Below are 67,724 nucleotides of genomic sequence, written 5' to 3'. Positions count from 1 at the left end.
TACTTGCAAGTCATCAAGTCCGTAGTACGCGTGCTAGGAATTGAGAAACGGCCCATGATCCTGCAGAAGTACACAGAGGGTTTAAGTGTTCTGGGCCCCGTTTCCCGATATCGATCTTTCGAACTATCGATAATTTCTTTGGAGCGTTTCCCGAAACTCCTTTTAACGTGAACGCGCATTCGCTGCACTCACGACGATCGTAGGATTGTACCTGTCTACTGACATGGTGCTGAAACGGGCTATGACGCAGGGGGAGACGCAGGAATGTCTGAGGAAAATGGGGTTAAAAAGGGTTAAAATATCTCCCCATGAAGGCCAACCGCAGAGTAGCCTACGAAAAGAATAGATTGCAATAATATGAATGCTAAAGATATTAAAACACAATTGATTACGCCTAGGCCGACATATATATCAGTCTTAATCCTGAGCGCACGATCGGAAGGTGGAAGTTGCGCTTTAGATGCCTTCACAAGTCCAGCGGAGGGCTCCAGTTTTCGCCGGCCAAGTCATGCGCTGTGATATGTGTGACCGCTATGTTGCACAACATTGCAGCTAAGGCTGGGGTAGCTTTGGTTGAACCGGAGGACATTGAGGACGATGACGACGAGGAAGATCGGTGTGAAGACGGCCTCCCTCATGACTACGCGGCTGGTTTTCATGCACGTCGAAGAGTGATTGAGACTTTTTTTTAACCCCCTCCACCCTCCCAGATGTCACTAAACATTCCCGTCAACGTGACCAATCCCCACCATATCCCAGCCTTTTGCCTGCTCCTTTGCATTTATTTAAACATTTTTATAATTAATATATATATATATATATATATATATATATATAAATATATTTTACATTATTCTAGGCTATTTTATGAGTAGCCTATGTCGGTCTGCACAAATCCCCCCCACTTTCTCTCACACATTTTAAGTGCCCTGCCTGCTCAAACATTTCCTGGACTGTCTCTCTCAAACTAAGAACATAATGGCCCACATTAGGCTCAGACGCATGTGATACACCATTACCAATGTGTTATAATAAAACGCATCCAATACTAGGAATGTCCGCTGGTTACGCCACTGAGGCTATAGTAGGCTAACGAGGCTCTTAGCGTCCTACGAGTACCCTGGAGCACTCGTTAGCTACGAGCGTTTTCAAGACGTTCGTTACCAAAGATGCTTTCGGGAAACGGTGTGAAAACTGTACGATGCTCGTACGACCCACTCTGCGATCCACTTAGGCTAAAGATGCTTTCGGGAAACGGGGCCCTGATCACAAGCATCACCAAATTTACTGTTCAGACTCAGAGCTACTGACACGGCTCATGAGTGCATCTTCAACATCATCATTGTCAAAGTAGTTAATGCAATAAAGATCTGGGTCAGTTAAATACTTGTGAATCATATTGCAGATCCCCATCAATATCCCCAAAAACATCACTGATGATAATTAAAATCTCCTTCACTTGGTCCACCATAAGTGCAACAAGAGGGGAGACGACAACAACTATTGGGTTAGCATTGCTAGCGTTCGCCTTAGCTAACTCCTTCACCACTAACGGAACCAGCTGGGAAATCAAACTTTTCCCGAACCCGGTAGGGAGAAGCGCCACAACATCATGGCCACCAACAAAACTCAGCAAAGCTTGTTCTTGCTCCGGCTTTAATTGATCGATTTTCGGCAGCGATCCCACAACAGACCGAATAGCTTCTCTCGTATCCTTCTCCATTGTCTTCCTCTGACTGGCGCGCGACCTAGACGTCATCGTTCTCAGCCACTCCCTCTGTTCGCTGATTGGACCGCCATAAATCTGGTTTCCATGGAACGCATTCATATTAAGCAGACCCAGACCTAGTACTGAAGTGAAATGAAATTTGAGCGGAAGTAGGTAGGTGGGCGGTGCCAGGCTACATCTATCACTCTGTTGGAACTCATTTAAAAAGGGGTCAAAGTTCAATGAACGTGGATATGGACGCAAGCTGAAAGTAAACAAGAGAGTCTAGCACCAGCCACTCATCGTCGGTAACATCGTTAACATGTTGGCTGCTGGTCAAACAGCGAATGCAGCAACGCGATAACTGTACATTTCTTATCTAAATCGTTAATAAAGTTTGAGTTTAAAATAACCAATGTTTCAGACATGGATATTTTTTACCTCTTCCATGATATTCAGTGGACCTCAACATTTAATTTAAGGTAACATTTGGTAACACACAACACTGTACAATATTGGCTGAGACAGAATCGCAATCAGGAAAACGGATTTCTGACATTTTAAACAACGCTGGCAATCTATTTTGTGTAAAAGGAGTAATTATAGCAGCCTAGCACCAGCACAACTGCTGCCGGCCAGCGCGCATCAAGGTGATTTTTCACTGACCTGAAACATTTGACAGGTCATTGGCAGGGGATGCTGCTGCTACGGTATTGGTTTAGAAAAATAATTTCTAATGTCCATGTTTGTTGCACACCCTGAGGCTACTTTAACAAGACTCCTGAGAGACGTGATGGTTAGAAAATGTCACGTTGTCCTGGAAACCGTTCTAAACAACCGAACGAGAGATGGCATTTTCCATTGCTTCCATGTGTTGTTTCTTTCAAAATGAAAATAAATCAATTTCAAGCGGTGAAAATCACTACCAGTCGAAACATGAGGGAATATGTCAGGGTTGTCATAACTTCAAAAGCTTAAAAAAGATCTGGGGCTTTTGACGTGAGATTTGGGGCTTCAGTCCCGAAAGCCACCCCCAAGCTCCGCCCATGCTGGGTGGGATGAGTCTCTCAGGATGCTATGAGCTCTCCTGAGGCAGTGTCTATTGTAGAAATCCTCAAGAGAGAGAAATTATGGAATGATGAATGGAATGGAATGCATTTTGATGCAATGCGTGTTGTGAATTGAGAAAAGCTCAGGATGTGATACAGCGTTCAGCTGTGCAACAAATATTTTTTTCTTTTTCAATCTTGACGACTTTTGTAATGCTGTGTGTAGCCACACGTTTGGCCCTTCTGAACTCAAACACGCAGTTAAATTCCTTTCCTATCTCCTCTTGTTTATGTTGTTAGCTTAGCCATATGTCACGTTGTCAACATTGGATACATGGAGCAGAACATAGTTGGTCATATGTCCGATGCTTTTTGGAAACGTATTCTTCATAAAACGTACCAGACAGATTTGCATACATTTTATTCCTCAGTAATTAGTTACATCGGTATGCCGTCTTTCAGAACCTTTCATTACCGGTGTTACACCAAATTCTGCGCCCCAACGAAAAGTGGGACCCCAGGGTGCGCTGTTGAACATTTTCTGCAACATGTACGTGTGCATTATAATAAAAACATAAGATCTCCTGTGGGTCTTCCTTTTCTTGATGCTAACATTAATTCTAAACAGCATTTTACACAGTAGCCTATAATAGGAAATGCTCAGAGGTAAATCAGCGTAATTTAACACTGACTGTAGCTTTTTATGGGTAAAGAAGCAACGGTGAAGGACCGTGCTAAACGCCCTATCCATTGTATGGGTCTGTAAAATGCTAATCAAATCAATCAAATGTATTTATTAAGCATCTTTAATAAAAAGGTAAATGGTTGGGGGGGGAGATCTTATGTTTTATGGATGTTTTTGTCATGCCTGTCTACGCTTCAAACTAGAGCATATTGCAGAAAATATGCAGCAGTGCCCCCTGGGGTGACACTTTTCGGTGGGTGAGAAACGCCAACAGGAGCTGTGTTCGAAATCGTTCCCTATCCACTCACTCACTATTCCCTATATAGTGTTCATGATATAGTGCACTATTTAGGGAACGAACAAACGAGAATTCGGTCACCACGCTTAAGATTTCTAAACGTCATTTGCGTCAGTAAATGCGCCGGGTATTTGTGTGACGCAGACAGATGCGCCAACATCATGTAAACAAACCGGGCACTCACGAGGTTGTATTGATGTTGAATGTTACATCTCCTTGTTTTATTAATTTTGAATGTTAAATATTCCATGTTAAATCCCAAATAAATTGTTGACATTTCTAAACGAAAGCCGGAGACTCCATCATTAAATGTATTCGTTTTCGCGGTTATTCAGCTTCTTCTTCTCCTCCGGGGAAACACGACCCCATTGCATTGTGGTATACGGGAGTAACATGTAGGGTACATCGTATGTACCCTATTTTAAGTCCACTATATAGTGGACCACTGAGAATTCGAACACCCTACAAAATGGCGTGCACCCTATTTACTGCACTACATCCAGTAGTCGAGTTGAGGGGGGATGGGGGGGGATGGCATCCCCCTTAGGTATTAAAATGGTCAAAATCATCCCCCTTATGAAACGGCCATCCCCTGTTATTGGATCAATTAATGTTGAAATATTGCCACTATTTAATTTTCAACATTCTACATTTTATATGTGCACGTCACGTGCCCCTCATAGACAGTATTTTAGCCACTAAAATACTGTGGACGAGGGGCTCGTGCACATATGTCACGTCAGTCAGCGTCAGTGATAGCAGCGCAGCAGGTGATTTCAGCAACATGGCCAACAATAAGCGACAAGGACAGCTTGATCTGAGGGACTACTTCGGCTTTAAGAGGACAAAAAGTACCACCGAAGGTAAGTCAAGAATACTTATGATATGTCACCAAAGGTGTAATCTCTGGACAGAGGCGATAACAACACAGTTAAGGATGTTATGATAATGCGCTTACTTGTGCTCTGCGCTCAGTAAAGGTGTTCGTTACTTAGCAACGCAGGGCCGCTTGCCAAAGCTTCTGCTCTAATCCCTGTTTTTTTGCTTTTCATCTTCACCCTACATTAGCCAGTATAGTTGTTCAATTGTACATAGTTGTTCAATCTTGAAGATAGAAGGGTTGCATTTTGAATGTGTACTTTTTTTTAATCACGATCAAACACTGACAGCCAAACTGCCGGACTTCGTGAACCTACCCTCATTGTCAGGGCTCAGCTGACTCTGCGACGTAATTGTCAGTTCAGCTTTTAGACTGTTAAAATCTTCAAAACTTTGAGGCTATCTGATTACAGCCTATAAGCCTAATTTACAATACAACCAAACAAACAATTCTGAGGTATAAAACAATTGTGGGGATGTCAATGGTTTTATATAGGACTAGCCTAGTCATGTCTAAACTTAAATCACCGCCTGAATTTTATTACAATATTCTATAAAACCTGTACAACAGCCTAAAATATTGGCATCGGACTGTTTAGACTGTTTTTTTTTTGTGTAACATTTAACAGTTCAAACAGATATAGTTTGGAGCTTACGTTTTTTTTCTTGTTAACTAGCCTTACGCCTCGTGCCCACTGCACCGTCAGTCAACGGACGTGGGAAGGCGTGGCTGACGGATGGGGGAGTAGTCTTTGCAGAGGCATCCGTCAGCCAATCAAATCGCTTCGCCGGGTTCTTCCCGCTTCTTCCTGCTTGTTGCGAGGCAAGATGACCCGCTTTCCCGCTTTCCAGTATCGTCAGAGCCCGAGTCGCGTCACAGTGCTTAAATTTGCATACGCGATCTGATTGGATGACGGAACCGTCGCTGCCGAAAAAGTTGAAAATTTTTCAACTTTCTGACGGTGGCGAACGCTCCAACTGAACGGACGGATCCACAATGCATTGCGCGTCCGTCCCCATTCAAAGTCAATGGGCAACGGACAACTGACGGAGGTAGTGGGCACGGGGCGTTACGCCAGGCAGCTAGCTGCTAGTAGGCAACGTCAGGTTAGACTTTTCATACATTCATAAAGTTAATGTCAGATTTGATTTCTTCAAACTGCGTTCGCATCTGTGTAGCGCGCGCGACAGAGAGGGAGAGGGACCTAGAGACTGTGCGTGTGTGAGGCAGTGTGCGTGTGTGCTTCAGGAGCATCCTGATTGGCCGGTTTCGTTAAATCAACCAATCAATTTTCAATGTGGGCGGGCTTTTATCTCTTCTCCCGAAACAAATTAATCAGTTCAGTGTACAGGCACCATGGCACAGGGAGAGTGCCCCCAAAAAAGAAAGAAATTTTAAAGTTGCAATGAACCAGGGAGATGATGAGCAAGATATCCCCGAATGCTGGACATCTACCAAGTTCAGGGAGAAAAAAAAGTATTATCCATGGCTAATATGTCAAAGCAAAAAACTTGGCTGCCTAACCTGCCAGAAAATGAAAGTAGTTGGGCCAAGTACAGGTGGGAGCAGCCAGTTGCATTTTGCTGATGAGTGGTCCAACGTTAAAGTTACAGCCTATGGTGCAAACCGAGCAGCACAGCTGCAGTCTCTTCGTAAGAAAATACACAAGCATAGAATGTCAGACTATCACCAAGCAGCTGAGAAAACCATGGAAAAAGCAAAAGAAAAGACATTGGAAACATTGACTTCTGAAATGCAAAGGGATCACTTCTTAACTACTGATAGGGTATTTCGTACAGTGTACAAGATTGTAAAATCTGGAAGGCCTTTCACAGATCTACCGTCCGATATTGATCTGCAAGTCTTGAATGGACTAGACATGGGAAGAACTTTACATTCAAACCATTCCTGTGCAACAATCAGCCAACACATAGCAAATGAAATGCGAAAGAGAGTAGTTGGAAAGGTCCTTCAAAGTGGAGCAAAACTTTCTGTTATGATAGATGAAGCTACAACTGACAGTAAAAAATCAGTATTGATAATTTATATTAGAGCGAGCCTAGGGATGAGTGAAGAGCCCCTAACATTCTTCTTGGATCTAGTTGAGCTTTCTGCTACCAATGCAGGTGAAATTTATCAAGCTCTAATGAATAACCTGTCACATCATGGCTTCTCTGAAGCTATTCTGAGTGAACGCTTTGTTTGCTTTGCATCAGATGGAGCTTCTGTAATGCTTGGAAGTAAAGCAGGTGTTGCAACCAAAATTGTAGAAAAGTTTCCAAACGTAATGGTGTGGCACTGCATGAACCACCGTCTTGAGTTGAGTGTTGGAGATGCTGTTGAAGAAACTGTAGGGATGAATGACTTCCAGTTTTTCTTTGACAAAGTGTACAGTCTCTATCATGCATCGGCCAAAAACCGTCGTGAGCTCACTGAATGTTGTGAGGAACTTGCTTTATAGTGTCTGAACATAGGGAGTATTCTCAGCACTAGATGGGTGGCATCCAGTTACAGGACCATTAAAGCTGTATGGCAGCAGTACCCTGCAATCCACAAGCACTTTTCTAATGCCTCAGTTGATCCTAAAAGAAGTTCAACAGAGAGATGCATGTTCAGTGGTTTAATAGATCGCCTTTCTAATGCCACCTTTGTGCACAATCTTGGAATCATGTATGACGCTTTAGAAGAGTTGTCTGAATTCTCTCTCTCTCTTCAAGACAGAAACATGACGCTCCCCAAGGCTGTAGCAACTCTCAGTCGGCAGGTCCGTGTGTTGAAGTCCATGGCAGAGCAGCCTGGACCAGCGGCAGAAGTGGCTCAGACTGCAATGGGTTTGAAGCTATTCAAAGGGGTGCCACTGACAAATAATTTAAGACACAGCAGAGAAATAAACCACCAACATTTCTTTCATGCTTTGGATGCTAAAATTGAATCAAGAATGGGATCACTGCCTGGAAAACAGAGAAGCAAAGAAGAGTACCAGAGCTTTCTTAACAATGTCAAAGTGCTGCAGCCATCAAACTGGCCAGATGTGTGTGGTGTTCGTTATGCCGAAAAGGAAATACAGGAACTCTGCTCCTTTTTCAAGTTTGATAATGGCAGACAAATTCAGAGAGGAATGAGGGAATATATTGATATGGTGAAACTCAAATCTGTTGGTGAAATGACACCACAAGCACCAGAAGAGCTAAAACCCCTCCTTCAAGCAGTGAACACACTGGTCATCTCCACAGCTGAGTGTGAGCGTGGGTTCAGTCAGATGAACATTTTAACCACAACTAGAAACACGCTAGAGGTGAAAAGTATGTCAGCCTTGCTTTTCATCAAGTGTGTTGGCCCTCCACTACAAATGTTCAAACCAGATGTTTATGTCAAGTCTTGGCTTCAAAGTCATTGCTTGGCTAATGATCTGAGAGCAAGAGCCGTGAAAGTTTGCATTAAAAAACATGATTACGAAACTCTCTGGAAGCTTCTATAAGATACTGTAGGGGAGAATGGGGTAGGTAGCCATTGAACAAAACTGGTCAGTTTATTTGTATTTGTATTATATCATATTGTATGTAGTATTTTCAGATTTTGTAAATGGTATATTTGTTTAATCCATGTTCTTGCACTTGAATGGACTTCACTTGAGAGGATTCATGTTCATTTACAATGTTTTGTGAGGTTTTGATATTGTATGTAGTATTTTCAGATTTTGTAAATGGTATATTTGTTTGGACTTCACTTGAGAGGATTCATGTTCATTTACTATGTTTTGATATTGTTTGAGTATTTTCAGATTTTGTAAATGGTATATTTGTTTGGACTTCACTTGAGAGGATTCATGTTCATTTACAATGTTTTGTGAGGTTTTGATATTGTATGTAGTATTTTCAGATTTTGTAAAGGGTATATTTGTTTAATCCATGTTCTTGCACTTGAATTAAAATGGACTTGACTTGAGAGGATTCATGTTCATTTACAATGTTTATTGGATGAATTCCCAGTAGATGTATAGGTATCATGAGTATGAAGTTGCACTTGCACCCAGTGGGAAAATGTGTCCTCTGCATTTACCCTAACTATGTAGGAGTGGTAGCCATGGGACCAACTCTAATTCTGAGGTGCCTTGGTCAAGATCAATGACAGGAGTATCTGACACGTAATATATCCATAGCATGCATGTTGTTTTACAGTAATAGAATATAATAATTATCTTTGTGCTTAAACAATATCAAAAAATAAGTCACCACTTTAGGATTTTTGTTTTTAATCTTCGGGGGGGGGGGGGGGGGGGGGGCAGGCCCCCGGACCCCCCTAGCAGGATCCACCATCCCCCCTGGCTTTTTTTTACAACTTGACCACTGACTACATCCATGATAGGGAACTATTTCGAACACAGCTCCGTGTATGCACTAAGGCCCCGTTCACACAAAGCCGAAATGGGCAAAACCGTTACGGTTTCGATCTATCCGGTTTCGAAGTATCTCCGTAAAGACGAAGCCGGCCGAAACCGGGTAGATCTGTAGAAACGCTGTAGTACACATTCCAGGCCCATAAGGGGCGCTGCTTCTGGTCCAGAAGAAATGAAATAATAAGAAGAGGCGAGCATGCGCATAAAGGCTGCCCTTATGCGCATGCTCGCATGTGATTTCTGAGACTCCGCAGGCTTAAGAGCCATTGGCTAGGAGGTCGAGGGGTGGGGCGATGACGTCATGGTTTGCGGTTTCAGTCGGTTTCAGGCGTACACACGAATCCAAAACGAAACCGGGTAGATTTGAAACCACCTCCGAGGGTGGTTTCAGAAGTTTGCGGTTTCGGTCAGCGGATTCGCCGGCTTCGTGTGGACGGAAGGCCGAACCGTACAAGACCTTTGCGGTTTCGCCATGAAATCGGCTTCGTGTGAACGGGGCCTAAGCTGTGTGACGTACTTCCTGTTTCAAATAATACAGCTCGGCCGGTTCCGGTCTGTGTGGTTATCGCGCTAGCCAGCTGACGTTGATACACTTTATGTTTAGACATGAATCAAGACCGCAAACATTTAAAAACGGTTCATTGTTATAGGCAGGAGAAACCTACGCCGAGCACTGCTGTGTCCCCCACTGTAAAGCGTCATCCAAATCCAAAGGGGTATTAAGTTTCCATGGCTTTCCGAGCCAAACTGACGTGAGGAGTCAATGGATTGTAAACATACGCCGGGATAAATATGTCATCACTCTAAGATCTGTAGCAGACACTTTAGTTCTGACAAGATGATTGAGCCAACTACTCTTCAGGGTCGAAGGAGACTTACAAAAGGTGCCGTAGCGCCCATTTGTGAGTTGAACCAGTATACAGTCGAAACCCCAAGGCGCGGCGTGTGGGAGAGAGTGGATCGGTTCGTCGAAACTGCCCCTCCGGAAGATGAAGTTGATCTCCTTTTCAACGATCAAGACTACTGCTCTGTCCCTGAACCGGCTGCCATGGATATGTCCGCATCCGCTGCTGAAAGCGTCTCAAATGAAGTACAGGAGCTGAGAAAGGAGCTACAGGTAGTGATGGCAGTGTGACACTGAAGCTTCGATACGTGCTTCAAACCCCGATCTACAACTCCCAAGAAGCACTGCTTCAGAGCAAAAAAAATCACGTGACATGTGACGTCCGAAGCAGCAACTGGTTCGTTGCCTGAATGAATCACTTGACTGGTCCGCGGCTCGGTGGAGAAGCTTTGAGCAAAAAAAAGAAACCGACTCAAGCCATAAGCCGTTGAAAAACCAAGGCAGCCTACCCCAATACCAAATCTTTGAGTGTCTAACCCCATCCCACATAATCACCCCCTTTCAAAGTTACTCAAGCACACCCAACCACCTTGCCCGAAGCCAGGTCACCGCCTAATTATTTAATGAAAAAAAGAAAATAACAACACACAATCAGAGCAACAACCATGTACGGGAGTTGCGAAGAGTAATTATGTAATAAAACAAGTGTTGTGTCAACAAGATTAGGGTAGGGGATAACACACTGACTGGTGCAATAGACCGGGATTCTAATCTCGGTACGAAGAATAGGGCATGGCAATTTTATTTATATAGCACAATTCAGGCACAAGGCCATTCAAAGTGCTTTACTGGGGCAAGATTGAAATACAATACATATTAGAAAAGCGAATGAAAAAAACATTTAAAAGCGAATGAATAGAATAAGAATAAGTCAATATGTAATAGGTTTTTATAAAATGCTGTTTCAATATCCTAGTCTACTAGCCTATTTGGACATAGGCTGGTCTATCCTTTTAAGAACAATTTAGACATCTGTATTTTGATAAGATGTATCTTATTCGTAAATGTATCATAATAAAACCACGTGACATATGACATCCGAACCAGCAACTGCCTCGTTGCCTGAATGAATCATTTCACTGGTCCGCGGCTCGGTGGAGAAGCTTTGAGCAAAAAAAAAGAAACCGACTCAATCCATGTGCGGCCACACCAACCGCGTTACTCGCGTTGGACAACGCGAGTACCTCGCCTAACCTGACGCTTGACCAGTGTGTGGTGGTTCAACGCTTCCAACGCGCCAACGCAGCTAGATTAGTCTATGTCCATGCAAGTGAACGGAGCGTTCCCTCTTCGTCATAACTATCAAACCAAACATCCTTCACATTCACCGATCGAACATTATGAAAGTAAAATGCACATTTCTCGCTAGAAATGTTTCCATAAACGCATTTAATGGCGTAACTATGTTACTATTTCCACCCAGAAGGAAAAAGAAAGATGTCGGCCGTATGCTTCTGTGCAAGCTCACTACTCTCTGCCAGTGACGTCGGGTCAAGCTCCACGCTGATTGGCTACCGCGGCTAAGCGTCACGCGTTGGAGCGTTGAAAGTTCAATTTTCTGAACTCCGGGCTTTGGTGCGTTGGGCGCGTTACTGCGTTTACGTGCGTAATTACGTGCAACTGCCGCGCCTAAAGGCGGCTGCATGCTTCAGCGTTGGTGTTACGTTGTTGCGCAAAATTTACTCAAAGCAATTCATGCTCCCTTTTAGGTTGCGCGTGTTGCGCGTGTTGCCAAGCAATTTACCGCCAGAACAGTAGGTGGAGTAATATGTGGAGGAAAGTTTTTCGTTGAAGACCACCTCGAGAATGACGTCTTTGTCTGTGGGAGTCGTTGGTTTGTTTATGTGCCAGATCGTGTTCTCCCCATACACAGTGAATGATGGCAACAGACAGAGGAACAGGGGTGATGAAGTTGTTGATCATTGGGGTTGTATAAATGTGCATATCTCTCTACATTTTAAAACGACATAATGTGTTGGCAGCAAAGTTAACTTCACTTCAGGTTAATGCTTTTGTATATGAGCCTGCCGGGTGATACTCCAGACAGGAAGTAGTAACCAGACCAGCAAACCAATCACAGCCTTGCAGGCTGGGCTGCTCGCGTAAAAGCTTACGTAAAAAATGACGCAAGTCTAGAAAAATCGCCCGACGCACGCAAGACGTGAGAAGTCGCGCAAGGGGGGCGCAAGGGCGCGCAAGGGCCTCTTGCGCTTGCGCTTACGCTTACGTAACCGAGCATAAACCAGCCTTAACGCCCCCAACGCAACGCTTCAACGCTTCAACGCGTGTACCGCGCCTAGACCAATGGTTCCCTATGCAAAAATGCCGATTTTCAACGCCCCTAACGCGAGCAACGCGGTTGGTGTGGCCGTACCTTAAAGGCCTCCACACACCGGCGCCGCAGCGTCGCGTCAAAAAGTCTGCCCCCATTATTCCGGGTGTACTAGCACACACCGGCGCCGACTAGCCGCGCGGTAGCGTTCCGCGCCGCGCCGCCCAACTACTCTTCGAGACAATGTTCTATTCCCGAGCGTCGCCGCCCCTGAAAAAGCTAACATACAACATACAAAAGCTGTACATCCCGGGTCCCGTAGGCACCTCCATATCTACCCCTCACCACTGGATGTCGCCCTCTTTCGTTTGTGATAAACAATTACGAGAATGGACGATGAGAGACTGGTCGTCGAGGTGGAAAAATATGTCGAATTGTATGACCAAAGTTCCCGTCATTAAAAAGACAACTCCAAAAAGGTCATTGCCTGGCGAGCCATAGCTCTGGAGATTGGATCTTCAGGTGAGAAATCAACAATGGTGGACTAAGTACCCAAACCATTAACCATAATGGGAAATAGACGAAATCAAGTCACATATAATCACACCATGTAGGTAGAAACCAGATTACTTGTAATATATATTTTTTTATTTAATGCAAGGCAACTTCATTCATATAGCACTTTTAATACATGAAGCAGACTCAAAGTGCTTCACATAGAAACATTCTCATACAATAAAATAGATAAGTAAAAGGAAACACAGGCAAAGCTCAAAAATGCATTGTCATGTATTAACTGTCTCTCTGGTATCAGATCATGTATTAACTGTCTCTCTGGATTTAGGGAAAAATAACATTAAGTGTCTCGAGCACTCAAATAAAATACACTGGCTACTGAATCCAGCACAGCAATAACATCACTGTATTTATCCCGAGGGATAAAAAAAAAAGTATATATATGCAAAAGAGTATACCAGAGAGGGATAATAACTAGATTATAGGTCATCATATAGGCTGCACCATATGGTTCTGCCATTGCACACTTAGTAGCGAATTGAAATATTGGCGTGCCTCTCAGGATCTGCACGGAGCTCCTGGACCAGATTATGGCATACCCCCTGTTCTTGTCTCCGTTCATTGATGGGGTGCACCCAAACCCTTCGTCTTCTCCTTGCTCCTTGCAGGAGAAGAAGGGCAGCCCCCCTCTGTCTGGCAACAGTTATTTGTTCTGTTGAAATAAAAAAAACTCAATAAAATGTAAAAGAGCTTGCTCAATTAAAATGGATAACTACTGGCTGCATACATGTAAATGTGTGGCTATGTTAAGGATAGATAGATTGATAGATACTGTATTGGTCCCAATGGGGACCAATAAAGCCATCCAGGAGCTCAATACAATAAATACACACAATAACAATAGGCCTTAAAAGGTGACTGCACTATATACTAAAAAGGCTTAATAGAAGGTCCTGCAGTTATTGAGATTGTTGATGCAGTAGATGAATAATTGCAAAATATAAAATAAATAAGAAATGACAGTAAATAAAACGATAAAGTGCCCTACAAACTAAGTTGATCTGATGCTTGAAAACATACTTTCACTGCGCAGATTAGCCTACATTTTTCCAATTATTCAGCCAAAAAGATGGAAAATAAATAAACTAGGCTACAATAGGCTACTCACCCATTGCGTTTCGTGTCTTTGCTGCGGTTGATTGACAGGTGACTTCCTGATTTTATACTGCAGCGCGGCCGTCGCGCCCTATGGTCGCGCCGCCTCCTGTTGGTGCTAGGGGCGTGCTTTTGACGCGCGTAAAATACGCGACGCTGCGCTGCGGCGCCGGTGTGTGGAGGCCTTAAGGCAGCCTACCTCAATACAAATCTTTGAGTGTCTAACCCCATCCCACATAATCACCCCCTAGAGTTACTCAAGCACACCCAACCAACCTTGCCCGAAGCCAGCTGGTCACCGCCTAATTATTTAATGAAAAAAAAAAAACACAATCGATGCTACAATCGTTTACGGGAGTTGTGCATAGTACGGTATGTATGTAATAGAACAACGTAAGGTATCGATTACTAGAGTAGACTAGGGGATAACACACTGTCTGTGGAGTGGAGGATCCGCGTTTGAATCCCATTCCTGAGGGGAAAGTTTTTATATGCTGTTTCAATTATACCCTAGCCTACCCTAGCCATCAGTTAGCCTATCTGGACAGAAGGCTAGGCATTTCCCTTTAAGAACAATTTAGACATCTGTATTTAGATCAATCTTTATTCGTGAAAAGATCATGCTATTAAGTATTTGGGTTTGTGTGTTTGTGCGTCAAATAGTTTTCAAAGCAAGGATACGTTGAATCCACTGCAGCCTCGAACTTCGCCAGCAGAGGTCACTGTCACTGAAGCTTCGAGTAATGAACCCATTTTCGAAACATTGGCTCAACTGGTTCAATGCTTTATAAAAGCTTCATTTGCCCATCACTAGCTACAGGAGTTACGTCTCCAGCGAGAGTTTGGACTGCAGCGGTCTGCTGGCTCCGACGCAGACATCCGAATTTACATTTACATTTACATTTAGGGCATTTAGCAGACGCTTTTTTCCAAAGCGACTTACAATAAGTACATTTGTCATAAGAAGTGCAAAAATATATCGCTGTCGGTACAGAAAGGATGTTCATAAAACCTGGCATTTACAAAATGAAAAAAAAAGTGACAAGGGAAGTCACTTTTTCACAGTCACATTTTTTGTATTAGCCTATGCCATTAGCCTAGTCCCTACGTGACGGGGATATGTGTCAGGCAGGGACATTGTTGGTAAGAAAATAGCTTTACGTTACAGATTAATAGTATTATTATTTCTTAATAGGTCTATGTGAATGATAAATAGCACACAAGTAGTGGCATGTTTAGAGATGGTGTAATTGGAGTTGGGGATTATCAGAATTTATATACATGAATGTGACCGCACCAATAGTACAGAAACAAACAACATTTATAATACAGATTTGTGTAAAGACTTACAGAGACGTGTTTCCAGTTCAAATCTACAAAAGTTTATTTTTAAGTAGTTGAAAAAAGTCATGTTATTCTATGAGATGAAAATAGGAGCACTGAAGCGACAGCGCCAGAATGTGACCGTCTCCAACTCCACCAATGCTGGTCCTAGAACAAAAATACTATTAATAAACAATTGGAAAATTTATGAATTGATAACACCCTACTTATCTGCATGCAAGTACACACAGCAAACCACCAAACCGCGCCTCCCAAAGATATGGCCCGGACAGGAACACTACTCTAAAAAGAAAGAGACCACATTATGGCATTGGATATCCAGACACATCAGGTCGTCTTACAGGAAGTTGGGGTAGTTATTGAACTGCACCCAAAGAGGCTACACAATACACATGCATATATATATGCGATAAAATCTTAGTAGTTACTGTTGACATTATTTTGGTAACAATGTATACTTTTGATGTACACTTTTAATTGACATTTTTTATGTGATGTATTTTGTGAATAGATTTGCCAGCTACAACCACCTGATGGCTTTTTGGTCTTTGATTGAGCCTTGTCTCTACAAGATGGTCCGTGTCTCCAGAGCCAAATCAGCTGCCCAGCCCATAGATTAACTCTTTCTTTTTTCATCACTTGTTTATGAATCACAAAGCTTGATCTAAGAGAAAAAGGTAAATCATTAAAAATATAACCTCAGCATCATGGGTGTAGAAAACAACTTGGTTCTTATGAAGGTAAGTACCGCAACTGTGCTAGAAAAAGCCTACCATCCTGAATGCTTACTGTTATATTCTCTCCCTCTTAAAATAAAGATGTTTTTTTTTAAAGTGGACTCCAAGAATCACACAATTATTCCAATGTACCTGTACTTCTGCTGTGCAAACGACAATAAATAACTTGAATATTGAAATGTTGTAGTCTTTACTGTACTGTAGTCTGTACTCTACACTTAGCTACTGCTTAACCGAACAAACACCACTGAACAGGGATGAACACAGCTTCCTGCCTAGACTCAAACTGTGGTGCCTCGCTCTTCCTCATCGACCTGTAGCACAAGGCTCTCACGCTGACCTGCACTGTCAGCTTGTTTTTATTTGACACTGAATGAAATAACACATACAAATTCATTAAGCTTCAATTGTACTGGGTTACTCCATCATCACATATATAACATGTTACTACATGGAAAGAAACGTTAGGTAGCTAGGTAATGTTACTTTTATCTACACAAAACCGTGGCTATAAATTAAACTATTATTACTCAACACAACAGGCAAACATCAAGGCTGATATAAAACACTGGTTGAGAAATCTTGTCGGAATTTGCTGTTTCTGCGTCGTAATACACGTTAGAAAGTGACAGTTAACTGACAGACTAGACTTTGACAGTAGCTAGCGTCTGTAGTTTTCTTACCTTCGTAGCTGTGAATATAGGTCACAGCATACAGCCTAAACCCCTTCTCCAATTTGCTGGTCGGAGTTTTCGTTTCCCTACATAATCGAAGTACATCAGTGATGTTTCTTGTCGGAAGCTCTTGTAAACACAGGGTGTAGAACGTCGCCATATTTGACCGGAAGCTGTATTACGGCGAATCAGGAAGTGCTTGTGCAAGTAGCCCCGGCGGGACTTTACGTCCTACGTCACTCGCTATGGGTGTGCATGTGTGTGCGTAGCCGTCACTCGCGATGGGTGTGCATGTGAGAAAGGTTTTGGCTTTTAGTGTCTATGGGTTGGTAATAACGGTTCTGATGATTTTTCTGATGGAAAAGTGGTCTTTTATTTCCATAATCTTTGTTCAGTGAACTCATGAACCCGTGATGTAGTGATGCAAGGTTATCTATCTAGGTTAGCTATGCACCTATCAGCGTGTATCGGTATCGTGTCTATATAACGCGGTGTATACCGTCGCTCATCCTCCCTTTTCTTTCAGCACTTGTGTTTATCAGCGAGAACTACTATTAAGAAGATGAAAACTTCAACACGGATCTCCCAAGCCGGTGGCAGCGGCTTGGCCGAGGCCGCGGACAAACGGCCCTTTTCAGGGCCACCTGAGAGAGCTCCTGGAGCTAGGTCCTTTTCAGGACTCCTATGCGCCTCCTGTCCCGCCTCCCTGGCACCGGGTGACGGGCACTTGGCGTGCTTTCGGTGCCTCGGCGCCGACCACGCCGAGGCTGCTATGGCGGCCCCTGTCTCCTGTGTCGCCTGCCGTGAGCTGCCTGAAGAGGGGATCCTCTCCAGGCATCTCTTCTTTTCCCCTGCGGTAGAACTGGCTGACGCCATCGACCTGTTCAGGGCCGGCCCTGAAGACGACGATGGCATCATCGACGCCTCCATGGACGACGTCTTCGGCGACTCAGCGTCCAGTTTTTCCCGCTCTCGGGTTACAACCGCCACCGTCGTACAACACGAGGGCCCGCGCCTGATGACCGATCTCTTCCGGGAGATCATGGGTGAGGCGGCGGCCATCAAAGGGATTCCCATGCCGGCCCCGCCTCTCGCCCCCGTATCTGACGATATGCAGGGCGAGTGCTTTCGCACCCCATCTTCTTCCCGGCGGGTTACCCAGTGCCCCTTGTCCTCGCCTGTGCAGCACTTGTTTACTGCTGCAGGTGGGAACCCTTCAAGCCTGAAGGCTCCGGTAAGATCCTACACGGATTTCACCAACGTGGAGGGGTGGGCCGATACTCAGGCGAGGGGGATCCCTCGCCTGGATCCTCCCCTGGCAGCGCTTCTCTGTCCGGGCGCCGGATGGCGCCCTAACGAAAAGCCGCTGCCCCCCTACCGCCTCCAGAAGCAGATTGTCGGCCTAACGGACAGGGTGTTCGTTTGTGCCTCTCAATCCGCGGTGGCGGATTGAGAGGCCCTGCTCTCCTCTGCCATGGTCTCCTTGTCGGCTGACAGGGAGGCCTACGGCCCGGAGGAAGCCGCGAGATGGCTGGCGGTTTCCCGCTTTTCCAGCGCCATCCTCCAGCTATGCCAGCCGATAGCCGTTTTCGGCCGGCCGGCCTCGTCCAGGGTCCACTAGCGCCGGATAGCCTATTTGGTCCCCGGTTCTCCGAGGTGCTCGCGCACCAGCTGTCAGTCCGTGAGAATCGTTCCCGGTTCGGGGCGATTCTCACGGGCTCCTCCCGCCAGCAGGCTGGGAGGAAGCGGGGTCCAGGCCGGTCCCAGCGTTCCCGGGGGCCGCCTCCGACTCCAGCCCCGGTGCAGCAGCAGCAGCAGCCACCGCAGACGGGGAGAGCAGCGCCACGGACCGGGAAGTTCCGGAAGCTTGCTCCTACTTTCCTCCTGGTCTCCTGGTTCCCCACATTATCCCCTCTACCTCCCTTCAACAGTTTGTGGGAGGTGAGGAGACGGGTCCGCGCACTGTGGCTACAGCCTGCGGACAGCGCATGCGCACAGGTGCGGCGGCCAGACGGCTCGCTCCCTGTTCAGCGGGCACGAGCGCGACGTCTAGACAGCTTGTTGTTTTTACAGCGGCTGGTTCAGGTACGTCTCCTACGCTCGCTGAGCCTCCTCCCTTTCATGGGAAGCCCCCCTTGGTTCACACGCAGTGTGGAGGCGGTAGGGGCAGAGGAATACGGGTTATTCCTGGACGGTCTTCCTCAGCTGTCGGCTCGCCCTCTCTCCGACCGCTATGCGTGTTGGAAAGAGCGGTGCGTTCTACCATCGTGGTTGGACACCACGTTGAGATGGGGCCATCCCATACAGTTCAAGCGTCGTCCCCCACCCTTTATGTGGTTGGTGGAGACCACTCTACGGGACCCGGCTGCGAGCACGGCTCTGGCAGCAGAGGTGGCACGTCTCTTGGTAAAGGGGGCGATCACTGTCGTTCCCCCCCACGAGTCTCACCTAGGGTTTTATTCCCGCTACTTCCTGGTTTCCAAGAAGTCAGGGGAAAAGAGACCTATTCTGGATCTTCGCGTGTTCAACAGACTCGTTGCCACGAGGACGTTCAGAATGCTCACTGTCGGAGCGTTGTTCCGGTGTGTGAGAGAGGGCGATTGGTTCACATCCCTGGATCTCAAGGATGCTTACTTCCACGTCCCTGTTCGGTAGGCGCACAGGAAGTTTCTCCGCTTTGCCTTTATGGGGATGGCGTACGAGTACCAGTGTCTGCCGTTCGGCTATTCCCTGGCTCCGCGCACCTTCTCGAAGTGTGTGGAGACGGCGTTGGAACCGCTCAGGCGTCAGGGAAAGAGGATTCTCTTCTACCTAGACGACCTGCTTATTCTGAGCAACTCAGAAGAGACCGCGAGAAGGGACACCATGTTGGTGATAAACCATCTCTCCTTCCTGGGTTTTGCCATCAACTGGGAGAAGAGCTCCCCGCTCCCCAGCCGGCAGACAGTCTACTTGGGGCTTTGCCTAGACTCAGCCACCATGACTGCGATGCCGCGATGTCGGCGTACAGCCCCCTACAGGGCTGTACGCTTACTTTTTAAAATGGTAGCACTGGTGCTAGCAAGCGAAAAAATTCAGGAGAACAAAAATAAATTTGGTAGCACACATACTACTATGTATACAAAAGTAACACTAAATGAACAAATTTAACAACAGTAAAGTGGCAATGAACATATTAAATAGTAAAGTGATATGAGAGCCTCTTTTAAAACATCAGCAGCCAGAAGTGGTGAACACATTCAACAAAATTAAGTAATTATTACAAATTTAACAAACACTTATTTATTAACCTCTGATGTCCTTTCCCCTACCTCGAGGCATTATTTACAAAACATAGACTTCTTGGATTGGTCGTAGACCAGCCAATTGAACGTTTTTAACCACTGGGGGTTAAACCTGTAAGTTTTCCCGTTGGCCGAGACGGAGTCATGGGTGGAGTCGGCTTCGTCCGAAGGTGCCGGTTCTGTGCTTGTGGTCGCCGAGTCAATCTCTTCCATACGTGGATTTTTTTTCCAAGTTTCCATCTTTATTTGATGAAGAAGAACTTCCGAATACAGGGAAATACCTTTTCATTTTTCTGTTTTGCTTAAAAAGTGAATTTCCCGCGACCGTTACAAACCCTCTTCCTCAACGTGTGAATGTTCGAGAAAAGTAGTTTTTTAGTAGTCGAGCGGAACTGGCGAGCCTATAACTTAAAATACATTTCCTAACATTCAACGCTCCCATCATGCTCCCGAGTCCCACACACTCGCGCTTAGTGATGCCATTGAAAGCCGTACAGAAAGACGATTTTTTTCCGGCACGGGTCCTTCTCACCTTTTCGCACCGGTGCGAGTGGACTTGTATTTATCTTCGCACGCTAAATATTTCAATAGCAAATGCGATCAAAACTGTCGCACTGTACAGCCCTGGCCCCCTACAGCACACATAAATGTGTTGGAGCTCGACGCTGTGAGGAAAGTGCTGTTGCATTTCTTTCACCTGGTGCGCGGCCGCCACGTTCTGATCAGGACAGACAGCGTGTCGGCGGCGGCCATCAACAGACAGGGAGGAGTCCGCTCCCCTGCTCTCCACCGAAAGGCAGTCGAGCTCTGGCTTTGGGCTCATCAGTATTTCCTCAGTCTGAGAGCCCTGCATATCGCGTGCGCCCAGAACTTTGGAGCGGACCTCATGTCTCGAGGCGGTCCCCGCCGAGACGAGTGGCGGTTACATCCCGACATTGTCAGACTGATCTGGCAGAGGTTTGGGACAGCGCAGGTGGACCTCTTTGCGTCCAGGGAGAACACACACTGCAGATGGTGGTTCTCCCTCAGCCCCCGGGATCTTCCCCCGTTGGGGGTAGATGCGTTGGCACACACACCTTGGCCGCGGGCTCTCTTGTATGCGTTTCCCCCGCTCCAGCTGATCCTTCCTCTTCTGGAACGGGTCAGACAGGAGACTGTCCCTGATTTTAGTGGCCCCGGAGAACCGTTCAGCTCTGTGGTTTCCAGAGCTGGCCGCGCTCTCGTGGTCGGCACCGTGGCCAGTACCGTTCAGGCCGGATGCGCTTTCACAGGCCCACGGGACGGTGCACCACCCGCACGATGTCTCGGGACGGCTGTTGGTTTGGCTCCTGAGAGGTTGATCCTGCAGGGCAAAGGTTTGCCTAAGACGGTTCTCAACACTATTCAGAGTGCTCGTGCGCCTTCTACTTCTTCCCTCTATGCGGCAAAGTGGTGCGCCTTCTCTAATTGGTGTGAGAGGAACCACGCTGTCCCATCTCAATGCGAGGTGGGAAGCGTGCTTTCGTTTCTGCAAAACTTATTGGAAAAAGGTTTGGCCTTCTCCACTGTCAAGGTCTATGCGGCAGCCGTTTCGGCTGGCCATGCAGGCTGTGATGGTGGACCGATCTTCAGCCATCCACTGGTCAAGAGATTCTTGCGTGGGGCTAGACGGGTTAGGCCTGTTTCACGTGCTTACACCACGCTGGGATCTCCCCACCGTGTTGCGCGGATTGTCCAGGGATCCTTTCGAGCCTCTTTCTCAGGCCCCTTTGGATGCCCTGTCATTTATGCCTGTTCCTGCTGAGGAAACTCAGGAGCTTTGATGTCAAACAGGACATTTTAACAGCTGTCTATAAATCACTCATAGAATCTGTTCTCACGTTCAACATCACATCCTGGTTCACCCTCACCTCTGCCAAAAACAAATCAGAGCTTTCCCGGATCGTCAATCAAGGAAGCAAAATAACTGGCAAAACTCAAATTCAATTATCAGTACTCCACAGCCAGGCAGTTAAAAGGAAAGCCCACCTCATTACACAGGATCCCACCCACCCCCTGCACAAGTCCTTCCAACTTCTGCCATCAGGCCGCCGGTATAGAGTACCCCTATCCATAGGCGTCGATTACGGGGGGGACATGTCCCCCCCACTATTTGAAATACGAATTTTGTCCCCACCAGTTTTAAAAATGTGCAAACCAATTGCGACTGAAAAAATCCCCACATACTCAACCGAAATCGTCGAGTCTAAAATCATGCGAGAGGCGCGCTCGAAGGCATCATTTATTAGATAGGCCTACCTAATATACCGTTGGAACACACAAGACCGGAACCCATAGCAACGCCGGTAAACAAACCCCCGAGAAGCCCAATCCCTATGAGCTCCCCGCGCTACGGCCATCCGGAGGCACACAGAGCTTTTGGCCGTGATATTATATATACAATTATATTATATTATATACTATTATATATAGAGCTCCGAGAGTCGCAAACGGCAACAATCACTTTCTCCTCCATGCTGCAGTACACCCCGGACTGCACTGCGCTGAGTTTGACGGTTGAACGCTGATTGGCTGTTACGTTATGTCACTCAGTGGCCACGCTGTTGAACGCTGATTGGCTGTCATCACGCGAAATTCGTGTCAAAGTTTAAATTTGTCGCGCCCTCGTGAACGCGCTCGAAAGTGTGGCGCGACAAATCAAAAAAATTCGCCCGATACGCGTCTATACGTTCACTTTGTATGGGATCTTGTCGTCCCGTTGCATTTTGGGGTGAACGCACTGGAGAAGTTTCAAGACAGACAGCCAAAATTGACATTTTTATTCAGAAAATAGCCGGTCCTTTTGCTTCCTATAAAAAGCATGTTTGTGACACTGGATATCGATATGGATACGTCATCTAGCCTGCATGTGGAGGGCCACATAAGGTAAGAAATTGGTTTACGTAAACGTTGCTGCTGGTTCTGTTTGCTCGTGATGACCTGGCCAAAGGTTACCCACGGTCCTAAGCGATTGTGATCTGATTCTGGTTTGTGCTCCAGACAGTTAGTATGCATTGTATATATAGAGATTGCAGCTAGTAGCAGCTACACACGGTGCGATTGCTATGCCAATGTGGTTATAGTTGGTTTTGTCTGATTGAGATATGTGACGACTTGGAGCCCGGTAGGCCTATCCTGACATAAATATGTTCTCGCATAACCTGTGTGATTATCCTAAACTGAAGGGGATTTTATTTGCGGACAATTTTCTTATGATGTTGTAACGAGTGAAGGCTACATTGGTCCTTCGCAAGTGTTTACTGGTGGTCAGGATTTGGCAGATGCAATTCTCCTCTGGGTGCTTGTATTTTTCTTCTTTTTTTTAATGCAGCATAACATATGCTACCAGCAGCCCTTGCTCGTCTTCAAAAGGCTGATGCTCAGTACCTCGTTTCATTTCGTACCCCCTTTACAGTCTGGCATTGTTTGTCTGGTAAACTGGTTTGTCTGGTTGATGTCAAGATAAGTGTTAAATTGCCAACACTGTTCTTTGTCCTGTGTGTATTAGTATTAGGCCTACATATCCCGAGCCAATACCCTGGTGTTTCCAACGCCGTTTTGCAAAACAAGCCAAAACACAAACTGTGGTTTTCAACTTTTATTGTTCGAATAGGATCTTCATAGGGCTGGCCCGAATGCCATTTTTCAGGCTTCGAATACTCGTTGGTTTTTACGAGCGAATATTCGAATACTCGTTCCAGAAAAAAACACTATCAAAAACAACATTAATAATCCTTATCTACTCCCTGGAACCGATTTTGACAGTATCTGCATATTTTGTTGAAGATTGAATAGCTTTTGAACGTTAATTAGTAGGCCAAAGTAGGTTGAAGTTCCTTTGTTTTTCCCCGTGAAAGCGAACAGCTGTTGCTCCGTTCGAAATCAGCTGTTCTCTGCCATCTCAGCCCTTACGGGAGCTTTTCAATTCATCCTGGAACGTGCATCTTTTCAGGGAATTTGTACAATAAATCCATAACAAATACCGAATATTGATTGTCTTATGTGTCCATATTATATCCATTATATTGACCGGGTATTCCCAGGACGCTCACGCTCTGCAGCAAGCCAGTCACAGTTGATTGGCGCGGCGCTGTACAGCGAACGTAAACAAACAACTAAGCTAAGGTTTTAAGTATTACTTTTCCTCCAGAGATCCCGCTAATGTTGTGTTATAAAGTAAAGGGAAACAAGATATCTATTCTTCCTCCACCTCTCTCGCTTCTCTGCTTGGTGTCGCTGACGCTTATAGTTCGCCTCCCTCCCTCGCTCTGGTAAAGTCACGTACGTGAAAAAAATAAATAACAAAGCTCAGAATACTGATTTAAGCTTCAAATACTAATTTTCCGAACCTGTATTTGAATAATTTCAACAGCTGACAATACACTGTACAGCATATTGTAATGCAGCGTTGAATGGATGAATAGCTTACATAAGGGTACCCAGCACTTTTCAGACCACACTCAAGCTTATGGTTATTGTCCCCACCACTTCTAAAAACAAACTGACGCCCTTGGCCCTATCTAAGAAAAACATACACAAAAACTCATTCATACCCATTGCCATAAACAGCTTAAATAAACAATGAACAATGGACTAAGGAACCCTGACGCACTGTCACTTTACACTTTACACATATCCACAGCTTTTATTTAGTTATTTTGACGGTTTTTAATATTTATACTTGTTTTAAGATCTATACACACTGTGTGTGCTCTCAGAGATCAATGTTGTATGAATGCCTATCAGTACATTTTCATGTTTTCATGTTTGTATGTCGAGCCACGGCAAAGATGATTTTCTGTTACGACAGACAATAAAGTTTTCTGAATCTGAATCTGAATCTGAATTAAGACGGCGCTTTTGTTGGCCTTGGTTTCTGCCAAGCGGGCCGGTGAGCTAACCGCTCTGTCTGCAGTGGTGGGCAGAGTAGCTTAAAAATGTACTCAAGTAAAAGTACTGTTACTTTAAGATTATAATTACTCAAGTAGAAGTAAAAGTACTCGTAAAAATAATTACTCAAGTAAGAGTAAAAAAGTATGCAGTGAAAAGACTACTCAAGTACTCAAGAGTACAAGTACTGAGTTTCTCCGATTTATTTTTTAAATAAACAGAGCAACACAAACGGTACAAAATAGACACCAACAAAATATAAAACAGCAATGTTCAAATAAAGATAATGTAAATAACATCCTTTTAAATAAAATAAATAAGGTCTTTAAAAAATAAAATGCATAACCCTTGAACTAAAACAATACCAAATTAAATCTTTGCAAAATTAAATACATCAACCTTTAAATAAAATTAAAATAAATTCGGTTTATCCAAAATTATTAATTTAAACTAATACACGTATAACTGTTATACGGAGTGTGTGTGTGTGTGTGTGTGTGTGTGTGTGTGTCTGTGTGTGTGTGTGTGTCACTCTGTTCGAGCCTGCATGAGAGTTCAATGTTGTCATTAGCTGTAACGTCTTTCTGACCAATCGCAGTCCAAGGCCGACCTGGGCTGTGCCACTTCGGGAGGGGGCGCTCAGTTACTCCCCTCTAGATAAAACCGAATTGGTTGCGACGTTGACCCGGCGCACCCCGAAACGTTAACGGGCCACAGGGAATTTTCCCAACTCTCCCGATTACCACTCTGCGTTGTGCGTGCGTGCGTGCCTGTGTGTGTGTGTGCAGGCGTTATTCAATTGCCTCTCGGCCGCTTGTACCCGCGATCTCGTCCTTTCGGCCATCACCCAACCCTCATGACCATAGGTGAGGATAGGAACAAAGATCGACCGGTACACTGTAAAAAATAAAAACTTGCGAATACGCAAAATACAATTGCAACCTTATGCATTCAAATGTTTGTGTTTTCCAAACTAAGTTTTATGCGTTGGCCAAACTACAAAAATGCTGTTGTCTTTACGAACAATTGTTCGTTCTACCAGTGGGCACTACATAAAATGTATCATCCTGCCATTGTAAGATTGTTTGTTGAGGTAACAGTAATGTGACTCCCCAACTACAAAAATGCTGTTGTCTTTACAAACAATTATTCGTTCTACCAGTGGGTACAGCCTAAAATGTAGCATTCTGCCAATGTAAGATTTTTTGTTGCGGTAACAGTAATGGGATTGCCCCAACTACAAAAAAACTGTCGTCTTTACTAACAGTTTTTAGCTCAACTTAGTACAAAATGTTAACTAGTAATATAAAGATTTCTTCGTTGACCGAGCCCATTATTCCCTACTGCTATTACCAAAGCAAATCCACATACACAAATGCACGCTTAAGAGAAATTTATTCTCTGTTCAGTTTCAATTACAAAGTTTCAGTTACAAATTAAACAAAATGGCAGTTTTCAGGTATAGTGTGTGTGTGTGTGTGTGTGTGTGTGTGTGTGTGTGTGTGTGTGTGTGTGTGTGTGTGTGTGTGTGTGTGTGTGTGTGTGTGTGTGTGTGTGTGTGTGTGTGTGTGTGTGTGTCCGGTAAAAACATTCTGCAGTTACACTTGGACTTGAACAATCACCCCTGCATGGTTGCAAAAAACTTGAATTTGAACTTCAACAAAATGGCTACGTTTTCAGGTATAACGTGTATGTGTGTGCGTGTGTAACAGGTAAAAACATTCTGGATTTACATTTAGACTTGAACAGTGTGTTTTCAGGTATAACGTGTATGTGTGTGCGTGTGTAACAGGTAAAAAAATTCTGCAATTACACTTGGACTTGAACAGTGTGAGTGTGTGTGTGTGTGTGTGTCCGGTAAAAACATTCTGCAGTTACACTTGGACTTGAACAATCACCCCTGCTTGGATGCAAAAAACTTGAATTTGAACTTCAACAAAATGGCTAAGTTTTCAGGTAAAACGTGTATGTGTGTGCGTGTGTAACAGGTAAAAACATTCTGGATTTACACTTAGACTTGAACAGTGTGTTTTCAGGTATAACGTGTATGTGTGTGCGTGTGTAACAGGTAAAAACATTCTGCAATTACACTTAGACTTGAACAGTGTGTGTGTGTGTGTGTCTGGTAAAAACATTCTGCAGTTACACTTAGCCTTGAACAGTGTGTGTGTGTGTGTGTGTGTGTGTGTGTGTGTGTGTGTGTGTGTGTGTGTGTGTGTGTGTGTGTGTGTGTGTGTGTGTGTGTGTGTGTGTGTGTGTGTGTGTCCGGTAAAAACATTCTGCAGTTACACTTGGACTTGAACAATCACCCCTGCATGGTTGCAAAAAACTTGAATTTGAACTTCAACAAAATGGCTACGTTTTCAGGTATAATGTGTGTGCGTGTGTAACAGGTAAAAACATTCTGGATTTACATTTAGACTTGAACAGTGTGTTTTCAGGTATAACGTGTATGTGTGTGCGTGTGTAACAGGTAAAAACATTCTGCAATTACACTTGGACTTGAACAGTGTGAGTGTGTGTGTGTGTGTGTGTCCGGTAAAAACATTCTGCAGTTACACTTGGACTTGAACAATCACCCCTGCTTGGATGCAAAAAACTTGAATTTGAACTTCAACAAAATGGCTAAGTTTTCAGGTAAAACGTGTATGTGTGTGCGTGTGTAACAGGTAAAAACATTCTGGATTTACACTTAGACTTGAACAGTGTGTTTTCAGGTATAACGTGTATGTGTGTGCGTGTGTAACAGGTAAAAACATTCTGCAATTACACTTAGACTTGAACAGTGTGTGTGTGTGTGTGTCTGGTAAAAACATTCTGCAGTTACACTTAGCCTTGAACAGTGTGTGTGTGTGTGTGTGTGTGTGTGTGTGTGTGTGTGTGTGTGTGTGTGTGTGTGTGTGTGTGTGTCTGGTAAAACATTCTGCAGTTACACTTGGACTTCAACAATCACCCCTGCTTGGTTGCAAAAAACTTGAATTTGAACTTCAACAAAATGGCTAATTTTTCAGGTATAACGTGTATGTGTGTGCATGTGTAACAGGTATAAACATTCTGCAATTACACTTAGACTTGAACAGTGTGTGTGTGTGTGTGTGTGTGTGACAGATAAAAACAATTATGTGAACTTTTCAAATTTCACAGCTGCTAGTCAGAGCTGAATCCAAGAGGGAAAACCAGTTTTTCTTGTTTAGACAAGACAAAGCTTCTTCTTGAGAGATCGCACACGGTTAGAGCATTTTGGGCCAGTCTCCATGAACACCTTTTGAAATGTTTCAAAGGTGTACTTAAGGTCCTTCCGGATAGGAAATATTGAGTGCATAAAGGAGGCCGAGAAGGTAGGCCAAGGCAGTGGAAGTATCCGGAAGGTTCTTTACTACTATGGATTCCTCTAAGATGAGTGCGATGTTTTGGATCTTGGGGGATGAGGCTTCAGCCACACAGTCCTCAAGGACATACAGAATTCCCACAGTGACTCCCTTGGCAGCCACGTCATCTGGATCAGTTTCCTGTTTGAGGACATAAAGAAATATCATTTTCAATTCAAACTCACATCACACACTACATGTCTTGTAGGGAGCCAGGCATCCCCTCTACATCTCAAATTGGAATGTCATGTCCAATATGAAGTGGTCTGTCATTTTAGCTTTGTTCAATATCCCGTCGTTCAAGCCTATCTGGTGCTGTGACCTTTACTGGCATTATTATTATTGTCATTAATATAACAAGTGTTTAATTCACTGTGTTTTTAAGTTCTTTGTTCTGCAAATCTGGTCTGCAAATCTTTTTTTCTAAATGTTTGTGTTGAAAAACGGGGGGTTGTCTTATAATCAGGGTCGTCTTATGTTCGGACCAATACGGTAACTTCCCTTCCCTCTCTCAAGCAGTCCAAGCACAGGGGCGAAACAGAAATAAACGTTCTGATTTTCTACTTGTGTAGTAACTTCAATTACAGTATCTTCATTTTACAATTGAACGTCTGCATGATTGTAATAACTAAGTTATATTGATGACCATTAATACTTACAAGACAATGCTTGAAAAGTAGATTAGGGTCTTCACGTAGGAACACAGGAAGTCCTTTCATGGCTGCTTCCTTGCGGTGTCTGACAATGTTGGTGGTCTCAAAGAAAAAAAGAAAAAATAGCAAGATAGCTCTAATAATAGTAAGACTAATAGTTATTCAACAGATTGAAATTCATCTGGGCAAAAGTATTGTTTAGTACTGTAGTGTACTGTGCACACACCTCTTCATCAAGCTTTCTCAGTATCTCCTTCAGGTCCTTGCCAAACTCAGTTTTTCGGGCGCGGTACAAACTCAACAGCAGGGGCGCATATTTTTCTACTGCAGCTCTGAATGTTCCGAGTAGATCTTTGTTTGTAATACGGAAAAACTCCTCACAAATCTGTAAAATGCAGGAAAAAACAAATATGTACAGAGGAATATTAGGTAAATTGGGAAAATGTTTAACCTGTAAAAAATGTTCTATAGCCATTATCACTTTTAAAAGCATTTACAGACACTCTTACCTGATCTTTAAAGAACAAAGCGGGCCATCTATCTTTCAACTCTGCCACCATGGGTTGTTTGTCGACAACCTCCTTTCGCCTCAGTGAGAAGGTCATATCCATTTTCGCTTTGATGAGAGACTCATCTGTTCCTCCAAGGAGGCTTCATCTTGGTCATTTGGATGGTCTGGACAGTGGTTGATTTCGCCACGTTTAGGCCTCTTCAAGACGAACTGGGTTGTCTCTCCATCTGCCCTTCGTTTTCTATTCAGAAGAACCTCAGTGCAACCAGCATCCCGCAGCTTTGATCTGTAATTGTTGAACTTGTTCCTGATGGAGACAAGCCATCCGCCGTAACCATTTCCATCATCCTCTTTCAGGCAAGGGTACTTTAAAATCAATGCAACAGCGATTGATTCAACCTCATGAGGCTCAGGATAAGCCTTTATACTAAAACTAGCTTGACAAATTTTGTTCAGAATATCACTTGACATGTCCCTGGGCACCTCGCCTATGCCTTTTTTGTTTTTTGCATATTCCTCATTGCCCTTTTTCATCCTCAGTTCAACATCATGAGACAGAGGAGGAATTGGAAATGGAGAAGGCCACACTGAAGCACTGCGCATGTTTCCAGTAGTTGAGGGTGATTGGCTAGGTGAAGGGTGGGTCGAAGGGCTAGGTGAAGGGCAAGGCGAAAAGCCAGATAAAGGCCCCCCCAGAGATCCAAAACTTGCTGTGTCCAGAGACGATATAGATCCAAGAGACTGAATGTCAAATTCATTAGGTTGTATGACACTTAAAGTAATAGTAGGCACTTTCCACTTTATGTGCAGGATTGCCCGATCACTTGGTAATTCAGCTATAGCTGATAAATCACACAGTGCATTCTCAAAGTCCGTGATCATGAGGTTTGTCAACAGAAAACACAAAACCGCACTGTTAAAACAAGGAAGGAAACTGAAAGGAACAAACGTATTTATCAATGAGAATCTGACCAAACGAAACGCAGATATCGCCAGAAAAGCACGCTTCATGAAAAAACAGGGAAAAATTCAACACACATGGACATCTAACTGTAAAGTATTCATTAAACTAAACGGAACGCCAGAACAAGCCAAAGTAATGGTCATCAGGAACATCGAGGAAATGGACAACCACGAATGATTATCACAATCCAGACTAAGGTATGATGACTCATACACAACACACCACCATGACACAGTCTGAAAGAACTCATTCATCTACAACTGGAGATAACAGGGATATAATTCAAAGGATTGCTGATCATGAAAAACTGGAACTGAGAACATTTCAATACACTGACCATAATTTACTGGACTTGGAGCACGATATAGACCCGGACAATAACTTCTTCTCTAACATCAACGACAACTGCTGCTACTACACAGCTGAACAGTACAATCAGACCATTAAAATGGACAGCAAATTGTCTATAATTCATTTTAATAGCAGAAGTCTGTATGCAAATTTCAATAACATCAAGGAATATTTAAGTCAATTCAAAAAAACATTTAAAATAATTGCAATATCAGAAACGTGGATCAATGCAGATAAAGGAATGGACTTTGAACTTGAGGGATATGAACTTAACTGTGTAAACAGAAAGAACAAGAGTGGAGGAGGAGTGGCTATGTATGTGGATAATAACTTGAATTATATAGTAGTAGAAAATATGACAACTGTCATTGATAACTTATTAGAATGTATAACAATTGAAATATGTGAAGAAAAAAACAAAAATGTAATAATCAGCTGTATATACAGAGCACCGGGATCTAGTACTGAAGCATTCAAGGCCTGGATAGGGGAAATGTTTTCAAAAACTAATCAAAAAGTTGTTTTCATCTGTGGTGACTTCAATATTGATCTGCTCAATCCAAATAAGCACAAAATGACCGATGAATTTATCAACACTATGTACAGCATGAGTTTATATCCAAAAATCACCAGACCTAGTAGAATCACATCCCATTGTGCCACTTTAATTGATAACATATTTACCAATGATATTGAAAATAATACAATGAGCGGACTATTAATTAATGACATCAGTGACCACCTACCAGTGTTTACAGTTTATAACAGCAACTACCAGAGAAATCAGTCAGAGGAAAAACTAAAATACAGACGTGTGAGGACAGAGGAAACTATGAGCTCATTAAAAAATGATTTACTGGCACAAAATTGGGAAAAGGTATATAATGAAAGTGATATTGATAATGCATATGAAACCTTTTTAAGAATATTCACATCAATATATGATAAAAATTGTCCAATAAAACGATACTACAGAAAACAAAAATACAAAGATCGACCATGGTTCACGAAGGGATTACAAAATGCCTGTAAAAAGAAAAATACACTATATAGAGAATTCATAAAACAAAGGACTAAAGAGGCAGAAAAGAAATATAAAAACTATAAAAACAAGTTAACCAAAATTATAAGGGTATGTAGGAAAGAATACTATAGTAAAATATTATATCATAACAAAAGCAATATTAAAGGAATATGGGACATATTAAATAGTATTATTAAAAATAATGCTAATCAACAGAGTTACCCTCAATATTTTATTGATAAAAACATTAAAAAGGACAATATGGACGATGTGGTCAACAGCTTTAATAATTTTTTTGTAAATGTTGGACCAAACCTGGCAAGAAAAATTCCAGATCCATTGTTACCTGAGGATTGGAATGATAACCTTATAGTGAGAAATCCCAGTTCAATGTTCCTCACAGCAGTGGAAGAAAAAGAAATCATAGATATTGTAAATAAATGTAAATACAAAACATCTACTGATTCAAATGAAATTGATATGAAAGTTGTAAAAAAGGTCATTGAGGGGATTTCTGAACCACTTACATACATCTGTAACTTATCATTCCAAACCGGAAAATTTCCTAACAACATGAAAATAGCTAAGGTTGTGCCGCTGTATAAAACTGGGGATAGACACCACTTCACAAATTACAGGCCAGTTTCTTTACTTCCACAATTCTCCAAAATTCTAGAAAAACTATTCAATAACAGATTAGACAAATTCATAAACAAACATAAATTACTTTCTGACAGTCAATACGGATTTAGAGCAAACAGCTCTACATCACTGGCATTAACAGAATCAATTGAGGAGATCACAAACGCTATAGATCACAAACTGCATTCAGTTGGAATATTCATAGATCTCAAAAAAGCTTTTGATACAATTAATCATAACATATTAATCAATAAACTTGAACGGTACGGGATCAGGGGGTTAGTATTGCACTGGGTGAGAAGTTATTTAAGTAACAGAAAGCAATTTGTGAGGTTGGGGGAACATTCATCTTCATGCTTGGACATTGCTTGTGGTGTCCCACAGGGGTCAGTATTAGGTCCAAAACTATTTATACTTTACATAAATGACATATGCAAAGTTTCAGAAACATTAAAATTAGTATTATTTGCAGATGACACTAGTATTTTTTGTTCTGGGGGGGATTTACATGAACTACTGGGGAGGATCAACACTGAAATGTGCAAACTGAAAATGTGGTTTGACAGAAACAAATTATCGTTAAACTTAAGTAAAACAAAATTCATGTTATTTGGCAATTACAATAAGAATACACAAGTACAGTTACAAATAGATGGGGTGGACGTTGAAAGGGTTTATGAAATCAAGTTTCTTGGGGTAACAATTGATGATAAAATAAACTGGAAGTCTCATATAAAACATGTACAAAGCAAACTGTCAAGAAGCATTTCAGTTCTGAGCAAAGCTAAACAAATTCTGGACCACAAATCACTCCACATTCTCTACTGTTCACTGATTTCACCATATCTACAATACTGTGCAGAGGTTTGGGGCAATACTTATAAATGTACAATACAATCTCTATCCATACTACAGAAAAGAGCCATACGAATAATTCATAATACTGGGTATAGAGACCACACTAATTCACTATTCTTAAAATCAAAAACATTAAAATTCACTGATCTGGTTCATTTCCAAACAGCACAAATCATGTACAAAGCAAAAAACAATCTACTTCCCAGCAACATTCAAAAATTGTTTTTTTACAGAGTTGGGGGTTATAATCTGAGGGGGGAGTTCAATTTAAAACATCAGCGGGCACGAACAACATTAAAAAGTTTTTGTCTTTCAGTTTGTGGAGTGAGGTTGTGGAACAGACTGGGTGTGGGACTCAAGCAATGTCCAAGCATGATCCAGTTTAAAAAGCGGTTCAAACATATAGTTTTCACAAGGTACAGGGAGGAAGAAGGGCTTTAACAACGGGTGTTTTCATGAATTATAAATGACTTATGTATTTGTTTATTTAATCTATTTATTTTCTATTTTTTTTTTTCTATTTTCTATGTTTGTAAATATGTATTATTAGATATGTATATTTGGGGAGTTAGATTATTACTTGAGTAGTCGAGAAGGGGTAGGTTTAAATAAGCATATGCTTCATCCTACTCCTTTTCGGACATGTTGGGTTCACATTATTACTTTTTATACTGACTTTTGTTATTGTTGTTTTCACTATTCTCATTGGATTTGTTTTTTTTTGTTTTTTCAGTTCACTTTGTTGTGTTACCCGCACATGTTCGAAATAAACTATCTAAACTAAACTAAACTAAAGTCAGGGTCCTCAAATTGTAAAGAAAAGTCTCCTTGCAGCTGTAGTTTTTCTCTTAAGAAGTCAACCAGTGCATCTACAGACTGTGGCTCTTCGCTAAGTTTGACACGTCGTGCCTCATTAGCAGACAAAATAACACGGAGTAGCCGTGCCTGGGGAAAAGAGTTGCTCAGGTTAGTAAAGAAAATTATGATTCAACATTCAAGCACTGTTAATATCACTTACCATTTTCTCTTAACATAAATGTGTCCTAAGGGTCACCCAGAGCTTTCCTCCGATGGAATAGGCTGTCAAAGGAAGATAATGATTCAGGTCAGCGATTTCAACAATAACTACTTCACTATAGTCACTGTACTCAACTTGAAAAGACCTATAATGTTCAAAGTACCATGCTGTGAGCTTTTTTGACAAGAATGATACCTTGTCAGCATTGGCTATAATGCTCACAATCATGAAAAACTCAGGTTGGCCATAGCACTGCCCTGCTGAGACAACCATACCTTCAGCATATTCAGTTCCAAACAGCTGCACTTTGCTAGTAAGACAGACTGTGTTATTGTAGGGATATTTTCTTGACACAGCTGATTTATGTGAACTGTTCAAAGATCCAATCTGAACAGTGCTAATTTTCTCAATGTAAAGGTTAGACTGAAAGAGACTTTGTCCATCTAATTAGTATGCCATTAACTGCTGATGCTTTGTACCTAAAGAGAGCTCCAGATTCTTTGTATTATGCAAATCACGTGCAATTATTTTGAACACACTGTGTTTGGACTCAAACCTCATGGTCCACAAATCCATTAATGGACCAAAACAGCGAATAAGGTGCGGATAATGCAAAATAAAATGATGTTTTGGTTTTAAGGAAAAATTAGGAAATGTGTCTCTGAGAAGTAAGTGGTGATCTTTGAGTTTGAATGACAGGCAGCATAATGTTTCCTCTGTAAATTTGTCAGATACAACAATTTGGACAATCTCTTTTAGATCCATCAATATTTGCCATGAAAAATCATTCTCTGCAACACAACCTCCCACCATGAGGGGAAGCAGTCTCAACAATGCCCAATTCTCGTGGCCATTTCCCCCAATGGAACCCTTTTTAATGGCTGCCTTCCTAACAACCTTAGGTTTGTTGACTTTATCTGAGTGCTTGTACGGAAATGACCTGATTATGTGATTGAGCTTGGCCAGTGTGAAGTATCCTTTTGAAATTAATACTGAAAGGCACAATGCCAATTCTACTGGAATAACCCCTTCAAAAAAATCGTGCAATATATCCGGGGGGAATCCTGTCACAGGATGGAATGAAGTCAGGTGCTTTGCTAGAACACACTCACGTTTTACCCCATTTACACTCTTCAGAGTTGGGTTTTGTTTGAGCTCATCCACAAACTTATCATGCTGATCAACAGTTCTCAAAAGGAATTCTCTTGGTCTGGGAGTCCCTATTTCACCACGACTAATCAAACAGAAACGACAAAATTTGTCTGCAATGAAACTTTCTTGGAACCCGGCTAGACCGTGCGCTCCGAGATTATCTGCACAAACACAGAATATTTTTACTCCAACAGAGCTCTTCAAAGCATCAATATGAATTCCATTATCCTCAATAAGTTTTAGATCCTTAATAAGTGGCTCCAAGAATCTCTCATAACCAAATTCTTTCACATCCCGACTATTTCCTAATGCTGCCAACTGAATGACTGTCAGACCACCCCTAAATGTTGCTGGTAAATTTAGGATGAGCCAATAAACTGCGACTATCTTGTGAATATTCCGCGAAGTTCCCAAAGGATTGGCAACCTCAAACTCATCAATGTACAGGGATATACTGATTTCTACACCTTCAGTGTTACCTCTACTCTGCTTAAAGTACTGGCCATCCTGGAAAGATCTATAAACACCAGGTAAGTGTTCTTGTTCGAAAACTAATGCCCCTAAAAAATCAGGACATCTCAACAGGCTTTCAAGCACTAATGGCAATGGTACATAGATAAAAGTGTTTGTACTACCTTGCCTATACAGGTACTCGACTGGCTCGATCAAAGAAAACTTTTTCTTAAAATAACAGGTTCTTCTGTAGTCAGTAGACAGACAGCCTTTTACAGATGTTCCAGTCACTAATGGACTGGATGTAAATACAGAATCAACAATATCCTGAACTAGATTGTTTTCTGTTGAAATGTTATTATTTTCCAGAACTTCTGCAACTGACCGGAAAGCAAGAGATTTTGAGCATATGAATATATCACGGATTTCCTCAACTATTTTTTGAGTTGCACTACGTGTGACATGTAGAACCATCTGCATAGAGAGGAAAAGACATGCAACTTTGTGTTCAACTTGTTCAAAATCCAGATGATCTACTCTATCTTCCTCAAACACAATGCTTGAATCATCTTGAAATGAAGTTGACGCTACACTTTCATCAGCGATGCTAGCTTCAGCGCTAATAGGTCGAATGACTGTCCTAAAATCTTTCACTGTATATTGTTTGTGCTTTCTACTTTTATGTGAGCTGAATGTTGAGTATGTGTTCGTTTTAAACTCACAACCTAGAAAAGGAAATTGAATAGTTTCTTGAATTTTAAGGTGATTTCCTAGATGTTTAAAAAAATCCTTCTGAGAACATATTTCTTCAAAATCGCAACATTCACATCTAAATGTCAAAGACTGTTGATCAATAGGTGCAGCTTTGCGATGATTTCTAGAAAGATGTGACTTTAAAGCTCCTTGAGTTTTGAAGACACACACACAGTCAGAGTATACGCACGGCCAATGGTGACGTCTTTTGTGGCAAAGCTGGTGATGCCTAACAAGGTCGTCTTGGTCAGCAGAAAAACTGCAAAACTTGCACTGCATGGAGGTTCAATCCCGATACCTGAAACGTAACAATTTAATTGTATATAAATAAAAACACATAGAGAATAGTCTGTTTACATTAATTAAAGAATTAAAAAATAATAATAAATAAAAATTGTACGCGCTGGGCGATATGGCCTAAAAAATAAATCCCAGATTTTTTCCCCAAAAATCTGATTTCCGATTTAAATCGATTTACATAAAAAGGCATTATGGCAGGCCCTGCCATTGTAAACAGTGTAACCTGTAATATAACATAAAATGTAAAATATATTAAATATAAAATAAAATATTTCTGTAAACATAAAATATTACTAATGATAAGAGGTAGTTCTGATAAAGTGACAACATAACAACATAACATTCAAACTTTCAACATGTGTTCATAAATATACAGTGTTTTGCTAACGGTAAATACCTTAAAAAAGGGAATAGTAACAGGAGAAGAATGAGAAAAACACACACGCAGCTCTTTTTTCTCGTCTGTTTTGAATAAGGAAGAGGAGGGCGAACCCCCTACTGGAGCCCCGAGGCATTACCAACAGATCGACGAATTATTAAACCACAAAGATATATTTCAAATGAATTATGTTTACCTCAAAATAGATTATACATATATGAATACATTTTTGTATACGACTTGTCACTCGCTGCCATGTTTGTGTATCACTTTGGTAAATGCGCGCTCTGTGCGGGGGGAGGGCTGAGCCCATTCCGAACTACGGGAGCTGAGAGGGAAGCGTTGGCGGATGTTGAAGAGAAAACCGATTATCATTTAAACAAGTCGACGTGAGCTACACACTCGAGTTAATGGATAAAATCGGTTTATCGCCCAGCCCTTATTTAGCAGGCAGGTACCCAGCTGCTCCCGCCTATTTATTTTTGTTCATGCGCTGAAAAAAAATAAGTCCATGCGCTGTACGTGCCCTGCTGGTTAATCTGCTATCCTCTTTCTGCTATCCCTATTGCCTTCAATGCTTTGAGATGAAAAATGGCTGAGGCAGGTGAGTCTTCCGAATCAAGTCGAGTATTTCAGTCCAACTGGTTAAGGAGTGTGTCAGGGCTTTCAAACATATAAACCATAAAGCCTATGGACGCCTCAGGACGGACTAGTCAACGTGCTGAGGCATCACTCGGGCAGGTTGTAGTGAGTGCGTGCGTGCGTGAATGACATGCGTGTGCGTTTTGCGAGCGTATGCGATTTCAAAGTAACAAACAAACAAACTCAAAGCCGAGCATGCATCTAAAATTATTCCTTCAAAACCAAATAAAAAACAGCGTCGCCCATTCGGTTCAAATATTTTATTTCATTTTCAAAACTTGGGAATAGTTTGACGCATGCATCGGCTTTGAGTTTGTTACTTTGAAATCCCACACACACACACACGCGTCCATAGGCTTAATGGTTTATATGTTTGAAAGCCGTGACACACTCCTTTACCAGTTGGCCTGAAATACTAGACTTGATTCGGAGGACTCACCTCCCCGCTCGGTGGTCGGGCCCCGCGGTCGGGGGGGGGCTCCGCGGTCGGGGCACTCCGCGGTCGGGGGGCTCGGCGGTCGGAGCTCCGCCGCCGGCCATAGGCCCGGTTAGGAATCTAGCTAAGATCTGCCAAGATCTGAATGTCCCGCAGCCCGGTGGTTGGGGACGGCTGGTGTAATTAGTATGGGCAATTAAAATGCGTGAAAATGGCATGTTGTATGGATGAAACCGCAGGCCTTGACTAGGCCTACATAAAAAAGACACGTGTGCGACTAGCTTAGCTAAACACCGAATTGTATTCTCATTAAACAACTTGCGATACGAGAGTCCTGGTTGCACAACGGTTGCACATACTGTTCGTTGCATGGCTGAAATTTTTTAACAACTCTTTAACTGTGTTATTTGGCTAAAGCCCAACCACAACGTCCTTGAGATGCTAGCACTAACTGACTTAGCAAAAGCAGTTTATAACATAAAAACACTTCAATTGGGATGTATTTCATGAAACCTTACAAGGTATTAAAAATGACCTGATAACTAGAATGCAATTTCAAAAATCGAAGTAACTTACATTTCCAAGCGCTTCAAACGTCACGAAGTCTTCAATTTAAGTGAGTCTTGCTGACAGAAGAGCACGTTGTGGATTGTCAACGTCGACAGAACGAACCCCTTCAAATATCTATGGGAAACCCCGTGTGTGTCAATCATTTGGCGCCACAGATTGGGAACTCCAAATGCCAAGTTCAGTTTACTCACAAATGCATGTTTGATTACATTTGTGATTCAAACTGTTGATTTAACAGGTTTTTCTTTATTATTGTATAGTCATTACATTTGTTTATGGTAGTGATTCAGAAAATCATATGAACTGGATAGATCACATTTATATTTTTTACAGTGTAGATCGAGAGCTTTGCCTTGCGAACGCAATACCGCCCCCCCTGCTCCGATTCTCCGGCCAATCTCACGCTCCATAGTACCCTCACTCGCGAACAAGACCCCGAGGTACTTGAACTCCTTCACTTGGGCTAAGGAATATTCACGTGATAGAAATAGATCTCGCATGTAATAAAAGAAAAGATCTAAAATAACAAAGTAACGACCGTCACGTAGCCAAATGGAACGGCGTAAAAGTACTGTTTTTTCTTCAAATATTTACTCAAGTAAAAGTAAAAGTATGTTGCAATAAAACTACTCCTAAAATTACAATTTATCCAAAAAGTTACTCAAGTATTTGTAACGGCTTAAATGTAGCGCGTTCCTACCCACCTCTGTCTGTCAGCCCGAGTTGCTTGTTGCTAAACGAGGACAGCTCCTTCGCGTTGCTCAGACCTAATCCTGCGTTCCTCCCGAAGAACATTAATTGTTCTTATCGGTCGAGGGATATTGTGCTTAAGGCTTTTCACCACCCGCCCACCCGGAGTTGCATCTCCTGTGCCCGGTTCGGGCGTTGGCTATGTACGTGAATCGCTCGGCCGCGTTCCGCTCCACACAACAGTTGTTTGTGTGTTATAGCGACGCTAGCAGGGGCCGCGCTCTCTCTAAGCAGCGGTTTTCTCGCTGGGTATGTGAGGGTGTTTGCTTAGCCTACTCTCGGCAGGGCTTGGCGCCACCGTTGGGCGTTAAAGCTCACTCCACACGGAGCGTGGCCGCTTGAACGGCTCTACTCAAGGGCGTTTCGGTGGAAGACATCTACGCGGCTGCGTCTTGGTCTTCCCCCAGCCCCTTTGTCCGTTTTTACTTGTTAGACATGTCCAGGGGCTCACTCGGCAACTCTGTGCTGGAGTCCGGGACCCCTTTTACGGCTTAAGAATATAGACATGTTCTTTAAAGCGGCGTGGTTGGATTTCCTCTCGCCGGCTGGCGAGTTGGAATTTACCAGACTTACTCTCCCACCTTTATTCATATGAAAAACAGGCTAGGGGGGTTTTCTATTGGCTCGCCAATTGTCAGGTGGTTTTGTTTGCCAGTGTGGCACTCCCGCCGTTTTCTTCAAATAAGAAACGGCCGAGAGAGTCCCCTTATTGGAGAGCCGGATTCCGTAGCTCCGCCCCCGGTGGTAGCGGACCTAATTGAAACCGTGTTGCTCTGGTTTTTCTTTTCCTTTTCATGGGTTCCATGAAGCACGGATTAGAGCCAGAGTCTTTACAGACTCACATTTTTCTCCCTTGATCATTGCCTTGCTTGATCTAGGAGGAATTCGTTTTTTATTAAGCTGTTGTGTTTTACACTAACTTGGCTTTTTTTAGTCTTAATGTGCTCTGGTGACTTAGGTCGTTTTGACTGGGGTCCAGCAGGAGTACATTGATCGGGCTCCGCTCGCAGCTTCACCTTAGCCCATAAGGCGAAGCCTAGATGGCGTAGCCTACATGAAATAGAACGATAGTTATTATGTTATTATAACTCTAGTTCTATGATTGTAGGCAAAGCCGTAGCCGTCTAGTTTCCCACCTGCTGTACCACCTGAGTAAGTGCAGCAGCAGCAGAGAGAGGTCATGTTTCCCGAAGCTCCGCTAGGCATTGGAAAAAACTACTTAATTCATCGTTCAGATCTACTTTATCTTATTTTATTTCATGATCATAATACCTAACAGTATATAGTTTGTTTTCGTTGTCCTCCATCGCTCGATTCAACAATACATTTTGGCACTTTTTACTCCCGGATCAGACCGCAGAAAAAGCCTTGGACTTTCCTATCGCCAACATGCCTCTGTACTCGGATATCTCAGGCACGGAGACTGGGAAATGCACAGACTGCACCAAAATGCAACAGAGGGTGGCTTTAATTGAAACGAGACTAGCAGCATTAGAAAAATGCAAAGGACCCCTACAGGATACAGTGCCGATGGGTGAGTTTGCTGAGCTCACTCAGATACAGCAAGATGATCAAAGCTACACTGTATCCTTCCCGAAGCTGGACAAGAGAGAGACAGTTCCAGCTGCGTTTCACTGGCACAGAGTCGGCGCTAAGCCAAAACAACATACCAAAGTGAATCAACAAGATCACTCAACGCCAAATGCTAAACTACCCAAAGCTAAAGTTATCAGACGGATTAGCCCGTCACTGAAATTAACCCTGCCACTGAAGAACCGGTTCCTGCCACTTCAAGAGTCCACGAACAAGCCTGCCACCCATGCACCCCTGAGCCCCGAGATGCGTCCGGACGGACAGTGCGGACAGAGACGGAACATGAACCAGTCGCCATGGAGGCGAGCTGCGCATGCCTCGGCCACCTGTGCACCCCTGACCCCTGAAATGTGTCCGGACAGACGGTACGGACAGACATGGAACAACCAGTCGCCACGGAGGCGGGCTGCGCATGTGTCTGCCACCGTCCAACAAGGGCCCATCTCAGAGGAAGCAGATGAACCAGACACTCTGATTATAGGAGACTCAACCATCAAGGATATAACCGGTAAGAAGATCAAAACATGCAACTTCCCATATGGAATGGTTAGTGATATCAACCATAAACTAGCCAAAATCATATTGGAAAACCCCAAAATCTCACAGATTATTGTGCATGCAGGATTTAATAATATTCAAAGAGAACAGTCAGAACTTCTGAAGAGGGATTACACTGATCTATTGGATACACTGGACAAAATACACATCAACTCATTCATCAGTGGACCCATACCAGCAGTTGACAGGGGAATAAACAGATTCAGTCGTCTACTTGCACTGAATATATGGCTTTCCAGAGTCTGCAATGAAAGAGGAAGGGGCTTTATTGACAATTTCAACTTATTCTGGGGGCGCAAATATCTTTTCAGAGCAGATGGCCTACACCCAAACAGGTTAGGCTCAAAACTGTTGAGGGACAATCTTCTCTTCTCGCTTTACGCACAGGCCACAATCTTGCCATGGTCTGACGCACAGGCCACAATCAGAGCACAGGTTGAGAAGAAGCGAGACTACAGGCTCCCCCACACATCTACTCTGCCACTATCTGACACACAGATAGCAGACAGCCCACAGACCTTGAAGAGAGACAACAGCCCGCCCGACGCAATCAACACTGTGCCTTCCCCAATCGCTGATGCTGGCTTGACGAGGAACGGCCACCCCCCTCCTCTGCATTACAGACCAAAGACCTTGAAGAGAGACAAAAGCCTGCCCGACACCATGGACACCGTGCCCTCCCCCATCGCTGATGCTGGCTTGGCGAGGAACGGCCACCCCCCTCCTCATCTCTCCCATAGCCACAACAACTCCAGCTCCACTGTCTCCTCCCTTTGCGATTTTCCAGCTGAATTTAAGAAACAGGAATATGTAGGCATCAAACTTGCATCTGTGTCAATGATAGCATCGCCAGGTCATTCCCACAGGCTGATAACACCAAAGCGGAGGGCGCCCCAGCCCCCCGCCCCCTGTACTGATAGTAGTCCTGAGTATTACTGAGACAAAAAAGGGTTCAGCCGTAGACAAAGTATAAAGGACGTTTCGCATAATCTGCTGAACCCAAGGTTGCCTATGTCAAAACATGGCAACTTTTGCATTCCTGCTGTAACCACTAAGAGAGTAAACAAAGGGAAACTTAGACACACTGCTAACCTCACAAATCTCATACATATTTCCTCCAAACCAAAAACAACCTTAAAGCCTATCAACAACACCATCAGGATGGGTCTACTTAATGTTAGGTCTCTTAATAACAAATCATTTTTAGTTAATGATTTTATTACCACCTCTAAACTGGATTTTATGTTTTTAACTGAAACATGGCTGGAACAAAATAACAGTGCAACCGTTCTGATAGAGACAGCTCCTCCCGACTATAACTTTTTTGATGCATGTAGATCTGGAAAAAGAGGTGGAGGGGTTGCTGTTATATTTAAAAATGATTTTCAGGGGAAACAGATGTTATTTGGTGATTTTCCATCATTCGAATACCTTTGTGCTGTATTGAAATGCTCCCCCAAAGTTCTCCTATTAATTATTTACAGGCCACCCACATACTCTGCAAATTTTTTCGATGAATTCACAGAATTATTGTCTAGCATCTCCACAGACTTTGACTGTCTAGTTATAACTGGTGACTTCAATTTTCATACTGATGATTTGAATGACAAGTGTGCAAAAAAACTTTTTACCATTTTGGACACATTTGAACTGTCCCAACATGTGAAAGAGACTACTCATTGTAAGGGCCACACTCTAGACCTGGTTATCACAAAGGGCCTCAATGTTTCTGATCTCTCCGTGACTGATCCTTCCTTGTCTGACCACTTTTGTGTTTTCTTTAAAATATATTTTATTCCCGACATAGAGACAAAATCAAATACTGTCAAAAAACGGTATATCAATGAAGAATCGTATGTACTTTTTAGAAAGGCCATCTCCTTACTACCACCTCTCAACCCATGTTCTGCTGATGATCTTGTAGAAAACTTTAATTTGAAAATTTTGAAAATCATGGATGTCATTGCACCTTATAAGGTTAAAACGATTTCTGGAAAGCAAAAGGCACCCTGGAGAAAAGCTGCTTCTGTAACAGCACAGAAAAAAGAATGCAGGAAGGTTGAACGCATCTGGCGTAAAACAAAACTTCATATTCACCATGATATCTACAAAGAGAGCCTCCGTGCCTACAATTCAGACTTAAAAAGTGCTAGAGAAACATTTTTCTCCAATATCATTAAATCCAATAATAATAATGCAAAAACCCTATTTGCAACTGTTGACAGACTGACCAACCCCCCAACACAAATTCCACCTGATCTCCATTCCACGCAGAAATGCAATGAGTTTGCAGCTTTTTATACTGATAAAATTGAAGGCATCAGACGCGCCATCAATATCTCCACTTCAAACAAAAATGTTGGACTACCACCCTGTTCAGGCAAAAGTAACGTGGCAGGGATGGCATGCTTTAATGTTATTGACTCTAAAACTGTTACACAACTAAAGCCATCCACCTGTTGCCTTGATTCTTTACCTACCAACCTCTTTAAGGATGTTTTTGACTGCCTAGCAATAGACATATTGCAGATAGTTAACAACTCTCTCCAGTCAGGCAACTTCCCAAAAGCCCTGAAAACTGCAGTTATTAAACCCCTTTTAAAAAAGCGGAGCCTAGATACCTCTATTATTAACAACTACAGACCAATATCAAATCTGCCCTTCATAAGTAAAATCATTGAGAAAGTTGTCCTCCAGCAACTTAATCACTTCCTGGAATCAACTGGTTGTTATGACACCTCCCAATCAGGATTTCGACCCCTGCACAGCACTGAGACCGCCCTCATTAAAGTTGTAAACGACATCCGTCTTAACACAGACTCTGGCAAAACCTCAATACTAATGCTACTAGACCTCAGTGCTGCATTCGACACTGTAGACCATACAATACTTTTGGACAGGTTAGAAAACTGGGTGGGGCTTACAGGCACAGTCTTAAATTGGTTCAGATCCTACCTACAAAATAGGAACTACTTTGTTTCCATCGGCGACTTTGTATCAGAATCAACCAACGTGATGTGTGGAGTCCCACAAGGTTCGATCTTAGGACCCTCTTTATTTAACATCTACATGCTCCCACTAGGGCAAATCATGCATAATAACAATATTGACCATCATTGCTATGCTGATGACACGCAAATCGATGTATCGCTATCACCAAATGACTATCGGCCCATAGATCTGCTGTGCCAGCGCATTGAGCAAGTGAAAGACTGGATGTGCCGAAATTTCCTTCAGCTAAATGAGGATAAAACAGAGATAATTGTATTTGGTGCTAAAACGGAAAGGCTTAAAGTAACCCAACACCTTCACTCTCTGTCCCTGAAAACCTCAATCAAAGCCAGAAACCTAGGGGTTATCATGGATTCTGATTTACATTTCGAAAGTCACATCAAATCAGTTACAAAATCTGCATATTATCACCTTAAAAATGTAGCAAGACTTAGAGGGCTCATGTCCACAGAAGACTTACAAAAACTTGTACATGCCTTTATCACTAGTAAGCTTGATTACTGCAATGGTCTCCTTACAGGTCTCCCAAAACAAACTCTAAGGAAGCTTCAGCTTGTTCAGAATGCTGCTGCTAGAGTTTTAACAAAGACCAAAAAATTTGAACATATTACACCAATTCTTAAATAGTTACATTGGCTTCCTGTAGGTCAGAGAATTGATTTTAAAATCATGTTGCTAACCTATAAATCCCTACATGGTTTAGGCCCAAAATATTTAACTGATATGCTTCCACTACATAAGCCTTCTAGAACACTAAGATCTTCTGAGACCAATCTGTTAATTATCCCCAGAGTAAACACGAAACATGGGAAAGCAGGATTTAGTTACTATGCAACAAATAGCTGGAATAAACTCCCTGAGGATTTAAGACTTGCCCCAACTCTGAGCACCTTCAAAACAAGATTGAAGACTTTTATGTTTGCTTTAGCTTTCTGCTAAATCTTAAATAGTTTACCTTTATTTTACTATAATGCCTTTTTAACTTTCCCTTTTATTTTCTATTTTTACCAGAAAAATACATGATCTGATACCAGAGAGAAAGGTTGCTGGGCTAGAGTCCTAGAAGCTGGGTAAGAGTCCTAGAATATTGTCCTTTAGGTTGGGTTGTAGTCCCGACTTGGGTTCCAGAGAGACTGTTGATCTGATCTTAAATAACTTTCAATTTAATTTTCTCACTTTCTTAAATACATTGCACTTTCAATTTTACTTACTAAAAAGCCTTTTTCGCTTTCTATTTTACTCATTTCTTTGCATATGTTTTCTTTTACTTATCTATTATTTTATTTTATTGTATAACAATGTTTATATGTGAAGCACTTTGAGTCTGCCTTGTGTATGAAAAGTGCTATATAAATAAAGTTGCCTTGCCTTGCCTTGCCTACCCTCCAAATGCTGAAAGAAAAGCGTGGAGGATGAGTGACGGTATACACCGCGTTATATAGACACGATACCGTGGGGAAATGTGGGCGGTGCCCACGTTGATAGGTGCATAGTTTGAATTTTCAGCGCGCGTAAACGCGCACGGGACAAGCCCATAAGGCGAAGCCTAGATGGCTACGCCTACAATCGTAGAACTAGAGTTATAATAACATAACTATCGTTTTTTCTTTCATTTTGGACTGCAAAAACATCGCAAGTGACGGATACTCGCACAATAAACACACATCACTGTCTTTACAATTTCTAGGCAACCGAAGTTTAAAGATTGTCAAGTGGTTAACTCTTGAATCGCATGTACTAAGACCTGATGGGTTAGTGGTCAGAGAACAACTCATTAACGCGGGGATAAGGGGTTCGATTCCTTAATGAAGCTAGCTTTTTTCTTTCATATTGGAATGGATGTTTGCATGCCATTTTGCGTAACTTGTAGTTTATGATGAAGAAATGTTACTGGGGTTAAGGTTAGGGTAACGGTAAGGGTAAGTGTTTTTGCAACACAATATTTCTTACAATAACACAAAGTCCAAAGTTTTGATGACTCCATTAGGAAACTTAAGATACCTAGAGAAATGCGTGAGTGCTCAAAAAAACATCAACAAGTCAGCAGTGTGGTACAGGGTGATCATTTCTGATATACAGTACAAAAGCTGAAACTATTAGCCAGGAGTGGGAAAGATGCAGACGCAGACATGGGAAGCAATAAGACACACCAACACACAGTTGCCTGTTGCACAATGGTTCAGAGTTTAATAGAAAAAGTTAGGGTTAGCTGGTATTGCGTTATCTGGTATGTGTTGGGCAAAATAACCTGCTGAGCACATCACATGTACATTATAAATATAGCTAACTCCTACCCCAGCCCGATCAGCACATCACATGGCAGTCACCTTACAATAGTCAACTCTTAACGCCTGATGAGCACAACACATGGCAGTCACATTCAACTTTTAAACACATAACACACACATGATAACATAGTCAGGTCGAGGCCAGAGCTAAGGCCCCATTTCTCCGCCAGGCAAATGGTAAACACTCAGACAATGCACTGTTTCATCCTCAGAACGGGAGGGCCACAAACAGGAGACTCTTTGAGGCGCTCCCCCATCAGGAAGAACACGAGTAGATACACTAGGGCCTGAGAGCCAAGGTCACGCAAAGACACACAGAACCACATACGTCTCAAACGCACACACCTCACCAAGAGGAAGACACAGCATAAGAGTGTGTCACAGAGAGACTCTTCACCTTCTTCTGAAGCAGACCTTCCACGGAGGCGAAGCTCTGGACGAACCATCAGCGCTGATTAGGGACTTAGACATATTCGATTTCTCACGCTTTATGACTCTGTATAACCGTTGCCACTTTACTTAATAAATCCAAGGTCCTCGTGCCGATAGACTTTATTACCTCTCCGTCTCATTTTATCTGATCCAGTAACTAGACAGACCGTTTTTCCCTTCAATTTGGTGACCCTCGACGTGATTTTTTCTGAATTGAACACGCAACTGGGAAACGAGAGACGGAGAGCGGCACGACCTCGGGACCCCGGAGCACCGGACCGGTTCCTGCAGTCTCACCTCGGGCCCAACAAAAGGTAGGCAGAACCTGTTGATAAAATCCAAACTCTGCATAGTTATATAGGAATCACATTAGGAGGTGAGACTGTGAGAGCGGTTCGCTACGGGATATCTCGTGGGGACGAATAGAGTTGCATTCCAGCATTTCCCCATAAACCCGATTAACCCTGAACGCGTGACACATCGAATATCGGCTCGTTGCATGGTGAAAGAATACCGACGAGACCATAGGGCCTATAAGAATCGGTCATAGTGATACGAGACTACCGATGGCCAAGTAATGGATGTGTAATAAATACACCAGTGTATCAAGAGGGTTAGAGGCCCCACCTGTGTATCAAGAGGGTTAGAGGCCCCACCAGTGTATCAAGAGGGTTAGAGGCCCCACCTGTGTATCAAGAGGGTTAGAGGCCCCACCAGTGTATCAAGAGGGTTAGAGGCCCCACCTGTGTATCAAGAGGGTTAGAGGCCCCACCAGTGTATCAAGAGGGTTAGAGGCCCCACCTGTGTATCAAGAGGGTTAGAGGCCCCACCAGTGTATCAAGAGGGTTAGAGGCCCCACCTGTGTATCAAGAGGGTTAGAGGCCCCACCAGTGTATCAAGAGGGTTAAAGGCCCCACCTGTGTATCAAGAGGGTTAGAGGCCCCACCAGTGTATCAAGAGGGTTAAAGGCCCCACCTGTGTATCAAGAGGGTTAGAGGCCCCACCAGTGTATCAAGAGGGTTAGAGGCCCCACCTGTGTATCAAGAGGGTTAGAGGCCCCACCAGTGTATCAAGAGGGTTAGAGGCCCCACCTGTGTATCAAGAGGGTTAGAGGCCCCACCAGTGTATCAAGAGGGTTAAAGGCCCCACCTGTGTATCAAGAGGGTTCGAGGCCCCACCAGTGTATCAAGAGGGTTAGAGGCCCCACCTGTGTATCAAGAGGGTTAGAGTCCCCCTCTTTGTTTGTGTATTAAATAATTCTATGTGGTAAGAAGGTTAGAGATAAACTAGGCTTGTTGCGTGGTGAAAGAACACCCTCGAGGCCTAAGGCTCGCCGCCCTTGATAAGTGAATCTGAGGTGCCTGAAGAAGCACAACGCACATTTCTTGACCATATATTCATAGCATATGCGGGGACTGACGGACAGACACCTGAACTGACGCAGACTAGGGATAGCAGAGACCTCTCACCCCCACCTTCACGACCAGAGAGCAAGTGCGTGTGTATGGAGTCGAGAACGAGAGTCAGCGTGGGTGGAAGAATAGGAGAGCATGGGTGAAAGGGAGACAGAGTGAGAAAGACTGTGTGCGTCTCTGTGCGCGTGTACGCAAGAGTTGATATGTTTCTGTGTGTGTGTGTGTGTGTGTAAGAGGCCCAGAGAGAGAGTGACGAAGTGGCTGTGTGTGTGTGTGTGTAAGAGGCCCAGAGAGAAAGCGACGAAGTGGCTGTGTGTGTGTGTGTAAGAGGCCCAGAGAGAGAGAAAGAAAGAGAACGAGCGTATGTGTGGGCCGGTTAAATATAGAAATAAATCAATTAATGATAACCCGGCTATGTGTGCAACGCTTGCCTGCTTTGTTATGCCCAACGCTATTTTGCCGTGTCTGATGATTGTGGGTGCGGGACACAGAATGAGAAGTCTGTTGATATGTGTCTGTGTACGTCTGCGCGAAAGAGAGAATCTGTGAGTGAATCAGTGAGTGTATGCGTGGTCCGCTCTATCTTCGCCCGTTAAAACGGGTAAAGGAAAGAATAGATAGATTGATGATAATGAATAATGTCTCTCTGACGTATTGCTTCGGTCTATGGCTTAACCTGCGGAAATAGATAAATTGACAATGATAGATAACCTTTTACTGTGTTGCTTCAAGTTACTGTTTGACCCGTTAAAACTAGACCTAGATAAGTTGACAAGGATAAATGATATCTCTTTTACTGTGTTTCTTTGAATTACTGCTGGACCTGTCGCATAGATAAACTACGATACTAAACCACATCTCTTTGCCGCGTTGGTTGACTGTTTAGTCTGTTGAAGCAGATTAATCAATAAGGATAGATAACGATTATTGGCTATAAGGAATATCTGGATGTATTGAATAACGTCTCTAGGCCTTGTTGTTGTTTTTTGCTTCCCCCCCCCTGTTTTTTCCTCCTTTTTTCTCGTTCTCCTCCTCCAAGAGTGACAAGGGTTACCCCCTAGTCTCTCATCCGCCCTCGTGTGTTAGACAGGCCACACAGAGTTATAGCACCACGGCCGCCATTTTTTGAGTTCTCTCACTCAGTCCCAAGCCACACCTCCCCCTCCGCCAAATCTAGACCACTCCAGCCCTACCCTTCCTCAACTACACCGCCCCCTACTGGACCACTCCAGCCCTACCCTTCCTCAACTACACCGCCCCCTGCTGGACCACTCCAGCCCTACCCTTCCTCAACTACACCGCCCCCTACTGGACCACTCCAGCCCTACCCTTCCTCAACTACACCGCCCCCTACTGGACCACTCCGACTCTGCCCTTCCTCAACTACAGCGCCCCCTGCTGGACCACTCCAGCCCTACCCTTCCTCAACTACACCGCCCCCTACTGGACCACTCCAGCCCTACCCTTCCTCAACTACACCGCCCCCTACTGGACCACTCCAGCCCTACCCTTCCTCAACTACAGCGCCCCCTGCTGGACCACTCCGACTCTGCCCTTCCCCAACTGCAGCGCCCACTGCTGGACAACAACAACCCTGCCCTTCCCCAACTACATCGCCCCCAAATAGACAGCATCAATACCAATCCAACCCCAACTCTCGATCACCCCCTGCTAGAAGAATTATCCCAGTTACTAATAAAGCTAAAAAGACAAACCTCCCCGCATCCGGCCTTCAGTGCAAAGGCGTCCACAACCCCGACCACCCCCATACCAGGCTGCTGTAAGAAGAAGCGGCGAACACGCCCACCATGTCGGACGAGCGACGAAGAGCCCCCGGAGAGGATTGGCAAGACGAACACCAGAGAAGCCAAGACAGAGAGCGATCCTCAGCCTCCCGGCCCACTGACAGCCACTCACCCCCACCCTCCCCGGAGAGGGCTCACCTACCCATGCCGAGATTGTTCTGTCCCCTAGAATCGACAACACCAGTTCAGTCCCAGCCAAAAGCCCCCGCCTCATACACCCTACCTTCCCCATTAATGACCCCCTCCCAGTTCAGCCCTGACCCAGATCACTTAAGGGACCCCCGTACCAATAAGAGCGAGCCCCGCCGCCCCCGGCCAGGTATACAAGAGGCTTTTATGGCACCTCTATTGATAGATGCGGAGGGAAGAGCAGCATACACACCATGGAGCCACCGGGACATGGCCAACCTGGTCGCCCGCTTGCCAACGCTCACGGCAGGAGCCTCGGCCTGGATCAGAAGATTTGAAACTGAGACGTCTGGCGATCTCCTGACCCTGGGAGACATACGAGCCATCATCGGCAGGGCACATGGTGCCGGACGAATCATTGAACTGGAGACACTAACCAAGACTGAGGCCCTACCTGACAACACCCCCTTCGAAGCTTACCGAAACCTCTTCTGGGAGAGTCTCAGGGCGCTCTTCCCAGCCGACGCAGGCAGAGTGGGAATCTCCGGCCTGACCATCAAACCTGAAGAATCTATCTTTCAGTACATAGAAAGGGCTGAAGGATTGTGGACGGATAATAATGACTGTCCCCCACACAGTAGCAAACTGGCGACACAGACATTCCAGCGGGCAATAATACAGGGACTGCCACCCACGGTCCAGAGGAGACTGAAGACAGTGGTGGCACTGCACTCCAAGCCCCGGACGGAATGGGTGGCTCACCTTAATCACCACCACCGACTCGAGGAAGACAAACGACTTGAAAAGGATGATGATTACGAGGAATTGAAGAAGCAACTCGTGAGGATGCAGATCAAGGAGCTAGCCGAGAAATCCCAGCTGCACAAAAGACCAAGGACGACATGGGGACCCATGAGTATGATGCCTGTAGCGGCCCCACTGCCGACACCCCCAACGCCCCCAGCCCCGACGCCTACCCCACCAATAACACCAGCACCAATGCCCCTATCATGCGCAATGTATCAGATACCGGCGTGTCAAGGGCCCCCGCCACCTGGATGGCTGCAGCCGGGATACCAACCCACCAATTACCCTGGGTACACAATGGCCGCCCGGTGCCGGCGCCCGCACCACCCCTGTTACAATACCAGCAACCACCCAGCGCCGAGAACTGGACACCCTCCTCCTCAAGCTACAGCCAAGCCCAGGCCCCCGAAACCAGGTTACCACCACCAGAGCGAGCCCAGCCGAAAGCAGAAAGGATACGGACGCGAATCGGCGCCCCTGGCGCCAGCGCATTGGACCTGGCCTCCTTCCGGGTCAACCTATCGTCCCTGATAGACGGGGAGCCATACCCGAGGAGCATGAGCGACTTCCTGATATACCTTGGCGAGATGCAAGAACACGCCGGTCCTTATGAGAAGAGCTGCTGGATCGCACAAGGATGCACTCAGGACGAATCCGAAATCTACCGCTACTCAGATGGCAAACCGGCACTCAGCTCCCGAGCTCTCTCTCTCATGGCTCGGTCACACCACTCCCGCACCCACCAGGGCACCACCGCGACAATGGAGACAATCCGGCGAGACTGGTGGCACCCCGAAATGAAAGCCAGCGTCCAGGAAGTGATCAAAGACTGTCACGCCTGCCAAGTACAGAACCCACGCCCAGCCCACATTCTCCCCCCAGGGGCCCGGTACTAGACCATTATGATGAAGCCCTCTTAGAATATGTACAGAACCCACGCCCAGCCCACATTCTCCCCCCAGGGGCCCGGTACTAGACCATTATGATGAAGCCCTCTTAGAATATGTACAGGCCCTGACTCTCGCCTCCCGAGCCTTGTACACACAGGTCACCTCCCTCCCGACCCCCGCAGATCCCGACCCCGTCCTCGTTAATCCCGGGGATTGGGTCTGGGTCAGGGTCCACAAGAGACAATGCCTTCAGCCACGGTGGGAAGGCCCCTATAAGGTACTACTGGCCACCCCCTTCTCTGTCTCCCTTTCAGGAAGGAGCGGCGCCCGCTGGCACCATCTGTCTACCACCCGCAAGGCCGACAACCCGCATGACCGCACCTTGGCGACCGTTCAACGCGACCTCGCACGGCTGCACCATGAGACTACCACTGACGCCACAGGAAGCCCGGACCAGTAGACGTTGCATCATCGGCATGGTAGGAATAACCGGGGCCTTGATGGGTTTCTTCATCCTGTGGGGAATGGACTTCCATACGGCCATCCCGGAAAAGTCCTCCACCATCACGCCCCCGTCTACGACGACACAACCCTCATCGGGACCCCCAACCCAGAGTCCACACCGCCGCAGGAGACAGACACCCCTGCAAGCCGCCAAATCCCCCAGCGACCCCTGCCTCAACAAATACGGTGGGCTATCCCTAACCTATACTTATGGTTCCAGCGCCGCCTATACCTTCCTCCTATGCGACGTCGTTCCGTGCGTAGGCGGACCCGCAGCCTGGGAGAAGTACGATGCATACATCTGCGATGCTCCCAAGGGTTCCTTCGCGGGAGTCCAGGGCAACGGGGTAATGATGTCCCCGGACAACAGCCAGAGCTGGTGTCGAGGATGGCGAAATGTACTATGGATGACAGGGAGGCACCAGGGGTACTATGTGACTAACCGCTCTCAGACTCTCCACAGGCCTGACGCGACGGCCGCACTACAGGCGAAGGGCTTCCTCTCGGGAGGCAACGGCAGAATCACCCTTACCCTCAGGAACATTACCAGCAACCCGTACCAAGGATGGGGCAACCCCGCATTTGGGTCGACCCGGGCGTGCGGGGTAAATACGGACTCTGCCTACCTCGTGTTCGGGATATCCCAGTCCGGCCCGGACACGACGGCGTTGTTGAAAATAAATTTCAGAAAGGCCCCCACCACACCCACCGCACCAGCCTCCAGGGCCAACACGACAACTCCTAAACCCCCGTCCGACCCATAATGACTCGCGACGGCCCGGTCACGATTTTTGATTTAAATTCCGTGGGGCGACTCCCCACCCACGATTCCATCGCGCTCGCGACCGGCTACGCAGACGATAATGCATGGCTTAGCTGGATTGCTGCTACGATCCGATTCCAGGGGCTGTCCGACTGCGTAGCCTGTGCGTCAGCTCGCCCCCATCTAATCTCGACCCCAGTACTGTTCGATTTTACCAGCGACCCCATCGGCTCTCACTGCAAGTTAGCTCTGTTTGTTACCCCCGAACCGGCCGGCTGCGGCCTCCTTAGCTCTCTGTTTCCACCCGGCCTTAACGACTCGATTCCCCCGGTGTACTCCCCTGGGGAGTACACCCACTCTTGCATCACCAGGGTCGGAGCGGTAAATGTTGGGGTGGTACCACCATCGTGGTGCCACTCCATCACGAACGTTACGCTTTGGCCCAACATGACCGAACCGGGCCTAGGACGCCAAGACCTATTCTGGTCCTGTGACAAATTCACCCTTAGACTTACACTCCCGGCACAATGGTCCGGAACCTGCATTATAGTGCGCCTACTTATGCCCGTCACGCTCTTTACCCGGGGTTTGCCCGGGCCCAATAACCAAACTACCCCTCGACACCGCCGCGACACCGCTCTGACCGACCACTTTGATCTAACCAAGAACACCCCCACGTACATGGATAGCATAGGCGTTCCCCGGGGCGTTCCAAACCAGTTTAAGTTAGCAGATCAGATCGCCGCGGGTTTCGAGAACATACCCCTTATCTCTGCCATATTTCCAATCACCCCCAACAAAAACGTAGATCGCATTAATTACATTCACTACAACGTCCAGCGCCTATCCAACCTGACTCGCGACGCGGTAGAAGGCTTGGCCTCACAACTGGCCGCCACCTCTCTAATGGCGTATCAAAACCGTCTAGCCCTAGACATGTTGTTAGCCGAGAAAGGGGGGGTCTGTTCGATGTTTGGGGCTCAGTGCTGCACCTTCATTCCCAACAACACGGCCCCTGACGGGTCAGTGACAAGGGCCCTGGCCGGCCTTCGAGCTCTTTCCGTCCAAATGGCAGAGGACTCTGGGATCGACAACCCCATGGAGAAATGGATGACCGACATGTTCGGCAAGTGGAAGGGCCTTCTCATGGTCGTCCTGACATCCCTGGCCTGCTTCGTCGGGATTGTGGTCTGCTGCGGGTGTTGCTGCATCCCCTGTGCCCGCACCCTCTGCTCACGCCTCATCACCCCGGCCCTCGAAAAGGAGAAACAACAGCCCCCTCCCTACTCCGAAGCAGCCCCCCTCATGCCCCTTCTGGATTGCCTGGACGAGCTTCCCCTGGACGACCAGATGGTGCCTGAAAAATTTGACTGTGAGTATGGCCTCCCTCGCCCTGCAACCCCTGACTTTGAGTACGAGCTCGACTGTGTCTTCGCCGAGCCGGACATCTACCCGTGAGTGCTAGTGGCCTCTCCAGGTGCACGGCCCCGGCGTCCTGTTTCCACCACCGTATGCTGAAACCCCACCACGACACCCCCTTTTTCCCCCCCCCCGCCTGTGACGTGCTAGTAACCTCTCCAGGTGGGCTGCCCCATTCCCGCATTCCCGTCCCCGCCAACGGCACCACCCCCCTCCCACCTGATGCACCCACGTCGCCCGGACCAGGGATCTGCGTTCCGGCACCAGGGGCTGCGGCCCGTTCCCTTAAGGCTTGAGGGCGCCCCTGGCTGTATTCGCTTCTGTACGCTTCACTGTTTTTAGCCGCTCCCATATCTATGCCCGCGTCTACGCAACCGACGCCGGGAACGTAAATGTTGTTGTGTATATCGCTGTCCCACTAGATGGAGCTCGGGGATACACACGGGCGAGATTCCAGGGGCCTTGATTGCCCGTTTATCAGATGAGGTCCTGAGCGCAGTTGAATAAAAGGGTCTAATGCTCAGGTGGCGCCTTGCGACCACCTGCCCGTGATGACGCTCAGGACTATTCCGTGGTTTCAGTTGTTCCCGTGCCCCGTGCCTACCCTGGATACCCCATGCGTGTGATTGCTTATTGTTACACGACCAGCTAACTCCTCCTCACATCCTTAGTGTGTGGTCATCTAGGGATGGCTTGAGGGGGATTGCCATTCGTTATCTACCTCATATCTTTCTATTATTATTACTATTACTTAGGGACACGTTTCATGGTTGCATTTCTTTCCTGTGATCATCAGTGTAGTGTTTGTGTGATTGTTGCATTTTGATATTGTTATTTTTTAATGTTAGTCTTATTGCTGCTTTTTGCTGATATTGTTTTTGTTTGGAGTTTGTTTTATTGTTGCAGTTTGTTGTTGTTATTATGGTTTGGTGTTAGTTTTGTTGTGTGGCCAGCTTTGTTGTTGATTATTGTTTTTTGGTATCGTTTGATATTTGTTTTTTGTATTATGGTTTGCTTGTGGTATGTTTTCGTGTATTATCTGCTACCAGTATTGTTGGTATTGCTGCTCGCGATGTACGGCCGGGGTGGATGCCACCCCCTAGGTGGGGTGTGTATGGCATACCCATGTCTGAAGCATGGGTGGCGTTTCTCCCACGTGGTTCCCCATACACCCGGTCCAGCGAGTTGTTTTAGTCCCATGCTCCTGGTTGTTTGTTTTTATGATTGTTTTGCCTTCTTTCTGTTACTTCTAAAAGTGTTATAATGATAGTCCCGCGCTGGAGTCCTATCCCTCGTATCCCTAATGAGTAAAAGTCGTCTTGCGACGACTTGAGGGGGATATGTTGGGCAAAATAACCTGCTGAGCACATCACATGTACATTATAAATATAGCTAACTCCTACCCCAGCCCGATCAGCACATCACATGGCAGTCACCTTACAATAGTCAACTCTTAACGCCTGATGAGCACAACACATGGCAGTCACATTCAACTTTTAAACACATAACACACACATGATAACATAGTCAGGTCGAGGCCAGAGCTAAGGCCCCATTTCTCCGCCAGGCAAATGGTAAACACTCAGACAATGCACTGTTTCATCCTCAGAACGGGAGGGCCACAAACAGGAGACTCTTTGAGGCGCTCCCCCATCAGGAAGAACACGAGTAGATACACTAGGGCCTGAGAGCCAAGGTCACGCAAAGACACACAGAACCACATACGTCTCAAACGCACACACCTCACCAAGAGGAAGACACAGCATAAGAGTGTGTCACAGAGAGACTCTTCACCTTCTTCTGAAGCAGACCTTCCACGGAGGCGAAGCTCTGGACGAACCATCAGCGCTGATTAGGGACTTAGACATATTCGATTTCTCACGCTTTATGACTCTGTATAACCGTTGCCACTTTACTTAATAAATCCAAGGTCCTCGTGCCGATAGACTTTATTACCTCTCCGTCTCATTTTATCTGATCCAGTAACTAGACAGACCGTTTTTCCCTTCATATGGCTATAGTCTAATGTTATCTTAGTTCGTGTTGTTTCGTCATGTTAATCGCTAGTAATGTCGGGATGTAACCGCCACTAATAGTAAGTCATTTGTAGAAATATAGCCTATCATCACAGACTGTAGGAATGTCACCCACCCTCCATCGCGTACGACACTGACGCTCGTAATCCTGTAGTAGTGCAAGGGAGTTCGTGCACAGAGACAAACGGCTACGCGCACACATGCACACCCATAGCGAGAGACCTAGGACGTAAAGTCCCGCCCAGGGCGAAGTGGCGTCGATTTAGAGAGTCCCACTGCTTTACGGCAGTTTCTGAAGAACTTCCGCATTTCTCTTTTCCCGCAACGATAACACCAGCTGTTGGAGGTAAGGCTTTTTTTGCTTAATACACTTGTTACAGAGTTTTAGTGAGCTAATGTAAAAAAAAGAAATGCGCGAATGTTTTACATATGCATGTGAGAGTGTTTTGTTTAATCCTCACTAGTGCCGATGATAAAGCTTTTTTTTTAAGTATTATGAGCCATTTCTTTCTCCTGAAATAGAAACCTGGATTAGAATCATAATTTTAAGACTGCATCAACTTCGTTTACATCAGTAAACAATCTCCTAGAGAGCAGTGTTCTGTTGTACTCCTCCTCATGCCTCTTCCTTTCTTGATCTCTACAGTTGGACCTTGATGCTGTGACAACGGACAAGTCTTCTCCCGCACAACTTTAATAAGCCAAGTGCGATTTTACCCGGGCTCCAGCGCAACTTTCCTTACCAGGTGCATCCTCAGGTAGCCTAGGACCATTCATACAGGAGCAAGCAAGAACGTTAGCTTTTTCTGTCCTTGGGAAACGAAAAGACGGACAATCAGTTTCCACTGTTAGTGCAGTTTATCATTGCACATTTACGAGGCATTTCTTTTTTAAACTATCTTTATTTTCGAAAAATAGACTGACAGATGAAACGATATTGAGCGGGACATTGACTGTATTATTTAAGGTGGTCCAGGGCTCTAAACTAAAAATTTTCACTGGTTGCACTGGTGCACCAAACTTTTTTTCTTAGGTGCACCAGCACAAAAGTTAGGTGCACCCAAATTGTCAACCATATCGCATTCAACACTGCAGTTTTACAGGTTAACGTTTTTTAAATAGCTGTCCATATAGGCAATATTGACTTGTAAATGATGAACTAAGAATCTGGTCAACATAAAGTTCTTTATTTGAATAATTATTGCAGCTTCACTGAGCTGCGATTTAAACTTAAAACATCAGAAGATAAGTGAAATAAAAAGAAAATCTAAATTAAGTGTTTTAAACTGAAACTTCAAACACATCTCATGGCTCCAGGTCTTATGGACTATGGACCTCAATTGCAGTCACATGCCCCTCTGATGGCCAACTAAGGAAGTTTGGCCTTCTTGATCTTTGGCCTTGGCTAAACCAGCTTCCCACACTCTCTCTAGCGTCAAAATCTTCCAGACTTGGTCTCTCTACACTGATTCTTATCAGATCTTCAACTGTGTCTGAATGGAGGGATGCCCTAGTGTCTGATTTGATCCTCTTCTGTGCAGAGAATCCTCTTTCACAAACTGCAGCTGAGACAGGGAGGACCAGCATAATGTGTACAAGATGCAGGATGTTCTGGAAAAAAATACATTCAAGAGATTTATTTAAGCAATGTGTGTTAGATAGCAAAACTGACACAATCTTAAAGGACAATTCCGGTATTTTGAACATTGAGCCCCCTTTCTGGTTTGTTTAGGATGAAATAGAGTGGGTGACACCGAAATTTTAACTATTTGTCCTTTCTCGGGTATTTGGCTGATTTTGAATTGCTCCTGCCTGCTTCACAATGGTTGTCTGTGTGCATAGACAAACCTATCAACCAAGCAACCCTAAACGTTCGTTTTCAAAAATGTGCAAGTAACCGAGTGGTTAGTGGCATTCGTGAAGTTTAAAAAAAAATTATCGGCGCAATATATGGTTTCTGTCGTGTTTTATTGCACATTTATCGCCAGTTGATTTCAGTTGGAAGACTCATTACTGCACGATGATATTACTCCGCCGAACCGGAAAGGTGGGCTGTTTACGTTGGTTTGAAGTCTTGTACCGTGCGCACCTCGGATTAGGGAAAATCACATAGAAAATCACTGAAAATGGATTATGAAAGGTGGCTTCTGGAGGACGCACTCGACTTTGAGTTTGACGGCAGAGGATATCGTTTTGAACCAGAATTCACCCAAGAGGAGCTACGTGAGATGGAGGCTAGGGCTACGGAGGCGCCTGAAGCTCCGGCGGAAGCGGTCCCCACGATCACGGGCGGGTGGTGTGCCCATAGGGTGTGCCTGTGGGAAGTGCAGGCAGATGCCGACGGACGTCGAAAGTAGGTGCTGCACGGAGTGGGACCTTTTGCGGATGTTTATATGCGGTTGTGAGGTATCTGAAAAAATAGTTCCAGTTAGCAACTAACACGGATGGAAACCATATATTGCGCCGATATATTTTTTTTAAACTTCACGAATGCCACTAACCACTCGGTTACTTGCACATTTTTGAAAACGAACGTTTAGGGTTGCTGGGTTGACAGGTTTGTGTATGCACACAGACAACCATTGTGGAGCAGGCAGGAGCGATTCAAAATGAGCCAAATACCCGAGAAAGGACTTATAGTTCAAATTTCGGTGTCACCCACTCTATTTCATCCTGAACAAACCAGAAAGGGGGCCCAATGATCAAAATACCGGAATTGTCCTTTAAGAAAGAACATTAACAAAAACTGACCTTGTACTGTGAGCAGTAGGGCTCTCTGGTCAACATGAGCTCCCAAAGGCTGAGATAGGTCTTGTCTTTGAACATCCTTGCAATTAATAGCTTTAAGCCCACAAACTCTTCTTTTGCAAGGTCAGTGTTTACACCATTTCTGAAAATGATGTGGATTACACAGCTAATCAGTGTTCACATACCAAAATATACGTACTGAAATTTCGTTGTACCTGTTAGAATGACAATAAAGATATTCTATTCTACATGAACAAAATATCTACCACCACCAGCACACATAATATTGTAGTAATCCACCAGCTACCTTCTCAGAACTGTGGAGAAGTGATCCAAGAGAAATGCAAGGTCATCAGCACCATGGTCTACTAAGTCTTCTTGGTTCTCTGGCCAGCTATCGTGATTGAAAATGTTGAAACATTTGACATCCTTGGCTGTGTCAGACCCAGAAGCACTCTCCCCTATTGTAAGAACAAATACATTTTAGTTAATGAGTAACAATATTTCTCATCTACATGTGTTTATAAGACAGGTGACTACACTTACCTAGGAGGCTACTGAATCTTGCTTTCAGATGTTTTACAGTGGATATGATCGTTGCATCCATTACTTTTTCAAGTTTAGTGCCACCAACACTATCTCCTGCCAGCTCTGATGCCTGTCCTTTGAGTGTTATTGTCTGTGTGTTGCATAAACCATAAATAGGGATTGTGAGTTAGATATTAGAAATATTCTTACAAATAGACTGTTCTCTGTTTAAATGGGAGACAGAACCACATACCCGGAATTTGTAGATTGCCATTTCACCCTTTTCTTGCTGCCTCCTCCTCTGCAGCCTCAGGTCAGCCAGGAACTCTGACAGTCTTCCCCCAGGCTTGGGTCTCACAGCCATTGCCTCTGTGGTCACCAGCAGTTTTTCAAGGCCACAAACTGCCTGTTTAGATATTTCAGTGCAGTATTATTAACACAGCTGAAGATGACCACAAACACAATTCAAATTTGCACATTTCCCTTACCTGTGGTAAGATGATGTCATTCCTCTAAAGCAGGAGGCTAAACTTACTAATGCCACTGAACATGTCTGCAATAACATGGCAAAAGGCCACAAAGGTAGCATCCTCCATTGATTTCTTAACCTGTACCATACAACAATAAAAATTAGTCACATAGAACATTGATGAACTAAATTCCTAAAAATACATCAATAACAAGTGGCTCTAATGAAAGGAATATCCTGAAAGAATGCACTGGCCTTTGTAGCTCGGCCTGCAATGTCTGCATTGGCAGAGGAGCTTGCCAAATGGTCCATATGGTAGTACACAGCAGTGAACTGTTTAAGAAAGGTCTCCAAGGCCCTTGAAACATGTGGGAGCCACCTTGTCCCCTTCACCCCACTGGGCATCAGCACATTTACCCCCAAGTCAGCCCCAATGACCCTGAGCTCTCTCATTGATTTTGGGCTGAAATGGTAAGTCTTCCAAATTAAATGTAGAAGGTCGTACAATTGCCCCATCATTTGATTGTCCCTCTGCACTGACAGCATTGCCAATTCCAATCTGAAAAGATAGTCACATTTTAAATATAGATATATCCGCTCTATAAAAGAAAATAACAGTGACTTAAGGGTTTCAGTCATACCTTATCTCCTAGTCTTACCTGTGAGGCATGCAGTGGAAAGGCACAATGTGATCACCTGCCTCTTGCTGCAAAAGGGCTATGACACCCCCTTTGCTGCCCAAATTAACAGCAGCACCATCAGCACCCAGAGCAATAATTTTCTCCAGCCAGTTACTGCACTGGTCCCCAAGAGCAGCAATTGCTTTCTTTGAGGCAGCATAAATTCCTAATTAAACAAATAAAAAAAAGAATACAATTTATTTCCCAGATCAAGAGTTTATAATGCAATCTACTTTTTAATTTTCATTTCATTATAAATATATATTTTTAAATTTTCAGTAATTACAATATAACATATGCAGAACTGAAACGGTAGGCATATGGCATAGGCTAAATGACATTTACCTTGGGCATGGGCATGCTGGACCTCGATGTGTCCAATCAGTATATTCACCGGTCCTCCTCTCTGCAAGATACGACCATACACAATGACGCATTCCTTTTTGGCGATGTCTGTGTCTCCGTCGATCAGGAATGCCATGTATGCACTGTTCGCAATTTGCACCGATGTATTTTTTTTCAGAGTATCTGCGATGACTCCAATAAATTGGGCGCACATGACATCATTGCTGTAGGTCGGGTTTACGTTCAAGCCATTTTTCTTGTGAAGAATTATTTCGGACTTGAATTTAGTGAAGGGAAGTTCTTCTTTTGCAATATTGTAGGCAATGTTAAACTTGATCATCATCTCGGCCCCATCTGATGTTCTGTTTGCTGCTTCCTGCCACGGAAAGGCAGCGGGGAGAGGGGACACTGTGGCAGTGCATTTATCGCGACATGTAATGTGTTTCATGGATGCATTGTGCTTTTTCAGAGATTCAATACGAAATGTATTGGAACCAGTCACAAAAGCACTATTGCCGGCCATGGTCTCCCCACACTCTTTACAGTAAATGCAGTGCATCTCGTTCCCGGTTTTATCGTATCTTAGCCAGGGAAACTGGTCAAGCCACTCTCTTCTAAATGCATACACTTTCCTCCTTATAATTTCGGCGGGCTGTGGCTCGGAGTTGATCGTGTGCGGCTCATTAGCCGATGCCGTCTCCTGATTAGGGCCTGACATAACCTGGGAAGTTGAAGGGAGATCCGTGTCAGAGCATTCGTTCGGATCAGGCCTTAACTTATTAACTTTTTTAACGAAAAAGCTTTCAATCGTTCTTTTCATCTTGATCTTGTCATCCACTCCACATTAAGGTGACCAGATTTCCGAAATGAAAATCGGGGACATTTTCAATGCGGCGCCGTGAAAAATCATGAAAGGCTACTACATTCATTAGTTACCCACACAGCCCGACACAAAATACAGAACTATCAACCATTGATTTATTATTAATTCATTTATTATTTTTAACAGAGTCGAGTCATGTTCCTATGCCTACAGGAAAATCATATGTTAGGCTACCAAAGCAGTCTTCCACCTAAATTCAATAAATAAATTAATATATACACAACATACCATTTATGACCGCTGATCTTCTTTTCTTTCCTTTTTGCCGCCTCTAGATTTTTGTCGTTGACGCTGCTGCATCTGGTCGTACGTCCTGATACATCTGTACGTCATACGACGTCTTCTCTGGCGATGCTTTAAATGGCTACCGCAATAACTGGTTTTTGTGTCTGCGCGCATATTTCCCTCATTCAGTGCCAAAATCTGGGACATTTTCGGGGACAGCTTTGACCGGGGACAGGTCACCCAAAACGGGGACGTCTGGTCACCAGGCGCGTCGTTAGATCTGGGCATTCGAGGCTATAGCCCCGGATCTTTTGGGAATAGCCCCGGATCGCTGTGCCGTAAAAAAACCAACATAATGCTGAAAATAGCCCCGTAGAGTTTACTTCTTTGTGATTGAATTACCAGCAGCCACAGATGCAACAATGTAGCGAGTGAAACCTCACAATTCTGCCGTGTCCAATCCATGCATGGGCAGATTTAGAATAATTTGTTGCAAAATGTTGCAAATTCAACGTCGATATTCTTTCTTCTCTATGCATAGCGCATCTCGTCGATATTGCTGTTTCTTGCTGCTAGCCTTTTAGTGAGATCAGAGTGTTGAGAAGGACAGTACCAAAATATCTTTGGTAAGATGGATATAAGAAGAGAGACCCGCAGTAAATTCAACCCGGTCCACTTGACATCGGGTAGGTGCATGACAGTGGTACCGTAAAACGTCAATAGCCCGGGCTATTATTTGTTTTCTATCACTGAACTTTCGAACAAAACTCTTGCTCATCAACGATGGGAAATAGCCTACTATCAAATGCATTATTTAAACCAGTATGAATATTACCGTAGCGGCCTATATGTTTACCAGGCAATTGAATAACGCCTGCACACACACACACACACACAGGCACGCACGCACGCACACGCAGAGTAGTAATCGGGAGAGTTGGGAGAATTCCCTGTGGCCCGTTAGTGTTTCGGGCGGCGCCGGGTCAACGTCGCAACCAATTCGGTTTTGTCTAGAGGGGAGTAACTGAGCGCCCCCTCCCGAAGTGGTACAGCCCAGGTCGGCCTTGAACTGCGATTGGTCAGAAAGACGTAACAGCTAATGACAACATTGAACTCTCATGCAGGCTCGAACAGAGTGACACACAAACTCTCTCACACACACACACACACACACACACACACACACACACACACACACACACACACACACACACACACACACACACACACACACACACACACACACACACACACACACACACACACACATCCGTATCCAGCTTATTCCATGCTTAAATCAACCAGGCTACTATGCGGCGAGCTGGGGCTCTCATGTTATCCCCTGCGGTTTTTTCTTTTTGAACAGCTGGTTGCACCGGTGCGACCTCTGATTTTTTTTGGTCGCACCATTGAGAAATTAGGTCGCACTTTAGAGCCCTGTGGTCATACCGTACCTACCATGTATATAACACATTGAACATTGAACACAAGAAATGGAAGAAATTCCATTTATGCCAATGTACTTTCACCATACATACTATGTATGGTGCCTAGAGTTGTATCTTGGCAACAAACGGAGAGGACGCTGGCGCTGTCTGTTCGCCGCTTTTCCAAGCAATTTTACTTAAAAAGTGATTTTTTTGTTGACATATTATCTCTACTTGGTTCCCAAGCTACATCAGCGACGAAAAGCAAGCTTATGGACTGTCTTTAGTTGTTCCAGTGTTATTGTGTTATTGTGAAGAGCCGTGTCGCTCACTTGTTATTTTGGTTTCCCTAGTAACGGCTAAAAACAACGGCTAAAAACTAGTAGCTGATGTGACATTTTCCTGGTCACTGCTGGCGTTTTTTTTTTTTTTTCGGCGATCCTGGTGAGGAATATGCCCTGGTCAACCTGCTAAGCTGTCTCTGCTGTCTCGTGGATTTTCTGCACTGCCTCCCAGCTCTTCCCCAGATGCGTCGGGTCCGTACCTAGCTGCTAACAGGCAAACATCACTCAACATCAGGTTCGATGTTGACGTACTTCGCCCCACAGCTGCTGAAGTACAACAATCGCTCCATCCCACCCTGTATTTCCACCATTAAGCAGCTAGGACTATTGCGTAGACCTCGATATATCCACAGAGGCTCAGGGAGAAACTTTATTTATGGTCAGCCTGCCGGCTTCATCACATCCATTAGGTCCGCTGAGACGGCTGAGGGCAAAAGACGTAACATCGCGAGATCCCCGCACTCCCGGCTGGATAGATTTCATGGAGTGGATTCCAACCTGCGCGGAGTGGATTTTAAGGCTCTGCGACCTGTACAGAGAATAACTCCACAGTCACTGGTTAAATTTGAACTTTTCAACACTCAATCCTTGAATAATAAATCCAGCTTGATTGAAGAGCATATCAGGGAAAAAGGACTTGACTTCATGTGTCTAACAGAAACCTGGCACCAGCCAGAGGTTTACTCTGCCCTAAACGAAGCCTGTCCCCCAGGCTACAGTTACTTGGAGGCAGCCCGCAGAACTGGACGCGGTGGTGGCCTAGCTGTCATCCACAAACAGGACCTGGAGTTGTCCCCCATGGTGCTGCCTACAATTTCCTCCTTTGAATGTCTTGCATTCACATGCAAGCCCCCCCATCCCATGACTGTTCTACTCATATACAGGCCCCCTAAACCCAACTCTGCTTTCATCCCGGAAATGTCTGATCTCCTCACAACACTCTGTACTACCTCTGCCAATACCATCATTCTAGGTGATTTAAATATTCATGTTGACACCCCCTCATGCCAGCCCGCTGCTGATTTTCTTCAGCTGCTAGACTCCCTCAACCTACAACAACATGTTGATGCCCCCACACACTCCAGAGGACACACAATTGACCTGGTCATCTCAAACTCCGCCCCCATCAGCAACCTACAGGTCTATGATCTTGGCGTCTCGGATCACAGAGTTGTGTCAATGGAGCTCCCTTTTCCTTCCTCCCACACCAAACCAAAGCGGCAGATCCACTTCAGGAATGTGAAAAATATCAACATGGATGCCCTGGCCCTGGACCTTCAACATCTCTCCTCTGGCTCAACTGACTCCCTCTCTCTTGCTGACTCAGTGGACTTATACAACCAGTCCCTGAGCAGTCTCCTGGATCTCCACGCCCCCTTAACATCGAGGTCAGTCTCCTTCTCGCGCTCCGCACCCTGGTACACCAGTGAACTACGTACAATGAAGGCTGCTGGGCGTGTCCTTGAGCGGCGACTCAAGGCCTCTGGTCTGACCGTTCACAAACAGGCATACAGGGAACACGGGAGGGCATATGCTGAAGCCCTGAATAATGCACGGTCCAGGTTCTATTCCGCAATAATCAACAATAGCCCTGGTAACTCCAAACAGCTCTTTTCAACTGTTCATCACCTTCTCAAACCCCCTTTACCATCCCAATCTGATGTCACCACGGAGAGGTGCAACATGCACATCAACTTTTTTAAACAAAAAGTGAATAACATCCGCTCACACCTCTCCATCACTACTGCCCTGCCCCTTCAAACTGCTGACCCACCGATTGACTCTGTCCAGACCCTCTGCTCCTTCTCCAGCATCACAAAGGAAGAGGTGGAGGACGTCATCAGGAAAATGAAGCCATCCACCTGTGCACTAGACCCCTTTCCTACAGCTCTGCTGAAGGCAAACATCTCTGCTGTCTCTCCACTCATCACCAATATCATTAACCACTCCCTCCTGGCCGGCCATATCCCATCTGCATTAAAAACTGCTGTCATCAGACCAACATTAAAAAAACCTACCCTTGATCCAGAAGTCCTCTCCAACTACAGGCCCATCTCAAATCTCCCATTTCTGTCAAAAGTTCTGGAAAAAACAGTTGCAGCACAACTCCAGGATCACCTCATACAACATCACTTGTTTGAAAAATTCCAGTCTGGTTTCCGCTATGGCCACAGTACAGAAACAGCCTTGGTCAGGGTCACAAATGACCTCCTGATGGCAGCAGACACCGGCTCCCCATCTCTCCTCATCCTCCTGGACTTAACAGCTGCTTTTGATACGGTTGACCACAATATTCTCCTTCACCGCCTGCAATACACCATTGGACTATCAGGAAATGTAAAGAACTGGTTCACCTCGTACCTCACTGACAGAACTGAGCACGTTGCCCTGGGCAAAGCAAAATCACACACCAACAACGTCACCTGCGGTGTCCCCCAGGGCTCGGTGTTGGGCCCCACACTGTTCTCACTGTACATGCTCCCCCTGGGTAGTGTCATTTGCAGGCATGGCTTGTCTTACCACTGCTATGCTGATGATACACAGCTCTACATCAGGACAACCCCCACTTCTTCTGCCCCTCTGCCAACATCCACACTGACCACCTGCCTGGAGGAGATAGAGGCGTGGATGAAGCTCAACTTCCTACAACTTAACAGCCATAAAACGGAAGCCATCCTTATTGGCACGCCACATCAGCTCCGCTCCCCCACCATCACCAATATCACCTTCTCTGGCAAAAACATCCCCCTTTCCACATCCGTCACCAACCTCGGTGTTAAAATGGACCCA

General features: G+C 44.8%; 2 protein-coding genes and 1 long non-coding RNA gene across 3 annotated transcripts; 1 reads left to right on the top strand and 2 right to left on the bottom strand.

The window, feature by feature from the left end:
- Nucleotides 1-34,050: 34,050 nt before the first annotated feature.
- LOC130384909 (uncharacterized) lies at nucleotides 34,051-39,113 on the bottom strand. The gene is made up of 3 exons (XM_056593307.1): nucleotides 38,891-39,113; nucleotides 35,131-36,855; nucleotides 34,051-34,126 (listed from the first exon to the last, which is right to left on the bottom strand). The coding sequence occupies exons 2-3, from the start codon at nucleotides 36,834-36,836 to the stop codon at nucleotides 34,051-34,053; spliced, it is 1,782 nt and encodes a 593-aa protein (XP_056449282.1). The 5' UTR covers nucleotides 36,837-36,855; nucleotides 38,891-39,113.
- Nucleotides 39,114-47,456: 8,343 nt separating this feature from the next.
- On the top strand, nucleotides 47,457-54,049 carry LOC130384951 (uncharacterized). Its single transcript, XM_056593363.1, has 2 exons — nucleotides 47,457-47,831; nucleotides 52,878-54,049. Exon 2 carries the CDS (start codon nucleotides 52,935-52,937, stop codon nucleotides 53,829-53,831), a length of 897 nt encoding a protein of 298 aa, XP_056449338.1. The 5' UTR covers nucleotides 47,457-47,831; nucleotides 52,878-52,934; the 3' UTR covers nucleotides 53,832-54,049.
- Nucleotides 54,050-61,269: 7,220 nt separating this feature from the next.
- LOC130384848 (uncharacterized) lies at nucleotides 61,270-62,397 on the bottom strand. Its single transcript, XR_008895940.1, has 3 exons — nucleotides 62,056-62,397; nucleotides 61,690-61,876; nucleotides 61,270-61,589 (listed from the first exon to the last, which is right to left on the bottom strand). It is a non-coding gene; the product is annotated as an uncharacterized LOC130384848 (long non-coding RNA).
- Between the last annotated feature and the right edge of the window lie 5,327 nt (nucleotides 62,398-67,724).

Source organism: Gadus chalcogrammus, chromosome 6 (genome assembly GCF_026213295.1).
Source record: "Gadus chalcogrammus isolate NIFS_2021 chromosome 6, NIFS_Gcha_1.0, whole genome shotgun sequence".
Taxonomy (NCBI): domain Eukaryota; kingdom Metazoa; phylum Chordata; class Actinopteri; order Gadiformes; family Gadidae; genus Gadus; species Gadus chalcogrammus.
The sequence above is the reverse complement of the archived record's forward strand: the minus strand, read 5'-3'. Positions and strand labels throughout refer to the sequence as shown.

Coding starts and splice junctions, on each gene's coding strand:
- LOC130384909 (XM_056593307.1), bottom strand. CDS start 36,836: ATGCAGTGCAAGTTTTGCAGTTTTTCTGCTGACCAAGACGACCTTGTT. Junction 34,127..35,130: donor CACATAATCAGGTCATTTCC/GTACAAGCACTC, acceptor TCTTTTCCCCAG/GCACGGCTACTCCGTGTTAT.
- LOC130384951 (XM_056593363.1), top strand. CDS start 52,935: ATGACCGCACCTTGGCGACCGTTCAACGCGACCTCGCACGGCTGCACC.